The sequence below is a fragment of the Schistocerca gregaria genome, chromosome X (assembly GCF_023897955.1).
Source record: "Schistocerca gregaria isolate iqSchGreg1 chromosome X, iqSchGreg1.2, whole genome shotgun sequence".
NCBI lineage: Eukaryota > Metazoa > Arthropoda > Insecta > Orthoptera > Acrididae > Schistocerca > Schistocerca gregaria.
The window spans coordinates 59,675,269-59,747,357 of NC_064931.1; positions in this window are offsets into that span (position 1 = coordinate 59,675,269).

Here is a 72,089-nt window from a genome sequence, read left to right on the forward strand (position 1 = left end):
GTGTTTTCTTCGGGAACGTGTACCATACAAGCATTAAAATTCTTGTTTTTATAAGTTTTTTTGAAATTTTGTTTCGTCATACAAGAGTATCGTTGCAGATGATATCTGAAAAAGCTGTAAATATCCTTTTACAGAAATGCTTATGCTTTACGAATTTTTAAATGGGGATTCAACGTGTATAATCAGATATTTTCTATGTTTGGGAAATAATTCAACATGGTAAATATACTTATTACTGTTAGAACTGCAGTGCAATGAAGACGGAATGCCACAAACGTTAGATTGGCAGAAAATATACTAGACGCTTAGATATGCAAATGCGTTTCAGCGAACCATGTGAAGTAGATGAACCGCACAATAACCCTGGGTTCGGTGTGGGGCGGAGGAGGGGTGAAGTGGACTGTGGTAGTCGTCGTGGGGTTGTGGACCACTGCGGCTGCGGCGGGGACAGAACCTCTCCTTCGTTTCTAGGCCACCGGTTAACATACAATACGACACAATTGATTTATTATTAGATAATCTGCACATCAACAAGTTAGCAGCCTGCCTATCCCTCTTAGAGCAAGAACTGAAAGAACAATACTTAATTTGAAAATTTATAAGTTAATAATGGGCCTTTTTGGCTGATGAGAAACTTGTATTACAGTACTTTTAGGTCGGCTGTTGTGCTGTTAATTAACAACTGTGTACATGGTGCACTGTCATGCAGTATTTCATTCCTACTTTTTAAAAACACGTTGTTGTTTCTGATGTTAGCGAAGAGCGCCGATTACGTCAGTATTTCCTATCACTCGTCTCCACCCGCCGCAAAGGCATTTAGATTTTTGTTCATCAATTTCAGCAACTCTTCTTGAAGAATGCCGATGTGAAGAAATAGCACATTAATGGCGTGAAAAAACTGTTTTTTAACGCAACTAGTGTGCTATTTCTTCACATCGAAAACCTTGCTATTCTAATCACACCGCCACCCCCAGTGCAATCGGACTTCTTCTTTTGTGCCACCTACACAGGCTTCACTCAGTCATAGCGAAAGGCTGGTGGTGATGAAAGCTCAAAAGGCAGTAAGACTCCTTCACACAGTGAAACTAAAATTATCTTTTACTACAACTTCAAAAGAACAATTTCTAATATCTACTGAAAATTGCAAAAAGGTACAATATAAATAAAAATATCAGCGCTCGATATTGCGACTTGATACAGACATATCGACATATCGTGAAAGAAATTTCGCCGACACATGTCGATGTTTCCTGTGAGTAATGCCGTCATATCGATACATCGATATTTTATCAACAGTCCTAATCTGGAGCACGCGAGCTGTCAGAATGGTGAAGTTTGTTGCGGCTTCCATTCACGCAGCAGTAGAAAAGAGGCACTCCGACATTGGCTCGCATAAAGGCAACCCTGGTCACTGGAGTGGCGCCGTGTCGTTTTCAGACATGTTCTGGTTCTACGTGCATCATCACGACGGACGCATCTGTGTGTGGAGGCTCTGAGCAGAACGAATGTGCTACATTGCATTCCTTCTGCCATATCTGCCCAGAACATGGTGTGATGGTGTCGGGTGACTTCGGACACACAATTCAATAACTTATGGTTCATACATCCCGTAATTTTTACGGCAGCCGTTGTTGCTGCCGGAGCTGGCAACTGTGCACTAACTTTTGCACCCTGTATACCCTCAAATCACCTACAAATTTAGTCACATATTCTTCGTACTGTACTGCACACGCACTTCTAGTAAAAGTTCCTTATTTGCTATCCTTTCCGGTGCCACATCTTCAATGGCCAGCTTACGCGAAACACGTAAGCGTTTGATACCATGTGACGACGACGTTGTGGTTTTAATTATACTGGGTCTCTCTCCTGTGGGTCGCCAGGCACATTTTCTTTGGTGTTTCAGCAAATGATTACAATTTTGCAATTGAAACGTGTAGACGGAACCAGCCCAAAGAAATGCGGCTCACTAAGTCTCTCGTGCGATTCCAAGAATCGACGGAAAGTGTCGGTTTGTATCCCGTTATACACGAAATGTTTTTTAAATCGCAATTTTACGTGTCCATTCTCCCATTCGATCGAGATGTCCAGAATTTGTCTAGTGCGATATTCCATTCATCGATATGTTTTAATAGACACAGTAAAACAGGAAGAGGAATCTATAACTCCAATAGCGACATTGCAGTGCTGCTGCACTCAACGCGGGCTGAAGTAGTGCTGTCGCTGCTGGAGTACTGGTTATTCTTCGTGTTTTACTGTCTTTGTTAACATATATAAATGAAATGAATGTCGCACAAGTTAATATGGGTCCGCTTTGTCGAATGGGCATGTAAAATTCCAATTAAAAATTACTTGGTGTAACGGGGAACAAACCGACGCTTTCCGTCGACAGTTGGCGCCACATGAAAGACTTGACGAGCAGTGTTTGCTTCTGCTGACTCCTGCTACACTTCCCAAAAACGAAACTACAGATACCTGCAGAAACACCAGAGAAAATCCGCTTGATGACTCTTAGGTGAGACACCCTGTATAATATTAAGATATACATGGAACTGTGTTTAACCCTGACAACAATATTTACATTCTTAATGTTTCTAATTGGTGATTTTGGGTAATTTATATCCTTCACAGACAGCTTAAATTTCTAATTCAGGTACCCCAGGATGACGAGATCCGCTCTAAATTAGTTGCTAGATAGCAAATTAAATTGCAGATTTTCTTCTTCTTTCAGTAAATCTGGCCTCAGACAGGTATCCACTGTAATCGGGATATTTCTGGCTGTCAGCAAGCCTTCTCTCTCCCGAAAGCTCTCTTTCCGGTGGATATTCTGCGTCTCACTTCCTCTGCACAACTTTCGCTAGAAGTTATCAAGCTTCCCAATACTGGAATGTTTAAACCTGTTCTAATACCAGTCTATCTTGTGATATGTTAATCGTGCATCTTCTTTTCCGATTCACATCGCTTTAGTCTTGCCAACGTTCTGTTTCATTCTAGTCCCTTTATCCAAGCTTACAATATTCTCCATCATTACCTGGAGCTCTTCCTCTGTTTGTGCTAGCACACTCATATCATCAGCATACTTGATGGCTTTTATTCTGTCTCCTCCCACTACAGGTCCGTTCGATTTTTCCGGGATACTTTGTGATAGAAACAAATATTTTTCGAAATTAACAAAGGATGCAGAATTCCAACATACGTAACTTATCCATAACACGAATTTTATCTCCTGCCTGAATTGTTCGAGAATTCAACATTCACTGACTATTTTGGATCGTGCTGTGCGCCAGTGAAATATTCTACCTTTGACATTCAGTTAGCGTCAGCGATCATATATTCACTGTTCGCACTCTGTTGCTGTTTCACGAATGTTATATTAATTTTCCACGGATAAGACGTCACACATGTAATTTCACTTTTAAGAAGCCGTGGCTTCGCGAGTGCTCTGTTCCTGTGTGACGATGAGATAACAGCTGTGTTGCGGGAGAAACTTTTTTTTCACACGTCGTTAATGAAATTATAAGAACTGATGTACAGATAACGCAGCTCTTATCACAGTTTTCTTATCTTGTGACCAGATACTGTTTTTCTTAGTCATAGGCTGTAAAATTTGTTATGTTCTGGTCGTTTCCGGACCTTCGGTACACGAAGCACACTAGTAGTTTAATTGCACCTTCACCAATGAAAGACTGCTAAAAGTTCGTCGACCTTCTGAAGAAAGAGTTATTGCAGTTAGTTCTGGCTAAGTCGTCACTTGAGATAACTGTGTTTGTAATCGGCGTCTCGCAGTGGAGGATTTAGATAGTCTACAGCTTCCTTAGATATTAAATACACAATACTGTTTATGGTGTGTAACTGAGCTACCAAAGCATGCCTTTCAGGGATCCCTATGAAGAGACGTCTCTTCTGGTAAATTTACTGCTGAAGACACAGGTTCAGCAGGAATATCGCAGTAAGAACCTTGTCTCTCGGACGGATCTGAGTATAAACACTCAGTGTTCCTACAGGGGAAGCGAACGTTTCGCTCATCAGGACATATCTGTCAGAAATGAGGAACATCAAACTGGTACTGGAGTTGCAGAAGACGGTTAAGGTTTTGTGGTGGCACACGATAACATCATGGGAGGAAGACTATCTGAATTGAGTCAATATTACTCTTAGCGATATCTGGAGGATACGAGCCTCTGGCACAGCCTTCAGTCTGAAGCAGTTTTCAACAGGAATTCTGAATAGAGGGTATTAACAAAGCTTGTGTCAAGAGACATAGCTCGAAAAATGTTTGTAATAGACACCGACAACATTTCCAGAGACGCAAGTGAGAGATATGAGTAGAGATCAAATGCCGAGCTGTCAAGTTGACAGCGTTGGCCAAGATGCGAGAGTGAGTAATAGGGGTAAGATACTTAACTATACTTAAGTTTCATTCATACGACAGTGACTAAATTAAGGTAACATGCATAAATCGCACGGAGCTAACGACTCGGAACTTGGTGTGTCACACAATTGCCAGATGTCTTTTTAGAATAAATAGTGTTTGCAGCGTACTTATAATTGTATAAAAACAGAATGTGCCCATAACATCAGTAACTTTTGAAAGTTGGGTACCTAGCTTGAATCATACTAACCATGGTAATGCACACGTTAGTATAATAAATGCAGGGCAGTTTAGATGTCACAAATGTACGTGTAGATGATGATTCGCAAGTGTTAAAAAACTGGAAGAAACCGAAGTAGCCATACCAAAATGTATATCTAAAGAATTTTATATAGACAGAGGATGGTAGGGTTGTTATGACAATGTACCCTTTACATGTGAATGATTTATTAACTTATTTTTCCTAATATTTTCATTTCCATTTAATTTTAACCAGTTTGATTTTTGTTTCTTATGTTCTTAATATTGTTGTACACAAGACTAGCTAATGTAACATTATGCAGAGTACCTTCGCTGTTATGCCTTAATTACAGTACCTCCTTTAGCGAAGAAAATAATTGGTTAATTAAGGGCGCACTCTCAATAGTGCCATGTTTTACATCTTGACGACCCGTGATTTTAGGACCAGAGTGATAACCGAAACATTAATTGCTGGGCAGTGCGCACAATTTGAAACAACCTCCACATTTGCATATGAGGCATGTTAATGACGAAGAGATGAGAGTAAGGTAAGATACCAGTATTCGTGGATTACAGATCGTAGCTGGCATTCACCAGGGAGGCGTTAATGTTTGGTCAGAATCTCCACACCCGGGTCCAAGCACAGAACTAGGAATACCTCAATAGCTCATCACCAGTCTCAGTGAATTCACGTCAAGCAGTGTTACCTGTTCGCACTGCTCATAGTATATATTGGGAGGGGTGAGGGGTGGGGGAGGTAAGGAAGTAGGTATGGTTAAAAAATTACCCTTTTATGGCTTAAATCATATAATGATACTTGCCTAATATGTTATATTACGTCTGAAAATGTATCATTCTATGTGCATCACAGTAATGTTTTGGTTCTTGAGCGCCACCTGATGGGAATCTATTATTATTGTTTTCACTAGAATATGAAAACTGCAGCCACAGACCGCATGCTCCAAGTTCATGAGGTTAAGGAAAAGACATTTCATATCACCAGTCTTATAAACCAGTTCAGCCCATCCTCAGGTAATCATAATAGTCATCAGATTGTTTAATATTAAGTGTTTCTGAACCAAAAATGAATGAGGCATATCCCAGCATCAATGTAGTAAGTCAGTTAATCCTTTCCTCAAACACTCACAAAATTTATGACAATATTTTCTTTCGAAAAATGTTAAAACCAAATTAAAGAAGTTCTTTAACGCTGTATTGCCTTGAATGCTCGACGGCTGGTTAGTTAGAGATTTTATAACTTCACAGACAGTAATTAGACGGGCCGTATCAAAAAGATTCTAATTTACTGTGTTATCTGAGCGTGTAGCTGATTTGTTTCTCATTCAGTAGAATTCAAATAAGAGCTTCCGATAATATTAATTTAAAATTTATTATATTATCTGCAGTTAAGTCTTCGCTTTGCTTTGACAGGGACGCTAAGGCATCTGGTTTTTATAACGTCAACTAATCGACATTAAGAGAGACCTTAAGATTAACAGAAGTGCTTTTTGTGTTTCAAAATAAGTTTCCTCATTTTGTTTTATTTATTTTGCAGTGCCTATAGTAATATTATACCTCGAGTAGAACGAGAAATATGCAGGGAAGATATAGAAGTGTGATTCGCCGCACTACGGGTAGTTTAGTATTGGACGAAGTAGTTGCGGGGCTAATAATAGTAAGAGGAACGACTAGGTGCTGCGAGGAAGGAGCGATAATTAGTCCCACAGAATAACTGCCAACAAGAAGAATCATAGTCACTAGATCCTTCATCATCATTGGTACGTCCCAGAAGACGCGAAGTGAGACAGAATTAACAGACAAATCGCTTCCATTGTTGACCAGGTACACTGCGAATATAACATTAAGAAAACAGTAACTTAGTCTCGCAGAACGTCTCATAAGATTGCTCAGTGTTTTACGAAAATGTAATAAGCATCAGATTATGCCCTTCCAATAAAACAGGTCGAATGTTGATAAAGGATTACTACAAGTGATACGCTACGGTCGCAGGTTCGAATCCTCCCTCGGGCATGGATGTGTGTGATGTCCTTAGGTTAGTTAGGTTTAAGTAGTTCTAAGTTCTAGGGGACTGATGACCTCAGATGTTAAGTCCCACAGTGCTCAGAGCCATTTTTTTAAACTACAAGTGAGAAATAAATAAACAATCAAATATATTCTAGACGACGCTGCAATATTCGTCCACATTAAAGGCTAGAATGAAAGTTGAGTTACGCAACAGAGAGAATCTTCCACCACAGTGGGATTCCCTATTACAAGATGGGTATTTGCGTGCAGTCTGTAAGTAGTTAACATATCCTACTCACCCAGAACTTGTCATATAAAAATATTATCACCGTATACGTCCATGATTTGATGGCCATCCTTCATTCTCAGTGTTTATGTTTACTCGTTTGCTCAACTGTTTAAATATGATACCAATTATTGGGAATACAAAAGTCCTAATGTTAACTGTGTCCTTTTCCACATTTTTTCGTTTCTGTTGCTTGCACATTAAGGGAATAGGATTTCTATAGCGAACGTTTTTCATAATAGCTATTCACCATCACCTGTCCCCATTAAAATCAGATTTTTAAGTGGCATGTTCCTCAGAATATCCCCTTGAATATCCAGTATTAAAGGGTTTAGAAACAAGAATTAGCATTTAGAAAAAAAATAGTATAATTTTAACACGAGGCTTCTGAAAACTACCCCCTAAAATTTGTAAGGCCCACATAGCAACAATAAATTATGCATAATGTTAAGTAGTAAATTGCAAGTACAACTACGAATAGTTCTCTCGAAAAAGTCGATCAATGCAGAACGAAGACTTTGCTCACCTGATTAGTTTACGAAGGTATATCTCACATCGTTCGTTAATGGCGACATTTATAACGTGAGTCATTTTTGTACTTCATATTACATTTGCTGTTTCGTTCAGAGCTTACGAAGTTAAAATCTATTCTGTACGAAAACTAGCACCCGAACATTGCACGAAACGCACCTTCTGACAACCACACAGATCTGGAGTATGAAATTATCATCCCATAATACTTGCTCTATCGGCAAAAGAATAAATGTTATCGTCACCGTGCAAATGTTTTATTAATTCACACACACACACACACACACACACACACACACACACACACACACACACACACACTGCGCCCCTCCCACACTTTATTATGTCCAAATGAGGTACTTACTTCTAGCATTTACTGAACACACACATTTAAGAGTAAATTAATTATACTTCAGCACAGGGTGTTCGGAAATTCTCGTTACAAACTTCTAGGACTTGTAGAGTGGAGGAGTCTACGATTGTTTCAATACAGATGTGTAACGCGTCTACGTCTGCTCAGGTAAAGGGAAAAGTCTCAGAGTTGCTTGTCCTGGTATTTAATGGGCTAGACCGAATGACGTGTACTACGGCAGACGGTTACCTGCATTTCCGTCAATAAATGTGGTTTCAGGATGATGGTGCACCACCTCACTTCTCACGTACGGTTCGGAGACATCTCAACTAACGATATGGTGAAATATGGATAGGCCGAGGTAGTCCAACCGTGTGGCCACCGTGATCGCCGGATTTATCTCCAACGGACTACTTCTTGTAGGGTCGTAGGCGAAGTATAATTTACGAGACTCCTGTAGAGACGGAGGAAGATCTGCTGGCACGAGTTCTGGCCGCTGCACTATAAACTGAGGACACACCTGGTGCAATGGACAGTGAACATGCTTCGAAGGTAGAATGTGTGTAATAACGGTGGTGGTCGCCACATCGAGCTGCTATTGTAATGCATCAGTACTGTTCTGTACGTACAGTACGCTGGGTTCTTTTTTGTTTTAGAGTAATGTTAACATGTAAAGCTTAGGTGTTACTACAAACAAATGTGCTTACGTGATAAATGGATGTTTCTTTATGCTTCCTTTCGAATTGTTTCCTAACAATGGTACTGCGTCATGCTTAATTCAATTCCTCAAGAAGAAATGGATGATTTAATTATCTGAACTGAAACAGGCGTAGAACGGAAACGGTACGTTTCCAGACATGGCTTCCTACTCAAAATATTATGTACTCATTCCCTTATACAAGCCCTAGAAGTCTGTAACGGAAATTACCCAACACCCTGTATAATTCGGATTTAATTATCTAATCAACCAGCAATGTCTGATGAAATAACAACACTCGCTGTTTCTCTCGAGCATTGCATGTCATGCAGCTAAATGATAACGAAACTAGAACAGGTGACGCAGTCCAACGCTCCAACGCCTCTGGTATTGAAGTGACAAAATACATTTACTTGTCATTCTCATTTTACCGATCTGTCCATGTCAGTATTATACATCACCTGATCTAATAAAACCCGTCAGACTGCATGTACTGCGGGACAGGGAGCGTCGAACATTGAGGACGACTGCTTTAGAAATTTGCTTGAATTCAGCGGAAGGAATCACTTGTGAGTTCCAAAGTGCAACTAGCGTTTGTCTTCAGGAGAAACTACTTTCATTCAGCCCCAACTGTGTGTTCTTTCATTGCTCTGGAAGAACACTCATCAAACTAGAACACATGAAATACTAATTCACTACATAACGTAAATGAATAAAAGATTTACTCAACTTCTACCGACTTCTTTGGCGCAGGATTGCTGGGTAATTTTCAACTGTCATTGACTATGAAACCATCACTTGATGCTCCAAGCAGCGAACTGATCTCTTGAGGTACAATGTCCGACATTTAGAACATTACCAGTTTATCCGACACATTAATAATTCTTTGGTCCTATACGATGATGTGTCTGCTGTAGCTGAGGTCTCGAACTGGCCAGAACTCATGCATTCTGGACACTATCTGACCTCAGGGTGAGGGTGCTGCAAAGCTGGAACAGAGCTGTAGTCTTCACTAGCGCCTCCTATACGTCTTTGAGAATTACAACGAGCCCTCGTTAATGTCTGTGGTATCGATTTGCGTTGTCAGCTTTCATACTTTGGTGGGGCACAGAGATCTCTGAACGATACTACACTGGCAGTCCATCTTGCACAACGAGGGTGCGCAGGGAGTTAGAAAGTGTGGGGTACGATGTTTGAGCAGCTCCTCATAAGCCACACATTTCTGTAGTCAGTGATAAACGACGTTTGAGGTGGTGTAAAGAGCAACGCCACTAAATAGTGGGTGACTAGAAACGAGTAACGTGGAGCGATGAATCACGCTATACCTTCTGTCAATCCGACGTAACAGTTCGGGTTTGGAGAACACCTGTAGAACCTTACCTGCCATCATGTGTAGTGTCAACAGTGAGGTATGGAGGATGTGGTTTGTTTTAAAGGGGTGTCTTTCGTTTTTAGGGTGTACAGATATATTAATAGCATTTTCGCCCTCTCGTTTTGCTACTAAAGGAGTTATTTACTAAGTCTCACTAGATTAATTATTATATAAATTATATATACTGAAGCGCCAAAGAAACTGGTACACGTGCCTAATATCGTGTAAGGCCCCCGCCAGCACGCAGAAGTGCCGCAACAGGACGTGGCATGGACCCGACTAATATCTGAAGTAGTGCTGGAGGGAATTGACACCAAGAATACTTCAAGGTTGTTCATAAATCCGTAAGAATACAAGGGGGTGGAGATCTATTCAGAACACCACGTCGCAAGGCATCCCAGATATGATCAATAATGTTCGTACCTCCAGACTTTGCTGGCCAGCGGAAGTGTTTAAATTTAGAAGTGTATTCTTTGATACACTCTGTAGCAATTCTTGACATGTGGCGTGTCACATTGCCCTGCTGGAATTGCCCATATCCATTGGAATTTACAATGAACGTTAAAGGATGCAGATGACCAGACAGGATGCCAACGTACGTGTCACCTGTCAGAGTCGTATCTAGACGCATAAAGGGTTCCGTATCATTCCAACTGCAGACGCCGCACATCATTACAGAGCCTCCGCTAGCTGGAACAGTCCCCTGTTGACATGAAGGGTCCATGGATTCATGAGGTTATCTCCATACCTGTACTCGTCCTTCTGTTAGATATAATTTGAAACGAGACTTGTCCGACCAGGCAACATGTTTCCAGTCATAAACAGTCCAATGTCGGTGTTGACAGGTCCAGTCGAGGCGTAAAGCTTTGTCCCGTGCAGTCATCAAGGGTACACGAGTGGGCCTGCGGCTTCGAAAGCCCATATCAATGATGTTTCGCTGAATGGTTCACGCGTTGATACTTGATAATGGTCTAGTAGAGAGAGGGTGGCCATTCAGGACCTAAGAGAGTCCTCTGAGATCGTTATCTTATCTGCTGACAACGGCAATGCCACTGTTGTTCTTTCCCGTAAGGACTGCAATGAGAAGATGCACCGCCTGCTAGATGAGGACTCCTATAGGAAGATCAACGCTGACCCCACGAAGAAGGTGGAGAACAAGACCAGGGCTCTATTCAGGTCGCGGATCTACCAGAGGGGGACGCCAAGAAATTGCCACCTGAAGGACCTGTACCACCAAGACGTTATGGACTCCGTAAGGTCCACAAAGAGGGGATACCTATGCGCCCGATTGTCAGCAACATTAGGGCACCTACTTACTTTCTACATCTACATCCATACTCCGCAAGCCACCTGACGGTGTGTGGCGGAGGCAAAATATCTGACTGAATTACTTACCCCCTATGTACGTAAATGCCCTCACCTTATCCGTAATTCCGTGGATTTCGTAACACGTCTCGACAACTTCAGACTGAAAGACACTGATATCCTATTGAGCTTCGACGTGGTTTCACTATTCACCAGGGTGCATCTACGAGAGTCAGTCGAGCTTATTGGGCAGAAATTTGACGAGAAGACCACCGAACTCTTTAGGCATGTCTTGACCTCAACGTATTTTCTGTTTAATGGGGAATACTATGAGCAAACGGATGGAGTCGTAATGGGCAGCCCACGCTCGCCGGTGGTTGCGAATTTGTACATGGAGTACTTGTCTTAAGTTAAACAACTAGTGGCGTATCGCTTCGGGCATACTGGCCACAGTATCTAAAGAATGTGTGTTATGGGGAGCAACTGGCAAGACTCACTTTGACTCTCTTAAGGTAGCCAATGCCTCGTCACAATTAGAATTACATCAGCAACTTCAAGAAACCCCTAGCAAGGGTAACGACGTTTGTGTTAAGTTAAACAACAAGTGGCGTATCGCTTCGGGCAGACTGGCCACAGTGTCTTAAAAATGTGTATTATGGTGAGCATCTGGCAAGAATCACTATGACTCTTAAGGTAGCCAATGCCTCGTCACCATTAGAATCACATCAGCAACTTTAAGGAACCCCTGGAAAGAGCAACGATGTTTCTCTTAGGTTAAACAACTAGTGGCATATCGCTTCGGTCAGACTGGCCACAGTATCTAAGAAATGTGTATTTGAGTGAGTAACTAGCATGATGCCTTCGCGTCATCGAATTGGAAACCTACTTGTTTATTCCATTATGTTAATGACATGTTCGTCATCTGGCCCCATAGTAGGGACAAGCTGCTGAATTTCCTTACACACCTAAACTCCATACATCCAAACATAAAATTCACTATGGAGACCGAAGCAGAAGGAATATTACCATTCCTGGACGTCATGGTCAAGAAAAGAGCTGATGGTACCCTGAACCACGGTGTGTACAGGAAGTCAACGTACACTGACCTGGACCTGCATGAAGACAGCTGCCACCACCCTTCTCAGGGAAGTGGAGTACTAAAAAACACTAGTACACAGAGCGTGCAGCATCTCAGACGCAGAGAATCTGCCCCAGGAATTGGAACGCCTTAAAGCCGTGTTCCGAAAAAACGGGTGCTCGGAATGGCAGATTAGACGCGCTCTCCGTCCCACCACCACAGCACAACCTGTGGAGACGGATGAAGACACGGAAGAAAAGGTAGCCACTGCCTTTATTCCGTACAATGACGCACTATCGGGGAAAATCGGCCGTATATTAAAGAAACACCGAGTTAAAACCGTCTTTTGCCAGCCCAATAAAACACCGGCATTACTGGGAAGTGTGAAAGATGACCTCGGTTTGAGGAAGGCCGGCATATACCAAATTGCCTGTGAGTGTGGGAAGACTTATATCGGACAAACAGTGCGCACCATCGAAGATCGTTGCCGAGAACATCCAAGACACACTCTACTGAAATATCTAAATAAGTCGGCGGTAGCAGAGTACTGTTTGTCCGAGAAACACGAGATGGATTAGCAGCGTACCGATATCCTGCCTCAGACCTCTAAATATTGGGACAGCGTCGAAATCCGCACCAGGGAAGATCTTATCATTAGGTTGCGGCTACAATCTCAGCAAGGCTTGGGACCCGGCACTGAATTTAATTAAGAAGACTCTCAGCAAGAAGTATGAACTGGCGACCAGGGCGCATGTAGCAAGCATATCGACGCTCCGACAGATTCCGACGCCCACGTCTTCGCGTCCGCCGGCGCGCGGGCGCGGATGGCGAAGAGAGTGGCCGGCGGGGGGAGGGGATTTAAATCGGCCGCCCGCCCTCAGGAGCTCAGTTCGTCACCGCACCTGACGGTGACGACATGTCTGATCGCGGAAATATTGTGCCCGTTGGATACTATGAACCGGTCGTTCGAGCCACTCAATTCTTGTTAACCTGCCATTGTGGCAGCAGTAACCGCGGGAGGCACCCACATGCCTTGCTCATACTGTGGCATCAAGCAGCCAGGCCTGCAAGATGAGTGGTCTGCCATGCGAGTGGAATTATTCTTATTTCTTGAGTGACATCAATGACGGATTATGAGCTCTAGTACCCACAATTAAGCTACAAATTATTCTTCTGTTTCAATATTACGCAACGGAAACGGATAACGCACATCTGACTGTTAGGAATTTACACATCTCTGATTGTTCACTACGCTCTGGCAATACCACATTTTATTTCTTACCCAACTGCTTTGATCAACACATGGCCATCGCACTGAATATGAAGGGCGCACACATTATAAATTCTGGATGTCATGACTACACACTATTTGAAAAACAAGGCCAACAATTTTTTTCACTATCTTTTTTATTCCGATAAATTCTATTATGATTCAAAGATAACCTAAACACACCATTACATTTTATACAACCATTACACACGACACTGCCCCACTTCGTAACTTTTCTTTCCTACTAAGAAATCTGGAGGATATATGCACGTCTTCCTGTGCAATGCAAGCCAAATGGCGTTGCTGGATAGACGGCTGACTGACCTTGCTTCTCTCTCAGAGTATTAGAGTTTGAATCTAGCATTACACGGAAACATAACACGCAAAGTAATATTAAAATCATATTCGTCCCACACGCGAGTCCTCAACTGATACCTGGGACGAGTACTTCTCTTTATCCTTTGTCTCACACACAGATTGAGACTCACACATTACTTACCACGTGGAAGTGCTCGTCTCTAAGTCCTGCACACGCCATTTCTTAAATATTTCAAACTTATAGTACACACGCCAGTAATTCAGCTTAACTTTAGCACTCGGAAGTATTTCTACTTAGTACTAGCACTCGCAAGTATTTCAACTTATTGCTACACGTAGTTTAATTGTAAACGTTGGTCACTTCCGAAGATTACTACGATCCTCTTAATATTACATGCCTGTCATTTAATTCTCCCCCCAAAAGTTCCTGAAATAGAGAAATAATCATTCCAAACTACTCTTAAGTATTTCACATCCATACCAGTCTCTCCACTCTTTTGTCTTTACGGAGCACACATAAGACAGGTCTTACCAACACAAGATCCAGCGCCAGAGTGCTGAAACATGGCCGTTCTTCAGGTCATCTCGCACCTCCGCCGAGTTGGGGGAGCACTATGCTACCATATTGGTCAGCCACATTTCAGGCGCTCAAAACTCAGGTATTTTCATCTCTTCGTTTCACCAAAGGTGACCAAAGGACCGTCCCAGAGATGATCATATATTCTACATTCACTATCTGCGGTTAGAAGACGACCATACATTCATTCATTTCACAGATCTCACCAAATTGGATGTAGGGATTTATTTTGTGTGAGTGCACATGTGATCAATTAAATAAATAAATTGTCCCTCTTTCCTACACTGGTATCTGGCTTCGGTGTATTGAGTGAAATTGAGCTATTGTTACAAAAAATATGTTGTTCTGACAAGAATAACGAAGAATGTTGTACCTATTTTCAACGTCGGGCGGTACTGTACCCTTTCAACCGATCTAACAACTGCGCCAGACACTTGACTCATATAGGCGTTGCCAATCGTAGCGTCTTTGTTAAATCAAAGAAGATATCTACCATTCTCAATTTCTTATTTAGATCTACAAGCGACGCGCACATGTAAAAGAATGTATTTCATTTTCTGTTGGTGAACTTTTCGTGAGGCTAACCTATATGTTTGACATCAAATGAATTATTCTCAGATGTATTATTGCATTTCGGACACCTTCTCATAAACTTGTAACAAGGAAATCCCTTCGTTGCAGTCTGTTTTGTTTCTCTCTTTTTCATAAAACTATTACACAAACGAATATTTATATGTCTGGAAAATGATCGCCCTCGAATACACATCCGCAGATGTCTTCTTGCGCCACTAACGGATACACAATACATACGAGTGAATCTACTATACATAAGCCTGCTTAACGTTTCATCAAGGCCATGTAAGTCTTAATTCCTCATTGATTAGTTAAATATTCAAATTTCCATCTTGTTTGTTACATTAATCTGCTTAGACCCCCAAATCGAAGAAGCCTTGAATGCTGGAATGTACCAGGAACGTGTCCGTAAATATAATTATACACGCTGTGCCACGTCATTTGATACAATTCGAATGTTGCAGCTACCACAAAATTTTAAAATAACACCACAGCACAAAAATATCACATTGGAAAAAGGAGATGACTGTTTCAAGTCCATGTTTATAAACGAGTCTTGACCATTCTTTTAGCAATCACGTATTATTCAGATGGCAGCAAGCGATCAATAAGAACTGGGAACATTCCTTAGTGTGTAATATAATTAGAAGTTGGTAGATTATTTTCCGTGTCTTCATCTCACCCCAGTCGGAGTAAAGTCCTATTTCTTGTCGTTTCGGAACAGACCTTTTAACGCACGTGGCTTTATTCTTCTTTGACGCTCGTTGCTTCTTTCCTACCCCTGTTCCTATACGCGGTTTCAATTAACCCGCGCAACTCTTAATGAAGCTGAGTTAGTTATTATCTAATAATATGGTTCAGTAATTTTTACTTTAATTAGGCAGACTCCACGTTCATTAACGAATATCGTAATTCATATCGACTGACCAACCTCTCATTTAAATTTACGGGGAAATTCTTTAGGTAAGAGATATCTCACAAAAAGTTTCACCTTCGAAAATGCCATACCAAATAGAAAATGCCATGCCAAATTTAACAAAACAAACTAATTAAGTGAACCTGTTTTGATAAATTCTGTTAAAACAGTACGATTCGATTGAAAACGCAATAACTTATAACTGTCATCACTGTCCTGTATATTCCATTATGTGAAACAGTATCAATGAGAAAAGACAGCAGTAACGATCGGGAAAATTGCAACTGCAAAAATTAAGCTTACACCCCACATAAGATTCGTGGAAATAGACAAATATTTTGGGTTAGAGGGCTGTAATTGAACTCCGACTTGAAGAATTCAATATGGACAGCCTCTGTGCATAGCAGTCAGGAACTCTAAATGTTGGGGAATGAAACAGTCGGAACATGGTGTCAAGAAAAATTCTATACAGTTCTGTAAATGAACGTACAGGCTATATAACACAGGAGGAATATCTTTCGATATTTAAGCTACGGCACATTTGAGAACAAACCCAAGTTTTCAAAACTTAGTACTTACACGTCGTCAGGGGATGACTACCTCTGAAGACCCAAGTTTTTCTTTTATTAAAAAATCATAATAAATATCCTTCTATGTTTATGGTCGTTTTTGTATTTGACGAGGAAAATCGCCAAACACTTGTGCAATTTGAGAAGTTATTTTATTTTATTTTATTTTTACACCACGTTTCGGCATTTTAATATGCCATGTTCAAGCCTCATATGTACCTCATGTATAGAAACTCAAACGTATCGATATTGGCATACTGGGCGACAACTCAGTTGTTGTCAAGTCTTCGAAGGAAGCACTTGAAATACGAAGTCTCGATATACAAGTACTGATGTCTCCAGTGTGTTAACACCGATACGTTTGAGTGCCTATCATGAGGTGCATATGAGGTCTGAAGACAGCGTATTGAATTGTCAAAAATGGTCGTGAAAATAAAAGAACTTCTCCAATTGCACAGCTGTTTGGCGATTTTACTTGTTAAATATTCGACCAGACGTTGTTCCGCATCCACAGTGGATCAACAGAGCCGTTTTGTATTTGTTGTTCGCCTTGCAAAGTACTACATAATACATTTATCTGGTTAAAATGTTGAAAAATGGAAATGAAAAGTATAGCTTTTATGGTCTATGCCATATTTTGCACTGGGTTGGTACTAACTGTGATCAGAATTCTAACTGTGTCGAAATTCTGTTTCGCAACCTTGAGTGAGAGTTTTACGGTGCATTGTTGAGAGTCTAATTATTGACTTTTATTTTCATTGTTGATTTATAGACTAATCCTTATTAAGTATTATTAGTTTATTATTAATTTGTCATAGTAGAGCAAACGTTTTTCTTGTAAGGAACATTTTCAATAAGGAGATAAAAAGGCTTTAACGAGGCAGAAAGTCTGCTGAACTTTTAGTAGACGACAAATTATCAGAGTTCAGTGATTTCGAGTAAGATACGCACAAGTTGAAGAGGATTCAAATGAAGAAGAAACAGAGGAGAACGAAGAAACAAACCACGTAGGTAACGCTCCAAATGAACGTGTTACATGTTCTGGTAGAACGTATCTTGCAGAAGTTCCAAGACAGTGTAAAAATGATTTTGTAAACATAGTCCGTTGAACACCAGGGAATAACAGTGGCTGGGGTAGTAACCAATATAAGTGAATCATTTAAGAAGTTTTTCATTCTGGAATTGTTAGGGAAATTGTTGACCATATAAATGAAGAAGGTGAAGGCTGATTTATGTCAGATTTATTTGGAAGAGGCACATATAGAGGAATCACGAGTAAGATAAGAGCTTATCAACTATTGAAATTTCTTCGTTTTGATGATACGGACACTATGGCAGAGAGACGTGTGACAAATCTACGACGCTTCGTGGAAATATTTCAAAGGTACTGCAGAAGTGGACCTCATAATACAACTGATTAAATCCTGTCTTTTCAGAGATAGCTGTCAATTTAAAGCTTTTGTCAAACACAAGCCTGAGAAATATGATTAAAGTTCTCAGTAGTGCGTTTGAGCGATACGCAATAAAAACGAAAGTGTATGCTGTAAAAGACGGTAGACCTGCCTTTGTACGATGACCCTTTGAGATTGTGAAGAGACTGGTGGAGCCAATAAAGAATAAAGGCTACAGCATCGCAACTAACCGTTTCTACATTTCTGTGGTGTTGGCGGACACACTATTTGCAGACTACATACTTTAATTAGTTGGGACACTTATATCCAACATGTACTCTAAGAACTTAAGACGACAGCAGGTATGCATTCACAGATCCAACCACTAAGTAACCTCCAGTAACAGTTGTCTCATACATAATAAAGTAAAAATCTGTTGATCTTACCTACGAAACGTCGGGATGCAGGAGAAGAAGCTGATGGCCCCAAAAAACCACATAAACCTTTATTATACTCCACTGAGTAGGAAATGGATGGCATGGACCAAATGGCTAGAACGTACTCTACAAAAAATGGTACGAGGAGATTGGCACTATCTGTGTTCTGTAGCCTTCTTGATATAACTCCAATAAATTCACACACTGTTCAAGATGAATGTGCCTAAATCGAATGTCTAAAATTTAATCTCGGTGAAATAGGCCTTGAACTTTTGAAATCATACGTAGAAGAGCGATCCAAGGACTTGAAAGAACTCATATTGCCAGTCATTTACGCTGTGGGAGACATCGTTGTACAGAAACTAGAGATAATCACAATTACTTCGAATGAAGAACGAACGAAGAAAGCAAAATGCTATATATACTTAAAGAAAACAACTAACCAGAGAGCCGGAAATAATAATACGAAAACCCAGTTAACGTGTGGAAGCTGCGGTCGCCATCTGTGTAAGAGTCACCCAGAATGAACCATTTTGTGCGCAGGGGAAAATTGCACCCGTACATGACAGTAATCTTTCCGACTGAAGAGTATTGCTTGAAATTTTCAATATACCGTAAACTATTTTTGCGTAAGTGTTTTTATTTCTGTTTTCAAATTTTTCGACAAGAACAAAAAAGTTATTCACAGTCTTCATTTTCAAGTATGGACTTTATGTTTCTAGTTTATACAAATTCATGGAGGTGTCTTTCGTATTTGCAAATAAATGGAAGGCAGTTTGCTTTCTTCCCATACCAGTTTCGCTTCTTTTATTTGTGAAGCATCTTCAGTGGCCTTTAAATCAACCAGTATCAAACCACACATATATACCACAACACAAAGAAAAGACAAAAGATAAACGCACAACAGTTGGCAACACTTCACACACTGTAAACACACACATTCAGTACACAGTGAAAAGTGGAAGTGAAATGCTGAAGGAAATGTGGTGGAAAAAACGTCGAAAAGAGGCTACCTGGAGTATGCAGACCGAGTAAATACATGTCCAGGATGACACACATGGATTAACGACATCAGACATCGTAAGTAACACCATATGGTAATTTAACCTCACTGAGATCGTGCTGCAAATTTTGTTTCTAACCCGAAAAACAAAATAATAACAAGAGAAAACGTAAACAATGGCTAACATTTTATTATGTACGCAAAACAAATGTGTATTACAGGCCTCTGAATATGCTTCTCAAATAAAAAAGCAAAACACACACGACAAAAACAAAGCCTTTCATTTAGCTGCAAAAACGAATACACTTCCATGAATTTTGAAGCAACTGAGGAACGACGGAAAACGTATAAAAAGCAAATAGTCCATAGAAAATTTCATTGCCCAGCTTTTGATCACCCTTGCTCATTATACTTCACCAGAGAAAAATACATTACTGGACATCCCTTGTGCTCCAAACATAATTTTTCAGTCATAATGTCACTGAGCACTTTTAAACTGATCTCACATTGGAAACACAGTCCCCTAAAATAAATATGTACTACCATATTTATAACTTATTACAACACAGGCAAATTTTGCCCTTGGTTGTTGCTCCATGTATCCTAAGATAACTTGGTGCTCCTAGAGTTATGTAATAGCTATCAGGGTTCCTATAGAGGGAAAGGCGTAAAATGGGGTCGGAATCGCGTGCGGAAATGAAGACAATGCTCGTATGCTCCGCGTTATCCTCTAGGTCGGGATTAAACTGAGGACGGCGAATGAAGAAAAACCCCAGCATCACCTGTGACATTTAATTTTCTGTGAACGCCCCGTTTCCACTGCCTGTTCCAGGCTGCGCTTAGTTTATTCTTAGGGCCTCTGTTTAATGTTTTAATTTATATACGATGTTTATCGCCTCGTTAATCATAAAATCCACGTTGAGTGAAGCCTGGAATAAGATCTTGATATCTTCAGAAACTATCTTATCTGTTTTTTTATAGCACTGTCTTTCTCTGAAACTGACTCGTCGTTGTTTCTTAACTAGATGTGACGTCTGCATTCATTTCAGCACTCGGACACAGTGCAATTCGCCGTCGTACGTAATTTCTTGCTCACTAACATTATAAGTTGTATGCCTTAGGTACCCTCAAATCAAGGTCGCATTTCACTGATCGGTGCGTTCGTATAATTTTGAGAGGTGGTCGGGATATTGACCTAACGCCATATTTGTGTACAAAACATTCATGTTGTTTGCCGGCCGCCGGCCGCGTTGGCCGAGAGGTCCTAGGCGCTTCAGTCTGGAACCGCGCGACTGCTACGGTCGCAGGTTCGAATCCTGCCTAGGGCATTGATGTGTGTGATGTCCTTAGGCTAGTTAGGTTTAAGTAGTTCTAAGTTCTAGGGGACTGATGACCTCAGATGTTAAGTCCCATAGTGCTCAGAGCCATTTGAACAATTTCTGTTGTTTATACTAGTTCCGCGGAGTAGAAGGAGTTCTTTGGCGACTGCAAATCTCTTTTGGTACAGTTTGTATCCGTGCTTTAACTAAGATTCAGGCTTGTGATGTTAAGTTATGTGTGGCGAAAAGTTCCTGTGCCTATTTCACAGATTTTCATAATCCGCTCCGATTAAATATTAAAAATCATAGGCCACAGTCCGTTTTCCTGTGTTTCAAACAGATATGAAGTTTCTCAAATGAAATTCGATTCAATTACCGTCCTTCACTTTCTGAATTCCTTCTCAGTCGCAAAATCCTCCAAAATAGTAATTATTTGTTAGCCTGTCTATGGAATCATGAGCTTCTCATCTAATGCCCATCGTTGTTCTCTTTCCCGATGTTATTTCTTTTTTCTTGACGTTGAAGTCTACTCTCGTGTCCAGTTTTGCTTACAAATAAATTTGTTTTTGGACTGCTTCCACCTTGAGCAAACACATTTGTTTCCATCTTTACCATTCAGGCATGTTTCACTGAAGTTACAGCATCATCATGTTTGTTTTTTATATTCTATTTAATAAATAACAGTCAAAATGTTTTTTATGTGTAAGCATAGAATTTCAGTTTTTATTTATTCACAAGTTTAAAATCAGATCTTTTTTATACAGCTTGTTACCGCATGCTGTGCTTTATGTGGCTTTCTGTATTTTGCTTTTGTGAGATACGAAGATAAGATTGCAAACAGTTAATGTGTTACCGGCAGGAGGATTGAATCTTGTTTTGGTCTTAAGCTTTGAGAGGTTGCCTATCTCAGACTATGTGTGTGAGGAGGAACAATGAATGTGTGGAGAGAGATATTTTTTTGTCTTTTCTTCCAGTTGCTCGCCATCTTGTTTTCGTATCTCGGAAACAATGACACAGTGAAAGTTTTAAGGCACTGTTTCAGAGTTTTAAGGCGCTGTTTCAGAGTAAAGGTAATTGGGAAACCTATAGAATAAGTGTAAAAGATATACAGACGCACACACACACACACACACACACACACACACACACACACACGCACAATCTTTCACGTAGAATACAGTAATATTAATTACAACAGTCTATCATCCCCAGTAGAAAATTTTGGATGTAAATTAGTATTCCATACCAAGTTCTCTATGGTTGCAGATGACAGACTGTGAAGGAGAAACAGCTGTGACGCAAAATACAGAAAGCCATAGAAACCACAGCATGTGTTAACTAGTTATACAAAATAGTTTCTCTGTTTCTAGATTTGTGAATTGTAAGGTGGCTATAATTTCGCACCTTACAAGCACTCATCTACATACTTTTCCGTGATTTACAACCGGAATTAGGTATCATTTCATAGGTTGTACATCGTATATATGAATATTTAAAGAAGACTGACATTATCACGTACACCTTGTAAATAATTGTTAACGCTCATTTCATGAAAGGTGACGGAGTGTCTTTATTATTAAAACGGCGTATGGAATGATAACCTATACTAATAGAGGTTGGAACGCCAGTGGAAATGAAATGGCAGGCGTAACTCAAGCCCTGGGTGCAAAATCCCACACAGGTGTTTTGGTCCTGCCTCCCACAGGAAGTGCAAAGACCGGCAAAAGAGTAAACATGGTTGGTCGGCGTTCGGAAGAATCTGTACAAAGGGAGAATATTCTGTGGTTTCGAGAACATGATTCGCCTTGTGCAGTTACGAGGGAGGGGAGCCGAGTTTTTCTGGGAAGCCAGCGGTGGAGAGAAGAGGTCGTTCGTTTGAGCGCCCATGTTCGATGGTAGCTCAGTATCAGCATTTGTTGGTACAGACGGACTTGGTGTCTTTGCTCTAAGGAGATATTATAGTTAGAACGGTTAGGCACTGTACTGTTGCGAACTTATAGGAGTCTGAGTCTGGACTTAGCCTCCGCGTAGGAAGTCGTCGTTGAGTATGCAGCCTTCAGTGATTAAGAGCACTTCTTCTGCCTATACTCACATTGAGACGTTACCTGAACTCCGTCCTTGTGGCTGGGAATACGCGTTTATGGTCTGTAGAACACAGAGACGAGAAGACATTATTAGATTATAGCAGTCACATGACCGCCTTGTGCCGTCCTAGTGTCTGAATGAGTATATATATATATATATATATATATATATATATATATATATATATATATATATATATATATATATATATAGTGGCTGGAGTTCTTCCGTCGTCGCAGACGTGTACGAGAACCATCTCTCTGACGCACCGGACGCAGTGCATACGGTGATATTGCTATTTGCTTCGCCTTATTAGGCTTATAAAGCTAAACAGCTGTGATCACGTAAATTTTATTTCCACTGAGGTTGCACACCACTGTAGATCATCTTTGAAAGTAGTGTGTTCTAGTGTTTGGTACGTAGATGATATCAGTTGTCTCGCGTTGTTTATATTATATTGCTTGGCCATAAAAGGGGCAGATGTGGGCAATTGATCAATCGTGTTAGGTAGGAAATTCATTTGTATCCCTTTATATCTATCGGACATTGATATATAAGCATTTGTAATATAAAGGGGTTTTCATCTACAGTATATGTATAAGCGGAAACAGCATTTCTCATTTGGTATTTACTAGTTCCGTTAATCATTCATTTATGCTTATGTTGTAATTTATATGTTAAAGTGCAAGAAGGAGCAGATAATCAACATTAAGAGATCCTAAGATCTGATTCAGGGGGTAGTCAAACTGGGCCAAATCTTCATTTTCACGTTCAGTATTTCCGTTGCGCACATTGATTTTACACCCGCCTGGAGCAGCATCTTGGAGAATACTATATCGAAAAACTGATATTCTATACGTACAGGCAGTAAAAAACATATTTTTCCTGCTATTTCATAGAAAGAATATGAAAAGCAACTGATGATGCTCAAACTTCTGCGAAACATATTTGAGTAGAATAGAAGAAAAAAGCGGAACCTATACAAATACTAAGTTATTTATTTCTTTGTTGGGTTGGTACGTGATATGCAATGATTCCTCTTGAATCTGGCATTTACCTCTGTGAAAGTAGATCGTTTTGTATTTCTTGAACCGAGGTATGAGGAGGGGAGAACGTGTACACTACTTCTACACTGCTTCACATCTCCTAACGGACAGAGACAGTGTTGAACAGGAATAATCACTGGCGCTGAAGGATCACATGAAACACAGTATATACGAAGTAGAGGTGCTGTGGTACATTTATTTCTAAAAATGGTACTAGTTTCACCACATGGGAAAGGAGGATAACAGATGTAAATAACATTCACGTTTGCACAGGTCAGACTCACAACATAAGGGTCGATATCGAATTCTCTATAAGGAATATGCCCTCTTCTGGTGATAATGCACATTTTGAAGATGTTGTTCATGCTGACTAGCAAACTGTTCAAGATTCGTGGGGAAATATTGTCCCGCTCCTCCCTCAAGACGGTTTGAAGTTCTTGCACGCTTCGGGAATGTAGCGTTTTTCGAGAAACACGTTCGCCAATAGCATCTCCGGCATGATCTATAGGGTTAGGGAGCACGCAGGCCATTCCACACGTTCAATATCTTCCGTTTCCAATGTGTCCGGCACCTCAGCGGTCTTGTGAGGTTGGGCGTTGTCGTCCATAATCAGGAAGTTGGGACCTACCGCACCCCTAAACAGACTAACATGATACAGGATAATCTCCCTGCAGTACCACTGTGCTGTAACGGTGTGCATAATACCTCCGACACCATAGCGCCTAAGCCATACCGATGAAGTTCATAGTGACGCTCTATCCACACTAACTAATTGTTGGAAACACCACAGCGAAGCAGATTCGTCCAAGAGTAACCCACTGGATCACTGTTGCTAACCATAACCTGCATACTCCCTACACTAACTAACTATTTCTCGAAGATGACGTGGCTGAAGTGGGACGCATTCCACAGGCTTCCGAACGTACGAAACAGCCTGGTACATGTAGCGGTTGCAAGGACTGCAGTAGTAGTAGGACGTCTGTTCCTTTTCGCTACTAGGGCTACGTATCGATCCTCTAGCGGTGCTGTGGCACGTCTACGAACACCGGCATGTTTTCGCACAGCATTTCCGCATACAGCGTCGTTTTTTAATCGCGGCATGATGCTTTTAGTAAGAGGTATTACTGTGGCCAGAGTAGTGAAATTTTGATCGGCTTCGAGTCGTCGAATTGCTCGTCCACGATCGTAAGCACTCAAAAGACGTCTGTCAGACATGTTGCTGTGCTACACGAAATGTCACCCTAATCGGATTCACAAAAGCTTTCGTCAAACATGGTACTGCATGAATTGTGGAATGCATTCAGAGCGCCCATGTACACGTTTCGCTGCAATTGGTAAGTCACGCCCTCTACATTTCTGCTTAGTAACATTGGTCGGGTGTTCCGTAGCAATTGTCGGTTGTTGCGTAGCAATTGGCAGTTGTGACTTTGCAACTGTCACGCCGTGTATTTTAATCTTGTAATCTCCGTTTGTATGTTCTTATAAGTTAAATGTTCTTGCATTGCACACCTGAGGTAAGAATGGTGTGCGTTACTGTCATTCAGTTATAGGGAGGGAAGACAGTGAGAAAAAGACATACAAAATGACTGGTGTGCCAGAGAGACTGTCATTAAATCGTCAAATAGGTTTTATGAGGCTCTTTTCAGCTTCTGTGTCTCTTAAGGTATTTCTCTCCGCGCTGTTCTGTACATGCAAGTCTTTGCTGGCATTCTGCACATGTAAGTCTTTACTGGCAACTATCTGCCGAATCTCGCCAGTTCATTTTTCTGTATAATGTAATATTGTGGCATTTCTGCAGTTCCGTAATTTACATTAACCCAACAGTGTCATCTTCTTTGTGTCATTTCATTTTTCATTATGATTGTACCAGTTTCATGTTCAGTTATGTTGTCAAAGCGAGGCTTAGAGCACCGGCCGATGTGGCCGAAGGGTTCTAGGTGCTTCAGTCTGGAACCGCGCGACCGCTACGGTCGCAGGTTCGAATCCAGCTTCGGGCATGGATGTGTGTGATGTCCTTAGGTTAGTTAGGTTTAAGTAGTTCTAAACTCTAGGGGACTGATGACCTCAGATGTTAAGTCCCATAGTGCTCAGAGCCATTTGAAAAAAAAATTTTTAGGCTTAGAGCAAAAATAAGACCTTTTCAAGAGACGCAAATATCGTACGTCTTTTCATCAGTTTCTCTACATTACTCAAAAATTCGTGATGGCTCTTTCGAGAAGTTCATTGACGATTTTCTAACTCATCCTTCCCAACATGAGCTTTCACTCAGTCTCTACTGTCCTCAGTGTCGACGTCAAACTTTAACCTTCCTTGCTTTTTAGAAATAGTAAGCGTTGGACAATTGTTTTATCTCTTCTACGTATAATTTTGTATTTTAGGACAGTATGTTGCAGGTGTTGTATCGCTGGAACGACAGAACTGGTTGGCATGTATGCCTTTCCTCACTCAAGGTCTTCCCGTAGCCTTTCACGAAGCCATGTGGCTTGGCTATTAAGGCTATGGACTCGGGTTCGAAGGAAAAGGTTTCGTTTTACGTTCGTTAGGATACGTTTCGTGACGCGCACGGGTATTTAATTCTTGTTCTGGAGAATATTGGAACGTAGAGCGTGTTACTAACTTCGCGTTATAAACTCTTGGGATGTGGACCCGTGAAGGGGGGTCGGTCGCTAGTAATGTAGACAGGATGCTGTAGTTGGTAACGCATCGGTCCCGTCCTATGAGAAAGCTATTACAATTCGCCATGACTGTAGTATTTATTACAATTTTAAGCATTGCACTGGTGCTGAGGAAATATCTAATGGTAACCAGTGTTATAAAAGTGCTACAGAATTCGGATCATCAGTGAAGGTGAGGTACTGAATACCACATGAATAAGTTTAATTCTCGTATCGTGTGAACCTTACGACTGATCATTGCTGCCGTATAGGTAGTTAGTTACGGATGTAATAATTACCACCGTGGCAATGAAGTACTAACGCTTAGCAAATATGGGAGAGGGCAACATATTATTCTCTATGTTTGTTCGTGTATCAGGGGTTTTCGTTAAAAACATTATTACCCAGTTTTCTTTGTACTCCTTAGAAGCTTTCAAGGTGAAATTAGAAACACCTTCTATTTGTTAAATAATACACGTAAAGAGAGACTCATATTATTAACAAAAGCATTGTTTTTGTGTCATGTGGAGGTGATAATGAATGCTATCAAATAATTTTTCAGCTAAAAATAAAATTTTACTGTAATACAGTTTCGCCGGCCGGGGTGGCAGAGCGGTTCTAGGCGCTACAGTCTGGAACCGAGCGACCGCTACGGTCGCAGGTTCGAATCCTGCCTCGGGCATGGATGTGTGTGATGTCCTTAGGTTGGTTAGGTTTAATTAGTTCTAAGTTATAGGCGACTGATGACCTCAGAAGCTAAGTCGCATAGTGCTCAGAGCCATTTGAATCATTTAACCACTTTGACACGCCAATTGGTACCTGTGTGAAGACGAGCGATCATAGAAATTTTTGACTTCCTGAACTATGTATATACGATTTGTGTGTGTAAGAACTTATTCGGCAACGTTATCATGGAAAACTGCCAACAAACTCCTACTCAGACTGGTCTACATACCAAGCCAACGATCGGTAGTACACGGTGCCGATTACATTCGAGTTCTGAAATGTATTCGGAGTTGCGAATATCAACCATCTCCAGCTGTATAATGGAATGACGAGAACGAAAATCTGTGCCGGACCGGGATTTGAAACTGGATTTCCCGCTTTGTGCGAACGGCCGCCTCAACGGCTCCGGCTACCCAAGCCCAGTTCACGGTCTCACCCACACTTCCGTATGTCGTCACCCATGTGTCATGACTGTACTCATACGAGTATTAATGTTATCCCCATACGAGTAAAACATTTTATTTGTAAGCCGCAGGCCCGGTTGCAGACGAAAAATACGAAATTGCCGTAACTGTTTTGTGAAGAAGTACTATACAATAGCTAAAAAGTGAGAAATAGGATTGTACTCTCGCATTTCACTTTCCTATATGCGCTGAATTCCGTTTATTGCAAGATGTAAATGAAGTAGCCATACCATGTTTATTGTGATCCTGAGAATGTATCGTGTTTTCCTTTATTTATTTATTTATTTATTTAACCTGGCAAGATTAGGGCCATCAGGCCCTCTCTTACATCTAACCAGGCATTCTACTTACTTTACAGTCGTATGTTTTAGTAGGCATGTTAAACTACATTTAATACAAAAAGTGAGATAAACAATTAGAAAGGTACACCTCGAAAAATACATTATTGAAGAGAAAGATTTTAGATAGGAGTGCTGGCAGCAGGGAGTATGAGGGAGACTCATGGTGAAGGGAGGAGAAGAATAGAGAGACATGATGAAACATAATTAAGGAAAATATAAAGGAAAAGAAGACTGCGTGGCTAATAGAGATAGATGAAGAGGAAGGCATCTCAGGAGCAAGATAGGAGACGCTAGCTTTGCTATTTGACAGATGAGAGGATTGGCCTTGCACATTAATTTTGTGGAGAATTTTATGCGGATGATAGTAAGAAATGCTTCAACTTCTTCTTAAAAGCAACAGGAGATTGAATTTTCCTCAAGGTAAGGGGCAGTTTGTTCCAGAGGCGGACAGCGGCAACTGAGAAGGAGTTTGCAAAAGTTTTTGTTTTGTGAGTGGGCATAGTTAGGATACCAGATAAGAGTGACCTCGTGTTTCGATTATGATGGCATGACAGGTTTTTAATCTCTGAAGCTAGGTACTGGGGTGCTTGCGCGACGAGGAGTCGGTGAAGTAGACATAGAGTGTGGTAGTCACGCAGTTTGTCCGGCCGCAGGCACCCTAGCTCGGAGTATGAAGCACTAACATGATCATATCGGCGAATGTTGCAGGTGTAACGCACACAGGCATTCATGGTTAGCTCTAGCCGTCTTTTGTTTTCACTACTCATGCCTTGTTGAATCACATCACAATAGTGGAGGTTCGGTAGAACGAGTGCTTGCACGAGCTGGCGTTTCAAGTCCTGTGGGAATATGTTCCGAAACTATTTGAGAGCATAGAGACAAGCAGACGTCTTTCGACACTGCGACTGTATTCTCCGCCCAGTTGAGATGCTCGTCCAAAGTTACACCCAAGTTCTTCACTGTTTTCTGATATGGTATTGGAGTACCTTCGAGCAGAATAGGAGGTAGCCGTTCGCGGAAATCTGAACTTATTAATTTCTGATGGGCTATTAAGATTACTTGCGTCTTTTTTGCATTTAATTTGAGCCCCAGGTTTTTCGCCCATGTCACTACTGAAAACAGATCATCATTCATCAGAGCGATTGCAGTGTTTACGTCTTCAGGTCTGACGCTTAGGTAGAGCTGGAGGTCGTCGGCATAGAAATGATGTTTACAGGTGGACAAAACCGACGAAATATCGTTGACATATAAAGAAAACAAAAGTGGTCCTAAGACTGATCCTTGTGGCACTCCCGAAGAAACATGTTTCCAGGAATATTTTTCATTTGCGCAGACAACACATTGCTGTCTGTCTTTTAAGTAGCTTTCAAACCATCCCATTGCACTATCAGAGAAATTAAGCTGTTGCATTTTTCTGAGTAATATGTCAAAGTTAACAGTGTCAAAAGCTTTGATGAAGTCCAGTAGCGTCAATATTGTTGCCTTTCGATTGTCGATGGCATATTTCAGGTCATCAGTTACTTTAATTAGAGCAGTGTTTGTGCTGTGATGTTTACGGAAACCGGATTGAAATTTGTCATATAGACTGAATTCATGCAAGCGTTCAGTGATTTGGTCATAAACAATATATTCAAGTGCTTTGGAAACAGCAGGCAGTATGCTAATTGGTCGGTAATCACTAGGCAGTTGCGGGTTTTCGATCTTAGGGATGTGTCGAATTATGCTTCTTTTCCAATGCAGTGGGGTATATTCCGTTCACGAGGGAAAAATTAAATATGTCAGTTAAGACAGGTACTAAGATATCGGCAACATTCTTAATCATGGTTATACCGATACTGTCGTTGCCTATTGCATCAGAAGAGATTCTCATTATTGATTTTCTTGCCGTATTTGTTGTTACATGTTTTAGATGGAAGGTATCGTTGTTAGCTATCCTGTTCGGGGATTCTTGTGGACGGTAATTATCAGCCGTGCTGGTATTCAGAGGTGCAGAGAAGAATTCATTTAATTCGTTAGCTGACACATGAAAAGTAGTTTCCGATTTTGCCTTTCCGACCCCCAAGCTACGGAGATTCTTCCATAGAGTCGTGGGTGTCAGATCGCTGCATACAAGGGAGCGAGCGTGCCTGATTTTGGCATTGCGAATGCATTGTTTCACTCTGTTCCCCCTGATTTAAAAAATACATAAAATGTCATTTACTTTTTCTCTTTCAACACATTAGACTATAGTAGACAACGAGTTATTTTCAACTTAACTATTATGCTTGTAGTAATTGATTTAGTAATTCAACATATAACACTTCAGTCTATAGTGTACAGATTTTCTTTTACAAATCTCTACTCTTTGCTAAGTCTCTCTCTCTCTTTTTCTCTCTCTTTCTCTCTCTCTCTCTTACTTGGATACAACCTGAAACACATACTGCTTCCGTTTCTAGTTTCCGTAGCTAATTTATTGTACTCATCCATTAACTTGACGCCTGCTGCAGCCCGTTCATATACAACTTTCAGTTTATTGACCAGGTGTAGAGCATTGAGGAAATCTTCATTTCCATGTCACTGCGAGGGTTCTGTCATAAGAAACTCACCACTCGTGTCAGATCTTATGAAAACATTTCTGTTTTATTAAAAGTAAATTGTTCTACCACATTACTGAGTATTTCTGGGATTTGATTCATCCTTGCTTGAACCCTTTTTGAAATTTTCGTTTAATGTTTCCGCCTCGTGATTCAATGTGTTGGCCATTTTCATTTTAGAATCAGACAAATTAGGATCAAAGAATGTATAAGAAGCAATTTCATGGGGCAACAACTTCAAACGCAAGTGAAATCCATATACGGTGCTTTAGCTGTAGACGAGCTCGACATACACACTGATTAGCAGAATACAAATACGAGAAATTGTATTCTCTTATCGTTCTGTTAATTAAAATTCCTCACGAAACACATGCATTTTCAAACATTTAATTGTTTTCACCATCCACTTTGCTTGATGGATGCGTCCTGGAGCAGAGAAATATTTTCCACGATATAGTGCTTCAACAGGAAAGATTGCAGTTAACTCAAAAAATACCGAATAATCCTCTACAGGTTGATGTTATCTCAAAATATCTTGAACAAAATTTCGTACTCAAGACATGTCGACTAGATGCGAATTTTCGTTGACTTTTCGGTGCTTAAATCCACTTTTGATTTCATTAACAACGATTTTAGTTTTTTTAAAGAGTGTTGAAGATTCTCAACCAACATTTTCCTCAGGAACACTTTTAAGAGAGTTCGTATATGTCTGATGCCTGATAGATAAAACACAAGAAGCCTGGTAGGTAAATACAAGAGGTCTTTCTCTGAAAGGTTTCTAATAAAAATACATGCACCATTAAAGTTTACCATATACCGTTGCCAAAAACGATTTAACAAAGAAATGAATCCCCAATTTAATGAGAGTTTCAACTGTCAGGATGTGAACTAAATCCCTTTCTCTAATACTGCACTTCTCAGAGACAGCTGCAAGTGCGGAAGTCATTACTTCTTGACGACCTCTCATCTTTTTTCATTTGTAGCTATGGAACTTTTGAGACAATATTATAATGCGATGTCTCTGAAACTTCCTGGACCCTAAGTAACTTTGATTCAACACTGCTTGAACTACACCTCACTAATTCGGCAAGCTGCTCTGAGAAAAAATGGTAAGAAAGATCTGAAAGATAGCAAGTTAAAGGACCGAAACATGGGTGAAATCATCAGCATTGAATGAGTAGTAGATTTTTCTTTTAAAATGTACTTATGTTATCGATTTATGAATAAATGACTAACCGAATCCTTGAATTTCATCTTAATTTCGCTGTAGCTTCTTCTCTGGTACCTCTGCACGCTCAGATGTTTTTCCCTCTTTCCCAAACAGCTGCTGATCAATTCAGTGCCTGGACCTTGGCCGACCTTTCAACCGTTGACTGATGCAAAACTGTTAATTTTCTTCTAAAGCTCTAGTTATTTCGAGGGAGTAGTACCATAGTAAATAAATTTTGTTGTAGAAATGAACTGAAGATGAAGACATTGTCACTGCTACGACTATTTTCTTCTCTTAAAAAGTGCAACACTACTGGGGTGATGCCGGTTGAGCTGTAATAGGAAACAGCTTGCCTCGCCCTGCCATGTTTGTACCTGTCTTGGGGTCATTAACCAGTTACGTTATACAGACAGTGCGACCTGTGATGTGAGAATGCTTTCAGGTAAGGAGTCAGAGATAAACAAGACGCTGACATTGTGTAATAAAGAACTTTGTCACATGGAAGTGATGTATTGCGAAGTTGATGATTCTATCTTCATGAGTGTGTCTATTTTGAAGACCATGGGACACCGTTTCTCTTTATCCTACTGAGCCTAATTCCACACAGCTCATGTTTACATGGAATGGAACCAAACTAGGGAGTAGACATTATTAAGAAAAACTTTACAAGTGTCAAATAAGAGACATACGAACTTAGTACTTATCTTGATTCAGCTAGCATGACGCAGAAATGGATCACGACCTTGTCTGCGGAATCATCCCATCCAGAGAATGATTCTGTGAAGCCTAAATCAGATTTGTGTAATGGAAATTTGCACGCTACTCCTTGATATCCTTAATGTCTTAAACACAGTAACACGCCACGCGATAGCTACATGAAGAGCCTATACGTGTTTTGAATGTAAGAACTTCTTATGATTATGTTTTTCCAGCATGTCGCTAGACGGTATTTTGCGGCTGTCCTAACGTGATTAGAACTCAAATTTTATGCCCAATGTTTCAACAAGACGTAATCTCGAGATATTATGCAGGACTAAATCGTCATACATACTGCACACGCAGAAAATGTCTTCTAACTAGTTCATATTGCTTTCGGCATTTTTGTTGTTGCGTTTCTGGGACAGTATTTCAGCTTGTGCTCAGCTATCTGAAATGATGATGTGGATAGTAGTACTGGTAGAAGTCGTAAACTGGAAGTCTAGTGTGAAGATATTATTTATAATAGTCTCTTGAATAATACCGATTGGACTGGCATATTGGATAAACAATAAACTCTTATGATTAAAAAATGGTTCAAATGGCTCTGAGCACTATGGGACTTAACATCTGAGGTCATCAGTCCCCTAGAACTTAGAACTACTTAAACGTAACTAAACTAAGAACATCACACACATCCATGCCCGAGGCAGGATTCGAACCTGCGACTGTAGCAGTCACGTGGAACTCTCATTGTGGGTGCGTTGCCTGCGGTTTCCCCTAAATCATTTACTGCATATCCGACAATACAACTTGTGCAATGTCTCCAATGACATTCTTTGTCTCATCGAATAACATCTTTTAGCTTCAGTCTGTTACCATCTGCTGGACCACACTAAATAATTTGCCCCAATAACAGCATCAGCGTTAAATCTGCTATAAAGGGTGGCACAGAAAGAATCTCAATTGTATATAACTTGTAAATGAGTAGTTCCTTCAGAGTAACGTCATTTAGCGATGCTTTGCACTATGCTGGAGCCATTCCGGAAATCTCATTTATCATCGTTGGAAGCGAAAACAAGATATCGTACACACGCAGAGTCTCCACTTGAGGTCACATGCGCGAGCACAACGGGACAGTTTTCGCATATGATGTGGCGTAAGTTCCATAGTCCCGTGACAGCGTTCCTCTTTAAAGCGCGCCAAATGGTCGTAAAGTGCGGCAGTGCGTTATTGAACCGCCCCCAGCTATAATTAAGCATGGATCAACAGGTAAGGCAGGCCGGCGTTGGAATTTACACTATTCCATCTCTTCAGACGCTAAGCAATCTGGCTATTGTTGGATAAAACCATAATGGGGTAAAACCACAATGTACACAAAAATTTTGTTACATGGTGGAGTCACGTTGACAGAGATGCAGATTCAGATATCACTAATCAACTCGATCGGTGACACACAAGAAGAATTATTACCTACGCTCTAGGGCTTCAATTTACGAAGTCTGCCAGTATTACTGTAAACACCATCATTTCAACGAGCTAGGCAGTCGTTGAAAATTTTGTCGGCGACCAGTTAGCGTAGTGCCTTTGTCTCCTGTATTAAAAGTAAAAGCTCTTAACCACTTTATAGAGTTTTGTGTGTGTGTGTGTGTGTGTGTGTGTGTGTGTGCGTGCGTGCGTGCGTGCGTGCGTGCGTCTGTGTATGTGTGTGTTTCGAGTTTACGGCCGCTCAACGGTGAGATTATCAGCGCTCTGTTGAGTTCTGTTACTACGTTAATCATGTAACACGATGTAATACAGCACCAACAGTCAGGTTTCTATAGAATGTAATCTTTCATTAAGACAATCTAGCCTGTCTTCAGAACGCAGTGATTTGAATATAGACGTGAACCACCACCCTTAAAGTCATCTGAAAATGTTCAAAGCCGAAGGTAACCGTTTATAGCACAGAAATGGACGAAACTAAATGAATTAATGTCTGTTTGTTGTTTATTTTGTAATGATGCCTGCAAGTTATAAAATTATATTTTCATAGTTTTGTTGTTCACGGAATGAGTCCAAAAATAAAATCGTGCAACGATAAATAATATCCAACTAATGCTAACTGGTTGAAAGTTAAAACATGTTAAAAATGTATGCGGGAGTAGGGGATACCCCAGCTCAATAGCGAGACAAATACTGAGAGACAGGTATAAATAGATCGATTTAACGACAGATATACTTTTCGTCCCATATATATACAGGGTGGTCCATTGATGGCGACCGTGCCAAATGTCTCACGAAAAAAGCATCAAACGAAAAAACTACAAAGAACGAAACTTGTCTAGCTTGAAGGGGGAAACCAGATGGCGCGATGGTTGGCCCACTAAATGGCGCTGCCATAGGTCAAACGGATATCAACTGCGTTTTTTTTTAAAAATAGGGACCCCTATTTTTATTACGTATTCGTGTAGTACGTAAAGAAATATGAATGTTTTAATTACGCCACTTTTTTCGCTTTGTGATAGATGGCTCTGTAGTAGTCACAAACATATGGCTCACAATTTTAGACGAACAGTTGGTAACAGATAGGTTTTTTAAATTAAAATACAGAACTTAGGTACGTTTGAACATTTTATTTCGGTTGTTCCAATGTGATACATGTACCTTTGTGAACTTATCATTTCTGAGAACGCATGCTGTTACAGAATGGTTACCTGTAAATACCACATCAATGCAATGAATGCTCAAATTGATGTCCGTCAACCTTAATGCATTTGGCAATACGTGCAACGACATTCCTCTCAACAGCGAGTAGTTCGCCTTCCACATGTAGTCAGGCGTTATCGGTGGATCACGATAGCAAATATCCTTCAACTTTCCCCACAGAAAGAAATCCAGGATCGTCAGATCCGGTGAACTTGCAGGCCATGGTGTTTGGACGACCAATCCGCCTGTCATGAAACATGCTCTTCAATACCGCTTCAACCGCTCGCGAGCTATATGCCGGGCATCGCCATTCTGCCATGCAGTGAAACATCTTGTAACATCGGTAGAACAATACGTAGGAAATCAGCGTACATTGCACCACTTAGATTGCCGTCGATAAAATGGGGGTCCATTATCCTTCCTCCCATAATGCCGCATCACACATTAACCCGCCAAGGTCGCTGATATTCCACTTATCGCAGCCATCGAGGATTTTCCGTTGCCTAATAGTGCATGTTATGCCGGTTTACGTTATCGCTTTTGGTGAATGACGCTTCGTCGCTAAATAGAACGCGTGCAAAAAGTCTGTCATCGTAATTACTCTTGTGCCCAGTGGCAGAACTGTACACGACGTTCAAAGTCGTCGCCATGCAATTCCAGATGCATAGAAATGTGGTACGGGTGCAACTGATATTGACGTAGCATATCAACACCGAAGTTTTTGAGATTCCCGATTGTCGTGCAATTTGTCTGCTACTGATGTGCGGATTAGCCGCGACAGCAGCTAAAACACCTACTTGGGCATCATCATTTGTTGCAGGTCGTGGTTGACGTTTCACATGTGGCTGAACACTTCCTGTTTCCTTAAATAACGTACCTATCCGGCTAACGGTCCGGACATTTGGCTGATGTCGTCCAGGATACCGAGCAGCATACATAGCACACGCCCGTTGGGCATTTTGATAACAATAGTCATACATCAACACAATATCGACCTTTTCCGCAATTTGTAAACGGCCCATTTTAACACGGGTAATGTGTCACAAAGCAAATACCGTCCGCACTGGCGGAATGTTACGTGATACCACGTACTTATACGTTTGTGACTTTTACAGTGCCATCTATCACAAGCGAAAAAAGTGGTCCAACTAAAACATTCATATCTCTTTTCGTACTACACGAATAGTAACATAAATGGGGGTTGCTATTAAGAAAAGCGCAGTTGATATCCGTTTGACCTATGGCAGCGCCATCTAGAGGGCCAACCATAGCGCCATCTCGTTTCCCCCTTCAAGTTAGACGAGTTTCGTTCTTCGTAGTTTTTTCGTTTGATGCTTATTTCGTGAGATATTTGGACCGGTCACTATCAAAGTATAGTGAGAAGATCGTCAAAGGTACGCTAATGTTCCTATCACACATACTAAGTAAATCGTGCTCATGTATGTGGAATGCGTAAAATATGTGAATCACATTTTCATTTATAAATTAATACATAATCACGATATTGCTGTGCCCGTGTTTTTGTGCTTACACGCATGCTTGTCCAAATGAATAGGCACTGCGGGGACTACAGCCGTTATGAAATACATTACATGAATTCACAATTACGAATGAGGACCACCATCAGCTGTAGAATGGAATGACGACAATGAAAAGTTGTGTCGAACTCGGATTTCCCGCTTATCGCGAGCGGTCACGTGACCATGTGGCTATCCGTGAGCGACTCGCAGCCACACCCAAACTTCCATATCTACTCAACCATGAGCCCGGCCGGACTGCAACAAAACAACAAAAATCCAAGGTGAAAACACATTTGATCGTCTTCTTCGACAACAACGGCCTCATCCACAAGGAATTTGTTCCTTCCGGTCAAACCATTAATGCTGCATTTTACCAGTCCGTTTTGCACCGATTGCTACAGCGTATCCGGCGGGTTTGGCCAGAGTTGCAGAGGACTCGAGAATCGAAGCTGCTCCGTGAGAATGACTTTGCACACTGCGTGATCCATGTGCGCCAATTCCTGGCGCAGAATATGGCAACTGTTCTTAAACACGCGGCCATGACAGGTTAATATTGTGCGGGCGTGAATGCTGTCAAAGATTGGCTTTTGCTGATAGTTTCCAGAAGCTGTACGAACGTTGTCAAAAGTGTGTTGTAGCTGGTGGCAACTATTTTGAATGGCAATGAAGACATTTGTTTGTATCTTTTTTTTTGTTTGTTGTGTGACAGCATTCACCGAACGTTTTAGGTACACCACGTATATGTTTAATTATAAGCCTGTTTTAAATGTCTTCTGTTGCATTTGAACTATTTTGATTTAAAACCTTGTAAACAGTTTCTCCCTTTAGCTCTGTGTACAAAGTGAACAGTATTGTCACTTTTTCATCTACGGCAGCGAATGCATTTTATGTGGTGCGGAGAGGTTTGAAGGACAGGCCACGGGGAGAACGGTGATCGGTGAACCGTGACCCATGGCATATTCACAAGGAACAGCGACGGACAAGTGGGCAAGACAGTCGACGTTCGTGGACATCAGGTCGTAATTGTTAATCTGTTCCGTAAGTAGTTATGCAGCTCATCAAGTGTGATATTAACTTGAAACATTGATCGAGCAGTAACAGTGTTGGAATTTCTATTCTCAATTGTGGTGAAAGAAACTTCTGTTAACACAGTTCTATAACAGAAAAAAAATTTAAAGAGTATTTATGCGATCCGTGTACTGGGGCTTTTCAGCTATTACTAGTTTTTGGTTGGTAAGTTTGCATACTGGCAATGACCCATTGCATTATTTCTATACTAGCGGAGAAACCTGGCGTTTATCGGATATTTATTTATAGCCTTCCTTCACGTCCATACCATGCAGCATGTGGCCATGTACTTAACGTTTATGACATCATTACTTCTAAAGTAATAAATTTAAACGTCTGCATGATCGGCAGTTTTTTCACGCAGCTCACTGTTTATGACTTCATATCTCCTGAATAATGTGGCGTACAATGATACAATATTGTAGGTACATTCCGCAGCAGATGTGGATATTGTGTGCGAAATTTACTGCGAATATAGTTAGTAACAAAGCAGTAATAAACGTAAATGTCATACATGGTGCGGCAGTTTTTCGTGCATCTCGTTGTTTATGACGTCGTATCTCCTGAACTATATCACGTAGATGATATAATTTTGTACTTACATTGAGTGGTGTATATGCATACTCTCTGTAAAATGTGTCACAAATACAGTTAGTAGCAAAGAAATAATAAATTATAATGTCGTGCCTCATGCGGTACTTTCACTGCATAAACAGCGGAAAAGTAGTAAGCGATATACATTTTTCCTTTCATTATTCAGCAGGGATTATCGGCAAGAAAGAAATTCTTAAAGGTTTGAAATTATGTGTAAAGTCTGTTGGAAGCGTTAAGAGCTCTCATTTTCAAACACTGTATCAGTAGAGTTTGGGTATTCACTCGCCACTGGCTACGCTTCTTGTTCACCCCTGCCCACATCCTTTTGAGTCAGGTGGTTCTTACCCGCACAGCGATCGTTGCCTGACAGTGAGGTATATGTGTACCAAGTTTGGTTGAAATCGGTCCAGTGGTTTAAGAAGAGATGTGACGCACGCACGCACGCACGCACGCACGCACAAACACACACACACACACACACACACACACACACACATTTTTATAATATGTATGGATTTAAACGTTCCTGTGGGTTTATAACATATAATACATTTCGCTGACACAGTTCTATTTAGTTGAGTGTCCTCCACAAGCAGTAGTTAAGCGTCTCCATAGGGCACAGTTACAATTCGAATTGCTTGAAATTTCTGTAGGCGGGCACACAAAGTTTTGTGAGTAGACAATCAGAAATATTGTACTGGTTGTTGACGTGTACCGCCATAACAGCCGTTGACTCATAACGACTACATTATTTTTCTCACTTTAGTGCTCGATAGTGCTATGAAGAATTTTCACCAAGCTGTGATTGTCCATGGATTTACCTCACAACTATGTCACACTTCCAGCTCAGCAAAGGTAAATGAATCACACTGTGGTCTCTCTTCTGTCTTTTGTCGTTCATTTTGACATGTGTACGTTTCCTATATCGCAAGCGTTAGTGAAAATTTCCACTTATTTAGCAGCACTAAGTTCACTTAAACATACAGTTTAGACACATTTACATATAGAAACATGCTTTCACATTTTACCATCCATTCCTACATAGGACAGCATTTTTATCACTGTTAATCCCACGGATCGAAACTTTTGCTTTACAAGTGGTTTCGTCTGTTTTATCTATAACTATTTTCATTTTATTTCAATTTGTTCATCTCAGGACTGTGTTGGATGATATATGTGACACACTGACCTGACATTTATAGATAAACGTATTTTCTTCTTTTTCATTAGTGAAACGGACATATAGAAATTGAGGACATCTTTTTCCCACCTTCTGAAGAACGGATAAAAAAGTGCGCTAGGTACCAGAAAGTTAGACAGAAAGAAAATAAATACAATTCGCGTTAGCGAAAAAAAAAAATGCACCGAAAGGCGCGGAAGGAACTGTCTGAATTAATTACAGATAGGCACACACTATACAACCCATGGCCCATACCAACACAGTACCAAGATATTTACTCATTTTAATACACCGATGAGGCGAATCATTATGACTGCAAATATAACTTGTTTGTCTGCTTTTGGGATGAAATTCATCCGATTGCTTGTTGGTAGATTTGTGGAGGTACGTCGCATTCAATGTCTACGCACAGGACATACAATTCGCGTAAATAACGGGCTGCTGATTTTTGTGCGCGGTGATGGGGCCCGATAGCGCCCCAGAGGGGTCACGTAGGATTTACATTAGACGAATTTGGTCGTAAGGACAATTATGCTGCTTAAAGATGACATCGTATTCAGGGAAGACATCAAACATGAAGGTGGTTCGCAGGAGTCAGCGTGTCTTCGATTACTACCACAGGCCCCATCCAAGCGCAGAAGAATGTCTCCGATAGCATAATACTGCTCCCAGTAGTCTACGTCCGTGCCGCGCTGCACGTTTCGATCCGCCATTCACCTCGATGACAGCGTTTGTGGAGGCGACCATCGCCCCAGTGTAGCCAAAATGTTATTCACACGAAGAGCCAATAGGTTTCCATTGATCGACGGTCGAATCCCGATGATCCCGTGCCCATTGCAATCGTAACTAACGATGTCATTGGGTCACCTTATGAACACTTATGGCTGGTCTGCTGCAAAGCTACGTATTCAACTATGTACGATAAAAGGTATACTCAGAAACACTCGTTCGCGCACTAGCATTATAATCTTTCGGCAGAGATGCCACAGATCATCATCTACTCTACTTTACAGAGCAGACAAGCCTCCCAACCCCACGTTCTGTGAAGTGTCGTGGACGTTCAACAATTTAGCACCTAGAGGAACTTTCACTGTCCTACCTCTTTTAGTAGATGCTCACGACAGTAGCACGTGAACATTAGACCTGCTTTGCCGTTTTCGAGATACTCGTTCACAGGCTCTGCGCAATAATGATCTGCCCTTTGTCAGAGTCGATTTTCTCAATGGATTTCCCCATTTTCAGCCCATATTTTCGCTAGGGTGATACTCCGTCGGTATCTGCTGCGCTCATATAGTTTGCTACCGCGTCATCTGCGCGGAACGCCAAGAGGCGACATCCAAAGTCGCGATGGGCATTGGTCATGATGTTTTGGATTATCAGTGTTAGTAACATTTCAACTACTTGCCTATCATGTATGATGAAAATAGTAATCTTACTATGTACAGACTCCTTGCATATATGCGTTAACAAAATGAGGTATGACTTAGTTACATCTAAACCTAAAATGATATATTCTGCAGTCTTTAATAGATTAGTGCTTCCATGAACACAGAAATTCTGTTTACAACAGTTCCTTTTCACAGCTATTTAATATGCCACAATGTTGCATTATGCACTGCGTGGGTCCAAAAAACTGCGTGCGAAATCTTATGGGACTTAACTGCTAAGGTCATCAGTCCTTAAGCTTACACACTACTTTACCTAAAGTATCCTAAGGACAAACACACACACCCATGCCCGAGGGAGGACTCGAACCTCAACCGGGACCAGCCGCATAGTCCCTGACTCCAGCGCCTCAGGCCGCTCGGCTAATCCCGTGCGGCTGCGTATTACATATTTTATTATTATTTTCATCACACATTGCTCTACATCTACTGGTCCACATCTTTCTAATCGTTATTAAAGTCCAGTCCTATTTTGCCCAGTCTGAAAGGCAATTCAGTTCGGTAAAAATCGTTTCATTCGCCACTTAAACTACATTGGTGATTACATTACCAAATCACTACATAAAACAAAATAAATTTTTCTTTTGTGGAATTTTGGTGGAAAATTTTCCTTTTCAGTCTATGTATTCTAATCAGTTGAGAAATTCATTCCCGTCTGACCTATTAATTTATGACTTATAAGACTGGGGTGTTTCTCTTAACAACTGTCAGGCAAATTTTCTGTGGTGTTTCGGCAGATCTTTGCAGTTTCATTTCTTCGTAGCTGGAGTCAACCCAAACATATGCTGCTCAATGCGTCTTTCATGCAACGTCCAGTGTGAATGGCAGGTGTTAGTTGGCTTCCCGTTACAAACTAAATTATTTTTTAGACAGTATTTTACGTACCTGTTCTATAGAGCGCTCCCAGAATAGCCTAGTGCGATATTCGTGTTGTATTCACAGGGACAGTGGAACACGACGATTAACCAGCACTCGAGCAGCGCCGAACAACGCTGCTGCTGCGTAGTGATAGCAGTCAGTGTGGGCCAGGGGACTGCCGTCGTTGCTGGAGTGCTGGTAATCCGCCTTTTCTTACTGTCCCTGTGAATACAACACGAATATCGCACTAGCATAATCAGCGAGCGCTCTATGGAATGGGCACGTAAAATTGTGCTTTAACAATCATTTTGTTAGTAATGGGAAACAAACCGACGCTAACCATTGTAACGAAATTTTGGCAGAAGGGGAGACTGGAATTTTGGCAAAAATACAACAAAAATTATCATTTGCAGATCAACTGATTAAACAGAGGATTTAAAAAGTTTGTTGTTATACTTCTGTTCCAATGACATAGACCGTGTGATCGTGGTGGTGTCTTCGTTACTGATAACTCTCGTCTCCACCACTCAAACATGACTTTGAGACAAACACTTATGTTTACTGCTAGAACAGGTTCCAAACATTATACCTTAGTAATTAGTTCTGCAGTGACATATAAAGTTTAGTTCATTGCTTATACTTATCTTATTGTAACTAGGAGTAATCTGATACACGCCGCTGCTGCTTCCATCAAATAATCCAGGCACCAAGCCATTTTATAGTGGTTCATTAATGACAAGCTGCACAAGCTCTTGATGGGAGCCCTTTCCACATAACAGGCTACACAGTGACAAAATCGTAGTACAACAATTCTGTTATTACACTGACGTGCGAAACAGTGGTCGCGTTGTGAACTGTCTCCAACTCGGCTTCCTCTGAGCCTTCTCCTCCCCTATATATATGTTCTTAACAATGAAGTTAACAAAGCTATAGTGAAAATTTATAAGCTTAACAATTAAAAGTTCGAAGTTATTATGAATGACTTTACACAAAACCTTTCGTATTTTATGCCCAATCTGGAGTATACAGTTTAAAACATTTTTATACAAGATGTATATTACATTAAATAAAATAGTGAAAATCGACAGTGCAAACCTAATTTTTCTTAATTATGGCTTAAACAGTGAATGCAAAATAATGCTAGCATATATTGGAAGAACATATATAAACAAAGGAAATAATTAATTTTATGAAATTTAATGTATTATACGAAATCGCCCATTTTGTGCAGGTATGCTAGATGCAATTGGAATTACAAAACTTTCGTTAAATTGCCTCTTTGAAAAGTATTTTATTAGGGTGTCTCGATCTACATGACTACTCTGAAATTCACATTTAAGTGCTTGGCAGAGGGTTCATCGAACCACAATCATACTATCTCTCTACCATTCCACTCCCTAACAGCGCGCGGGAAAAACGAACACCTAAACCTTTCTGTTCGAGTTCTGATTTCTCGTATTTTATTTTGATGATCATTCCTACCTATGTAGGTTGGGCCCAACAAAATATTTTCGCATTCGGAAAAGAAAGTTGGTGACTGAAATTTCGTAAAAAGATCTCGCCCGACGAAAAACTTCTTTGCTGCAATGACTTCCATCCCAATTCGCGTATCATATCTGCCACACTCTCTCCCCTATTACGTGATAATACAAAACGAGCTGCCATTTTTTGCACCCTTTCGATGTCCTCCGTCAATCCCACCTGGTAAGGATCCCACACTGCGCAGCAATATTCTAACAGAGGACGAACGAGTGTAGTGTAAGTTGTCTCTTTAGTGGACTTGTTGCATCGTCTAAGTGTCCTGCCAATGAAACACAACCTTTGGCTCGCCTTCCCCACAATATTATCTATGTGGTCTTTCCAACTGAAGTTGTTCGTAATTTTAACACCCAGGTACTTAGTTGAATTGACAGCTTTAAGAATTGTACTATTTATCGAGTAATCGAATTCCAACGTATTTCTTTTGGAACTCATGTGGATCACCTCACACTTTTCGTTATTTAGCGTCGACTGCCACATGCCACACCATACAGCAATCTTTTCTAAATCGCTTTGCAACTGATACTGGTCTTCGGATGACCTTACTAGACGGTAAATTACAGCATCATCTGCAAACAACCTAAGAGAACTGCTCAGATTGTCACCCAGGTCATTTATATAGATCAGGAACAGTAGAGGTCCCAGGACGCTTCCTTGGGGAACACCTCATATCACTTCAGTTTTACTCGATGATTTGCGTCTATTACTACGAACTGCGACTTCCCGACAGGAAATCACGAATCCAGTCGCACAACTGAGACGATACCCCATAGGCCCGCAGCTTGATTAGAAGTCGCTTGTGAGGAACGGTATCAAAAGATTTCCTGAAATCTAGAAATACGGAATAAACTTGAGATCCCCTGTCGATAGCGGCCATTACTTCGTGCGAATAAAGAGCTAGCTGCGTTGCACAAGAGCGATGTTTTCTGAAACCATGCTGATTACGTATTAATAGATCGTTTCCTTCGAGGTAAAACAAGGGATTGTTTTATTTCAATAACGCCGCGAAGAGGTTTTGATATGTGTGAGAGCCAAAGTTCTTCTTCAGAAGATAAAAGGTATGCTTTTAAATGGAAAATGGAAATGAGCGTTTGGCGTCATTGGTGGGGAGGCCCCTTGCGGGGCAGGTCTGGCCGCCTTGGTGCAGGTCGTATTACATTGGACGTCGGATGGGGATGAAATGATGAAGAAGACAGCACAACACCAGTCCCTGAGCGGAGAAAATCCCCGACACAGCCGGAAATCGAACCCGGGCCCGTAGGACGGCAATCCGTTACGCTGACCACTCAGCTATGGGGGCGGACTTTTAAATGGATAATAATTATAAGTGCTACAAGAAGAATAAACTTTACAACTAATATATATATGAAATTCTTTAAAGAAAGCGAGTACAGTGACATGTTTTTCATTGTTGTGTGCAGCTTTCATAAAACTGGTTTCCAAGTTTTCTTTCACATCACCCATTTTATGGTTCTTTCATTTCACATTCCTTCTCTCTCTGTTTCATACAAGAGTCCTTCAATCCCTTTTCAGGCATCCCTTTGCAATTTACCTGAAAGTTCCAATCTGCATCAGCTCACAAAATATTGATACATAAATACATATACATAACAAAAGACATATACATAACAAAAGATCAATTCTCATAAAAAATATGAGACATTACATATATGGATTAACATTTCAAGAAAGTATTTCACAATATTCATAAGAATAGTTTCTTTACCATGTATTGCTCATCTCCTGAGTCTCAGTCATATTCATTGTGATATAGTGCAATATTTGTCTTGGACAAAACGGTGAGTAAAATATTCGTTTACAAATTCAAGTAAGTTTCATTAGTATTTCACCTTGTACAGTCTCACTTAATTTACAATCCACATTTTACCAATGCTACGACTTTCACTGTAAGTTGTGTGCCAGACCTTCTTTTACTCCAACACAGAATAATCAAGACCCTACCTCTTTGACAACACTAAGACAAAAACTGACAGCGCCACGGCAAATTTGTTAACCCAACGACAAACTGGACAGCTTTTGATAAAAACTGAGACAACATAGGCAAATTAAGTCCAATTTTATATAAATTTATCATTATTATTCTCGTAGCAAAATCATATTTCAGTTTCTATTCCATCCCATAGAAAACCTTTGACGCAAATGCTGGCAGTTTCATTTCAGTGAAACAAAATTGTCAGTATATTCAAATATTTCACAACTTATTTCCTTTCTCTGCCATAAGAAATTCTTTCTGAACTTTGCATTACTATTTTCATCACATTTGGCTACATTTAAGCAACGTCTCATCGACAAGTGTCATAATAATGTATCTCATGGGGAAAAAAATGTTCAAATGTGAGTGAAATCTTATGGGACTTAACTACTAAGGTCATTAGTCCCTAAATTATCAAAAGGACAAACACACACACCCATGCCCGAGGGAGGACTCAAACCTCCGCCGGGACAAGCCGCACAGTCCAGGACTACAGCGCCTAAGACCGCTCGGCTGATCCCGCGGCAAGGATATTTTAAATGGTAAGTGCTAGGATGAGGTATCTCTCGAATTTCAAATGATCCATTGTAAATATGGAAGAAATTCTTTATCTTTTTATTGATGGCTTCCGATTTTTCATAATTTTTGGTTAATAGCACATTCCGTATTTTACATCGAATGTCTTTGTTTCTTATCATCTTTTTGTTTCCTTTTCCTGTGGTATATTTCCATATTTTCCCTAACAATTTTGATTTGGTCATTTGCAGTGATTTCAGTATGAGAAGCATAATCAACTAATAATGTATTCAAAATGTTTTCTGGCTTTTTATCATACTGTATTTCAAATGTTGTGAAACCTGTATTAGTGTGTTGTGAATTATTAAGTACATCTTCAAAAGTAAGTCAGGTGCCAAGACCAAGTTGTGTGATCTTTTTCACAGTATGTCCTGCAAAGTCTACCTCTTTTGTGCATGTACCTCTCTAGTGGATTGCACGATGGTGAATAAATGGATATTAAGATATATTTTATTTTTTCATAGCTACTAAATTCTGCCCGTATGGATGAAGTGAACTGTCTGCAATTATCTGATATAATGGCTTCTTGCTTATAATCTTTAGTAAAACACTAGATAATTTTTCTACTGGTTCATTTCCTCAGTGGATACAGTTTTATACATTTTGACCACAGATCTTCTGCAACTAAAATATAACAATAAACATCTGTGGAGTGAGGCTTTTTTCCAGATAAATCAGTGCATATTAATTCAGACTTATCTTTTGGACATATACTGCATAAAACCCTGATGCTTTTGATTGGAGACTTTAACTCTCTGTCATTGGTCACAAATTAACAGACAGTTCCTAACTCTTCTAGAGATATTGTTCACGCACTTCTTTTCCTTCAGTGTTAGTATACATTTCATTATGCCATAGTGTCCATAACTTCGGTGTATGTGTTTAATTAATGTATCTATGTGTAGTTTGGGCCAACATACTTTCCAACTGTCTTAGGTAGGACTACTTCTTCAAAACAGAATCCCTTTAAAAACCTGATAATATAATTTCACTTTTTCATACCCCTTTTTACCCATATAACTCTTCACTAATTTCCGTTCTTTATCTTGATTTTGGTTATGCCTAAATTGGTTACATATATTACCAATTTCCATTTCCCCTTTTATTCCCTGAATGTACATCATCCTAAAACTTTTGTTGTGATGTAAGTTTTCATTTTCCTGTTTACCTCCCAAGGGGAAACTACAGCCGTAATTTTTCCCGAGGGCATGCAGCTTTACTGTATGGTTCAATGATGATGGCGTCCTGTTGGGTAAAATATTCCGGAGGTAAAATAGTCCCCCATTCATATTTCCGGGCGGGGACTACTCAGGAGGACGTCGTTATCAGGAGAAAGAAAACTGCCGTTCTATGGATCTGAGCGTGGAATGTAAGATCCCTTAATCGAGCAGGTAAGTTAGAAAATTTAAAAAGGGAAATGGGTAGGTTCAAGTTAAATACAGTAGGAATTACTGAAGTTCGCTTGCAGGAGGAACAAGGCTTTTGGTCAGGCGAATACAAAGTTATAAAAACAAAATCAAATAGGGGTAATGCAGGAGTCGGTTTAATAATGAATAAAAAATAGGATTGCGGATAAGCTACTACAAACAACATAGTGAACGCATTATTGTGGCCAAGATAGACACGAAGAACACACCTACTACAGTAGTACAAGTTTATATGCCAACTAGCTCTGCAGATAACGAAGCGATTGAAGAAATGTATGATGAGATAAAAGACATTATTCAGATAGTGAAGGAAGACGAAAATTTAATAGTCATGGGTGACTGGAATTCGCTAGTAGGAAAAGGGAGAGAAAGGAACCGTAGTAGGTGAATATGGATTGGGGCTATGAAATAAAAGAGGAAGCCGCCTGATAGAATTTTGCACAGAGCACAACTTAATCACAGCTAACACTTCGTTCAAGAAGCATGAAAGAAGGTTGTATACATGGAAGAAGCCTGTAGATACTGACAGGTTTCATATAGATTAAATAATAAGACAGAGATTTAGAAAATTGGTTTTAAATTGTAAGACATTTCCAGGGGCAGATGTGGACTCTGATCACAATCTATTGGTTATGAACTGTAGATTAAAAGAACTGAAGAAACTGCAAAAAGGTGGGAATTTAAGGAGATGGGACCTGGATAAACTGACTAAACCAGAGCTTGTACAGAGTTTCATGGAGAGCAAAAGGGAACAATTGACAACAGTGGGGGAAAGAAATAGAATGGGTAGCTTTGAGGAATGAAATAGTGAAGCCAGCAGAGGATCTTGTAGGTAAAAAGACGAGGGCTAGTAGAAATCCTTGGTAACAGAAGAAATTTTGAATTTAATTTATAAAAGGAGAATTTACAAAAAATACAGTAGAAGCAGCGGGCAAAAAGGAATACAAACGTCTCAAAAATGAGATCGACAGTAAGTGCAAAATGGCTAAGCAGGGATGGCTAAATGTAAGGATGTAGAAGCTTATCTCACTAGGGGTAAGATAGATACTGCCTACAGGAAAATTAAAGAGACCTTTAGAGAACAGAGAACCACTTGAATGAATATCAAGCGCTCATATGGAAACCCAGTTCTAAGCAAAGAAGGGAAAGCAGAAAGGTGGAAGGAGTATACAGAGGGTCTATACAAGGGCGATGTACTTGAGGAAAATATTATGGAAATGGTACAAGAGGTAGATGAAGATGAGATGGGAGATACGATACTGCGTGAAGAGTTTGACAGAGCATTGAAAGACCCGAGTCGAAACAAGGCCCCGGGAGTAGACAACATTCCATTGGAACTACTGACGGCCTTGGGAGAGCCAGACCTGACAAAACTCTGCCATCTGGTGAGCAAGATGTATGAGACAGGTCAAATACCCTCAGACTTCAAGAATAATGTAATAATTCCAATTTCGAAGAAATCAGGTGCTGACAGATGTGAAAATTACCGAACAATCAGTTTAAGAAATCACGGATGCAAAATACTAACGCGAATTCTTTACAGACGAATGGAAAAACTGGTAGAAGCCGACCTCGGGGGAGATCACTTTGGATTCCGTAGAAATATTGGAACACGTGAGGCAATACTGACCCTACGACTTATCTTAGAATCTAGATTAAGGAAGGGCAAACCTAGACTTAGAGAAAGCTTATGACAATATTGACTGGAATACTCTCTTTCAAATTCTGAAGGTGGCAGGGGTAAAATACAGGGAGCGAAAGGCTATTTACAATTTGTACAGAAAGCAGATGGCCGTTATAAGAGTCGAGGGTCACGAAAGGGAAGCAGTGGTTGGGAAGGGGGTGAGCCAGGTTTGTAGCCTCTCTCCGATGTTATTCAATCTGTATATTGAGCAAGCAGTGAAGGAAACAAAAAAAAATGCGGAGTGGGTATTAAAATCCATGGAAAAGAAATAAAAGCTTTGAGGTTTGCCGATGACATTGTAATTCTGTCAGAGACAGCAAAGGACTTACAAGAGCAGTTGAACGGAATGGATAGTGTCTTGAAAGGAGGATATAAGATGAACATCAACAAAAGCAAAACGAGGGTAATGGAAGGTAGTCGAATTAAGTCGGGTGATGCTGAGGGAATTGGATTAGGAAATGAGACACTTAAACTAGTAAAGAAGTTTTACTATTTGGGGAGCAAGATAACTGATGATGGTCGAAGTAGAGAGGATATAAAATGTAGACTGGCAATAGCAAGGAAAGCGTTTCTGAAGAAGAAATATTTGTTAACATCGGGTATCGATTAAATTATCAGGATGTCGTTTCTGAAAGTATTTGTAGAGAGTGTAGCCATGTATGGAAGTGAAACATGGACGATAAATAGTTTAGACAAGAAGAGGATAGAAGCTTTCGAAATGTGGTGCTACAGAAGAATGCTGAATGTTAGGTGGGTAGATCACATAACTAATGAGGAGGTATTGAATAGAATTGGGGAGAAGAGGAGTTTGTGGTACAACTTGACTAGAGGAAGGGATCATTTGGCAGGACATGTTCTGAGGCATCAAAGGATCACCAAGTTAGGATTGGGGGGCAGCGCGGAGGGTAAAAATCGTAGAGGGAGACCAAGAGATGAATACACTAAGCAGATTCAGAAGGATGTAGGCTGAAGTACGTACTGGGAGATGAAGCAGCTTGCACAGGATAGAGCAGCGTGGAGAGCTGCATCAAACCAGTCTCAGGACTGAAGACCACAACAACAACAACATTATTCCGGAAACCGATAGACGGCAAACTTTGGAAGAAATTCTTCTGATATTTCATGGCGTCACAGTTTTCTGCTCCCTTGATTTAAAATTTAGTTTCTGACAGACTGAATTGCACCCTAACTCCCGCAAATATACGGCCTTCCTCTGTTTTGGCATATGCTATCAGTTCCATGAACTTCCTTTTGGATTAAATATTTCGTTGGCAGCATTCATCAGAGGTTTAATTTCTATTTTACCACAGCATTTGAAAAGTAAGATCATCACTTATGTCGATGATATTCTCACCTGGGATGAGTACAATGATACCTTGAATTCTTCATTACAAGTCTTTTCTGACCACGATGTTACAGTCAACCTGAGCAAATCTGAATTCGACAAATGTAACATCAAACTTTTAGGTCACGTCATATCTGTTTCTGGTATTGAACCTGATCCGGATAGGATGCAAGCTATCCGTGACATAACCACACCCACTTCCAAACGTCAAGTCAGAAGTTTTTCAGTTTGGTAAATTTTGTTCGTCGTTTTGTGCACTACAAGGCTCTCGATACTCCAAGCTTGTGCCAACTTAGCGGAAGAAACTCCAATTGCTACTGGAACGAACAAGTTCAACAAGAATTTGTCAATTTAAAACAAGCTTTATTAAAGGCTCCTCTACTTTCTCATCCTGATCTTTCGCATGACTTCTGTTTGGCCACAGACAGTTCTAAAACGGCCATTGGTGTCTGTCTGTTTCAAGAGATCGAAGAAGTCGGCATTGTTGTTAAAAAAAAGTATTGCTTTCGCTAGCCGCGTTTTGTCTCCAGCTCAACACAGCTATTCTATCACAGAACTTGAATGTTTAGCAGTCGTGTGGGCCTGTTCCAAATTCCGTCACTTCTTATTCGGCAGACATACCAAGATTTTTACTGACGACAGAGCGTTGCAATTTCAACAATGTCAGCAAAACATTCTCATGAGCGTTTACTTCGTTGGGGTATGTATTTACAAGAATTTCGCTTTGCGGTCATCTGCAATTGAAAATATTGTCTTTGATGCATTATCTCACACACTTGGTGGTACTCCGCCTGGTCCTTCAAACATATTTCAGTGTGTTATGCATTCAACAACCAGCTTTCGCAAACTTTATTTCTTCGGCGATGTCCGACATTGCAAAAGAGCAAGACAAGGATCCGATCTGGAAAGACATCAAACGGCAATGGCGCGATAAAACCAAATCACCCATCAGACTCTACGATCTCGTTCGGAATAACATGTTGTTTAAACGATTAACACCTGACAGTTCTACCTGGCTTGTCTGCATACCCTAACATCTATTTAACAAACTTATAGGGTACATACATCTCAGTTACGCTCATTATGGAGCCTACAAATGCTTTTTTCATTCTTCGTCAAACGTCTTATTTCTTTAATATGGACAAACGCATTCGTCTTGTTATTATGAAGTGCAAATTATGCCAGAAGGCCAAGACAACAACATCTTCTTTTCATGATCAGTTGTATCCGATCGTTCCTGGGAAATTCATCTAACAGCCGTTGACTTATACGGTCCTACAGTTACCAGCAAAAAAGGCAATATTCTAGTACAACACTTATATTATTACACAGACGTGCGAAACAGGGTCGCGTTGTTAACTGTCTCCAACTAAGCTTCCTCTGAGTCTTCTGCTCCCCTATTTATATGTTGCTAACAATGAAGTTAACAAAACTATAGTGAAAATTTATAAAATTAACAATTAAAAGTTCAAAGTTATGATGAATGACTATAGCAAAACCTTTCGTATTTTATGCCCAATCTGGCGTATACAATAAAAAACGATTTTTACATAAGATATACATCACATTATACAAAATAGCGAAAAACGACAATGCCAAACTAATTTTTCTTAATTATGGCTTAATTAGTGAATGCAAAATAATGCTAGCAGATATTGGACGAACATAACATAGAAGTAAACAAATGAAGTAATAAATTTTATGAAATCTAATGTTTTATACGAAGTCACTTATTTTGTGCAGGTACACTAGATACAATTGGAGTTACAAAACTTCCAATAAATTCCCTCTCTGGAGAGTATTTTATTAGGGTATCCAAAAAGGCACTTAAAGCAGGATGTTGTTTTATTTCACCGTCGACACTAGAAGTCGCACGAAAGACGAGTGATGTGCACTGTTTGTTTGGGGCAACACCACCTACACATAGGGGATACAAAATTGCAAATATCTCATGCGACACCAGAGAAAAAGCGCATCAAGGCTCTTAGGGGAAACATTTTCTCTGGAAAACGCTCGGTATACAGGCAACAGCAGCCTCATATTTTTCCTACATTCTCCGTAAACCAGGATCGTTTCACGTTTTTCTTGTGTTGGAATTATATGTTAATACCTTCGGCTGCTGACGGGCGTTGATATACATCAACGGGGACAGGTCAAAATGTGGGCCCCGAAAAGGACTCGAACCCGGTATCTCCTGCTTGCATGGCAGACGCCCTATCCATCTTTTTTTTATGGAAGAGGGTCTTCACTCTTCTTCTCCTCAGTTTTTTTGTTTAAGTAAGAAAAAATGGGGTAAAGGTGATTTGAAGCTCAGACTGAGACTTCAACGCTACTCTTTCTTATTTTTTAATTTTTTAAATTTTTTACTGACGTTTTTTATTTTATTTTATTGTTTTATTTCAATGTCAGACTTACAACCTTTGCTGACACACATTTTGTTGTATTACCGCATAAATACTGTCTACAATGTCCAAATGTTGACAAATAGTGGCTAATTAGAAAATTAATTAATTAAGAAAATGAATAAAACTGAAAATGTCCAAATGAAAGACATGAAGACATTGCGGATAGTACAAATACAAAAGAATCATGCTCCTATAGCAATGAAATGAAATTCGTTTCGGGGGGCGACACCTACTCACGACCCGACGTTCGATAGAGCAAGAGAGCCATCTATCGACTCGTTCTCCAGACGTTGGTGTAAGACTGGGTCGTCTTCTCGAAATTAACTAGGAGGGTCCGTAAGTGTGATATCATCTCTCACCCGTCACACCCCATCTGGCCGGCGGGTCGGCAAATGTAAGTCGCAAGTAATTAGCGAAGTCTTGCCCATATTTCTTATGCTGTTGCAGCTTCGTGTGTCCATCCAGGAGAAAATGCCAAAAATCCATTTTGTCCTTTTCCGATTCGTTATAGACGTAGCCCACCACCATTCCCCGTTCCCATGTCACTGTCACCGGAAAATAAGATTCTTGGGGGAAAAAAAGTGTATCTGATGAAATTGTGTGAGGGGCGGAGCGTAACAGGAACGCCAATATCTGTTGTGCCAATTGCCACACTGGAGCCGTCCCACAACATGCTAAACGATGTTCATCAGTGTCCACTGTTGCGCAGCCTAAACATAGTGGAATGTCTGCCAAATGAATCGCGTGCCGCCGTTGATTCTTTGCGAACTTCCTATTTACCACCACATACCATGTTGAGCGTACCGACGTTGGGAGGATTCTCTGACACAGCTAAGATCCAAGAGGGGAAAAAAAACTTGAAATGTGACATCTTCGGTGAAATATGGCCCACATTGACTGGGGGCAGCATAGAAGTGGGCGCTAGTACATCGGCCAACGCACCCGAGATATTGCGAAAATCTACATCTACATCTACATTTATACTCCGCAAGCCACCCAGCGGTGTGTGGCGGAGGGCAGTTTAAATGCCACTGTCATTACCTCCCTTTCCTGTTCCAGTCGCGTATGGTTCGTGGGAAGAGCGACTGTCTGAAAGCCTCCGTGCGGGCTCGAATCTCTCTAATTTTACATTCGCGATCTCCTCTGGAAGTATAAGTAGGGGGAAGCAATATATTCGATACCTCATCCAGAAACGTACCCTCTCGAAACCTGGCGAGCAAGCTACACCGCGATGCAGAGCGCCTCTCTTGCAGCGTCTGCCACTTGAGTTTACTAAACATCTCCGTAACGCTATCACGGTTACCAAATGACCCTGTCACGAAACGCGCCGCTCCCATTTGGATCTTCTCTATCTCCTCCGTCAGCCCGATCTGGTACGGATCCCACACTGATGAGCAATACTCAAGTATAGTTCGAACGAGTGTTTTGTAAGCCACCTCCATTGTTGATGGACTACATTTTCTAAGTACTCTCCCAAATAAGTCTCAACCTGGTACCCGCCTTACCAACTATTAATTTTATATGATCAATCCACTTCAAATCGTACCGTACGCATACTCCCAGATATTATACAGAAGTAACTGCTACCAGTGTTTGTTTCGCTATCATATAATCATACAATAAAGGATCCTTCTTTCTAAGTATTCGCAATACATCACATTTGTCTATGTTAAGGGTCAGGTGCCACTCTCTGCACCAAGTGCCTATCCGCTGCAGATCTTCCTGCATTTCACTACAATTTTCTAATGCTGCAACTTCTCTGTATACTATAGCATCATCCGCGAAAAGCCGCATGGAACTTCCGACACTATCTACAGCCGACACGGTAGCTCAGCGTGTTCGGTCAGAGAGCCGGTTGGCCTCTCTAGTAAAAAAAGTGAGTGGAAGGATCAACCACCGAACTTGAATAGGATGTCTTGTGACATCCGCAACGGCCAAACACAACTATCAATAACGAACAAAATGAAAAAAAAACTATGTCATTTATATATATTGTGAAAAGCAATGGTCCCATAACACTCCCCTGTGGCACGCCAGAGGCTACTTTAACGTCTGTATACGTCTCTCCATTGATAACAATATGCTGTGTTCTGTTTGCTAAAAACTCTTCAATCCAGCAACACAGCTGGTCTGATATTCCGTAGGCTCTTACTTTGTTTATCAGGCGACAGTGCAGAGCTGTATCGAACGCCTTCCGGAAGTCAAGAAAAATAGCATCTACCTGGGAGCCTGTGTCTAATATTTTCTGGGTCTCATGAACAAATAAAGCGAGTTGGGTCTCACACGATCGCTGTTTCCGGAATCCATGTTGATTCCTACAGAGTAGATTGTGGGTTTCCAAAAACGACATGATACTCGAGCAAAAAACATGTTCTAAAATTCTACAACAGATCGACGTCAGAGATATAGGTCTATAGTTTTGCGCATCTGATCGACGACCCTTCTTGAAGACTGGGACTACCTGTGCTCTTTTCCAATCATTTGGAACCTTCCGTTCCTCTAGAGACTTGCGGTACACTGCTGTTAGTGGGGCGGGCAAGTTCTTTCGCGTACTCTGTGTAGAATCGAATTGGTATACCGTCAGGTCCAGTGGACTTTCCTCTGTTGAGTGATTCCAGTTGCTTTTCTGTTTGGGGGAAAAAACGTGTATCTGATAAAATTGTGTGAGTCGTCTTCGGAGACCATATAGACAGGGTTCCAAAGCCATTGCATACACAAATATCGAAAGGGGATAACCTTGACGAACTGACCTTGACCGCGCCACTGTCGTAAAATCGTACTGACGAATAACGCCCGTGCCTTTTCATATACGTTCACTAGACCAAGTCCGCCCTCTCCAGGTGGTAGCGTAAGCGTTGTGTATTGGATCTTAAGCAGGTGTCCCACACTCACGTAGGTTCCGAAAGTTGCTTGTATCCGTGATGCTATTGTGCGCGTTAAAGGCAGGACATTTGCTACGTGAGTCTCGGTGCTAGGTATACGTTAACATAGGTCACCCTCTGAATCATATCCAACGCTCTTAATTTCTGTAACAGCACCATTGTCCGCATCAGCTTCAATATGGGTCGGTAGTTATCCGCTGCTGTCCGCTGCACATCCGTGTGGAACGTAACACCTAGACATTTTATGGTCTTAACTAAGATGAGTTGGCCTTCCTCCCACGGTTGTAATCCTCGACCGACATTCATGCAGCGTGACTTCTGTAGATTAAGCACGCTTCCTGCCGCCATCCCGTATCGGTGTATCCATGCCAACGCCGTACGTACTTCGTCGCCTGTCCTTGCCACCAGCATCACATCGTCAGCATAAGCGCGGCAATGAAATGTCAGTTGAGGCAGCGGCACTCCCTCCAGCCGTCTTCGGAGATCATATAGACAGGGTTCCAAAGCCATTGCATACAAAAATATCGAAAGGGGGCAACCTTGACGAACTGACCTTGAAATAACAATGTAGTCAGCGACCCGCCCATTCACCGAGACTGCCGGCCATAGTGGCCGACCGGTTCTAGGCGCTACAGTCTAAAACCGCGCGACCGCTACGGTCACAGGTTCGAATCCTGCCTAGGGCATGGATGAGTGTGATGTCCTTAGGTTAGGTAGGTTTAAATAGTTCTAAGTTCTAGGGGACTGATGACCTCAGAAGTTAAGTCCCGTAGTGCTCAGAGCCATTTGCACCATTCACCGAGCCCTTTGATCGCACGTCGTGTAAAAGTCGCATGATCACTAGAATGAAGGCCTGTGGGACTCCCAATCTGCCCATCACTGCGTGCAAACAGATACACTCCTGGAAATGGAAAAAAGAACACATTGATACCGGTGTGTCAGACCCACCATACTTGCTCCGGACACTGCGAGAGGGCTGAACAAGCAATGATCACACGCACGGTACAGCGGACACACCAGGAACCGCGGTGTTGGCCGTCGAATGGCGCTAGCTGCGCAGCATTTGTGCACCGCCGCCGTCAGTGTCAGCCAGTTGCCGTGGCATACGGAGCTCCATCGCAGTCTTCAACACTGGTAGCATGCCGTGACAGCGTGGACGTGAACCGTATGTGCAGTTGACGGACTTTGAGCGAGGGCATATAGTGGGCATGCGGGAGGCCGGGTGGACGCACCGCCGAATTGCTCAACACGTGGGGCGTGAGGTCTCCACAGTACATCGATGTTGTCGCCAGTTGTCGGCGGAAGGTGCACGTGCCCGTCGACCTGGGACCGGACCGCAGCGACGCACGGATGCACGCCAAGACCGTAGGATCCTACGCAGAGCCGTAGGGGACCGCACCGCCACTTCCCAGCAAATTAGGGACACTGTTGCTCCTGGGGTATCGGCGAGGACCATTCGCAACCGTCTCCATGAAGCTGCGCTACGGTCCCGCACACCGTTAGGCCGACTTCCGCTCACGCCCCAACATCCTGCAGCCCGCCTCCAGTGGTGTCGCGACAGGCGTGAATGGAGGGACGAATGGAGACGTGTCGTCTTCAGCGATGAGAGTCGCTTCTGCCTTGGTGCCAATGATGGTCGTATGCGTGTTTGGCGCCGTGCAGGTGAGCGCCACAATCAGGACTGCATATGACCGAGGCACACAGGGCCAACACCCGGCATCATGGTGTGGGAGCGATCTCCTACACTGGCCGTACACCTCTGGTGATCGTCGAGGGGACACTGAATAGTGCACGGTACATCCACACCGTCATCGAACCCATCGTTCTACCATTCCTAGACCGGCAAGGGAACTTGCTGTTCCAACAGGACAATGCACGTCCGCATGTATCCCGTGCCACCCAACGTGCTCTAGAAGGCGTAAGTCAACTACCCTATCCAGCAAGATCTCCGGATCTGTCCCCCATTGAGCATGTTTGGGACTGGATGAAGCGTCGTCTCACGCGGTCTGCACGTCCAGCACGAACGCTGGTCCAAATGAGGCGCCAGGTGGAAATGGCATGGCAAGCCGTTCCACAGGACTACATCCAGCATCTCTACGATCGTCTCCATGGGAGAATAGCAGCCTGCATTGCTGCGAAAGGTGGATATACACTGTACTAGTGCCGACATTGTGCATGCTCTGTTGCCTGTGTCTATGTGCCTGTGGTTCTGTCAGTGTGATCATGTGATGTATCTGACCCCAGGAATGTGTCCATAAAGTTTCCCCTTCCTGGGACAATGAATTCACGGTGTTCTTATTTCAATTTCCAGGAGTGTATGATCCACTCTGTCTAACGCATGATCGAAGTCAATAGCGACTAGTGCCCCACGCACTCGGCATGCCGCAGCTAATGCGATGATATCTCGGTAGTCACCGAGCGTCGTTGTACGTTACTCTTACCGCCGAGGCCACTTTGATCTGTGAGGAGTCGATCAGAAATTGAAGACCGCAGGCAAGCCCCAAGGATGCGCGCAAAAATCTCCTGGCCTTCTGCCACCGCGTGGTTTGGGTATTGGGATGATGATACCCTCCGTGAATTCGGCAGGTATCTCAGTCTGCGGTAACAAGAGTTCGTCGTACATCTGAATCCAGGTCCGTCCCATGAGGTATGCAAAGGCGCGGAAAAATTCAATTGGGAAGTCGTCCTGTCCTGGGGACTTGTTCGGAGCTCCCCTGGCAATTGCGTCTGTCAGCTCGTCCTCCGTTATCGCTGTGAGGAAAGTCTCTGCATCCAGTGGTGGTCCTCTATCTGGCATTACCGATATGACATCATTTAGTGTCTCGTGGTTCACTTGTACACGTACATATAACTGGCGGAAATAGTAAACACATGCGCAATATCACGCTGGTTCACAACTTACTGGCCAGTTTCTGAGATTATTTCCCTGATCAATGTCCTTCGTCGTCGATGGCGTTCACGTACTACATGGTGCATGGAGTGGGTTTCGGCAGCAACTGTGTCCACTAATCTCGCCCGGACCATTATATCTTCCATTCTTAGTCTCGTCAGCTGTAATAACTTGGCATTTATCCTGCGCATGTCCGTGTGCCTTTCCGGCGATGGTTGTTGGGTCATCAGCTCCCTCAGGGCTGTAAAATTAAAATCAGCCGTCGTGCTGTTCCACTGCGATTTGTCCTGCCCGTATCGTATCAACGTTCTCCGTAACGTTGGTTTTGCGCATTTGATCCACCACTGGAGAACCGAGGTGTATGCTCGTTGGCGGCGAACGCAGGTCCCCCAGACCACCTCTATCGACTGGCGACATGCAGCGTCATGTAAAAGGGCACTATTCATTTTCCAGTGACCCTTACTCCGCCACATCTTCTGACGCGTTAGTGAAATCGTACAGACGTATTCCATATGATCCGTAAAAGCCACTGGCCAGATTTCGGCATCCAGTATCGCCGTCCGTAGAGCTCGTGTCACATACACTCTATAAAGTCTACTCGCCGAGTGTCCCGTTACAAACGTATAGCCCGGTCTGTCGCCATTGTGCAGTTCCCAGGTATCCAGAAGCGCCATTTCGGTAATCAAAGCACGCAGTTCCATGCATGGCACGTAATGAGGTACTTGGACCTTTTGGTCGACGACACAATTAAAGTCGCCGCCCACTATATAGTTATCATAGCGTCCAGCGAACAACGGTGCTATCTCTTCGGTGTAAAAGGTCGCCCTTTCTCTTCGTTTTGTGGACCCAGATGGCGTGTATAAATTGATGAAACGAACGCCGTCGACCGTGATCGTTATGCCACGTGCCGAAGGGAGAGACATGACTTCCACCAGTCCCATTCCTTCCCTGGTGAGGATCGCCACACCGCATCCACTTTCATCGTGCACTGAATAATGTGCTTCGTAGCCGTAGAACTCTGGCGGCGATGTGAAACGCACTTCTTGTAGGAGTACAATATCCACGTCCGCAGTGCGTAACATATCTTTCAGCATTTGAATTTTAAGATGTGTCCGAATGCCATTAATGTTTATCGTTGCAATGCGGTACGCCTGGCGTGTGTTCATCAGCGGTAGGGAGGTGTCATCAAGCGATGGTGTTGAAAACCAGACTGCTGTCGTCTATCTGCACCCCCGGCGCTCCTCACCACACTAAGTTGTTCAACATTCCCAGGCCCCTCCCGGCGTCTGGCCAGGACTAGCCTCAATCGTCGCGTTCGTATTTTCATTCTGTTCCTGTTGGTCCATTTCTTGTGCCCAGTCCCCCAGTATATTTCCGGAACTGGCCGTAGGCAACGTTGTCACCGCTCTGATGTTGGACAACTGTCATCTCCACTTCTGCCTTCCGGTCACCAGAAGGATAGTTTAAGTTATCGTCGCTGTGCAATTCCTGCAGCGTCATCTCGGTATCTGTTGAATCCACTGGTCTCGGGTCTATACTGTTGTTGTCGTCCACTGTCCCCTCGGGACTATGGCTATCGTCAGCAGAAGTCAGTCGACGCTTCTTTCTTCTCTTTGGCGTACGTTGTTTCCGTTGCCTTGCCTCCTCATCGTCTGTTTGGGTTGCGTATCCTCCGTCTTGGGCCTGACCTATCACGCTCTCGATGGAAGCACTTGCAGCCACCACGGATGAGCCTGGAGCGGGCGTCAGCTGCATCTCTTGTATAGCGTCCTGTGCCTGCTGTGGTGGAACCGGTGGTCAGAGTTCCTGTCCGTTGGTGTTCATGTTCTCTATAGGGCGCAGCTGCTGGTGCCCATCGGAAATCTCCCGCACGTCTCCTCTCAGGGCTTCCACAAAGGTCAACGGTAAGAAAGTCATCTGTTGTGGAGCCTGAACGTCATCCCGTGGGGTTTGCACTAAACGTCGCTGAAGGCATTCCGAGCGGACGTGACCCCGAGCAAGTGCGAGGCTGACCATCATAGATTATAATCGCTCGACAACCTCCTATGTACAAATAAGAGGGGACGTGCTTTTGCAGTTCTATCCATATTTGTCTCACCCCATTTAGACGGGGTATGTGGTAAAACTCGTCCATTTTTCGGCCACACGGGATAGAACTGTACCGTATGGTCGAAAGGCGTCGGTAACAAGTTCAGACGAACCCTGCCTCGGGCGTGGATGTGTGTGTTGCCCTTAGGTTAGTTAGGTTTAAGTAGTTCTAAGTTCTAGGGGACTGATGACCTTAGAAGTTAAGTCCCGTAGTGCTCAGAGACAGCCAAGTTCAGACCGGACCTCTAACGGAAGTTCGAAGAGCCGTATAGTGCGGATCCCCATTCCCGCGTGATCGACCGCAACCGAAGAAACGATACCCGTTCGGTGATCGTTGTAGAAGCCTTTCGCAATCAGCCTCGTCAACAAGCTTGACATAGGCGACGCTTGAAACGATCGATAAATGGATTCTTACGATTTCCTCTGGATCGATTTTTACCTCTTCTCTTAAAAAACGTTCAATCTCGTGTGCCTTTGGTCGTGTATAGTCGTTCGCAAAACTGAAATTTAAAGTCTTTTTCCTGTACGAGTGTGCCATCTCGTTCTAGACTCGCAACACCGCACACGCGAAGCTGCTCCGTCGTAAACAAACAGGCGCGCGCACCACAGCGCGGTCGGCAGACAACACGGTCCGCACTGTGTCACTGCCGACGGCAGACTACCGCGCACAGAGAATAGCGCGACTGAAGAACTATCTCGTGCACGCCTCCCACAAGACCCACATTCTCACCTTATATGTTCACACACTACATTCGTAGTGTCCCTCCCCAACACACTCATTACTCGTGGAAGACATTCTTACCAAGTCCCGTAAGAGTTCGAATAATACGTGTGCATCAGCACAGAAGAAGAAGGTCATGGCCGGTACTGCCAGAACTATATAATTATATGGATATCGTGTCTGTTCTTTCGGACGTAGCCGAAAGAACAGACACCATTGATGACCTGCAGCCGTTTAAAACGAAAGGTATTAATATATAATTCTAATTTCGTTCTAGACGGCTGCAGGTCATTAGTGGTGTCTACTCTTTCGGACATGTCCGAAAGGACCGACACGATATCCATATAAGTATACTTTTCTTGTGTGGTTGCAACATTCATCGGCCACTCGCACGTCTGTCCTCCAAATGATACAGAAAGTAATTATACTGCGCATGAATTGTGATGTTTAGAGCCACTATCTGTTGTATGTTTGCACATTACATGAGCTCCTGTCACAGTGTACTGCATCTTACCATACGTCTTAGTTTGCCACGGTGGCGCGTCGAGTAGTCCCGTGTTTGATATGTCAACGTTGCGCATAGGGTTTCCAATTAGGAGTTACGGAGCACTGGCCTATCCTACTCTCGCAGCATAGTGGCGCGGGGGGGGTGTCCCAAGTGCCATTTGATATTAAAGGGCCGTTGAGCCACATGTCGTAAATTACGATTGTGTACCCATATCTACTCCTCCGATTACTAAGAAAATGCTTCAGACGAAACGTACGTAGATTTTGCCGTACAAAAGTAATCTGCAATAAAAAAACGGAGTTGTTGAAGATTTGAAAATTGCTCCCGCGACCAACACACAAGGTGGTGTGGGGGTCGAGTGTGGTATGTCATTGGATGTCATACAAATAAGACATACAAATAGGAATTATAACTTTTTGGACCTGATATGTAGTTTTCGAGATATTTCAATGTATTCAGTTAAAAGGAACATGCTGTACATATCCAGGGTGAGTCACTAACTACTGACACCAAGAATAACTCCGAAAGTACTATACGAGCTGAAAAGTTTCTGGGACAAAAGTTAGATGCGACAACGGGAGCCATATACCCCCATAATATTTCTGCAAGCTATCCTGCTTCTTATTGTACTCTTCAGGTTTAAAAACTTCCTTACGAAGGCATTCCTGAATGTAAGGTGACCAATAGCTTGCCAAACTGCGCGAAAGAGATACATTTTTCAGCAGTTTTCGTTCCCCCTGAATATTGACCGTGGTAAATTGGATTGTTTCATAATCAGTTCAAGTCTTTAGTAAAACACCTTTTTATAAGTACAACTGTATGTGTGTTTTCCTGTCTGGATTGAAATTGCATGTGTTTCTGGAGGCTTTCCACCATCAGTATTGAAGACAAGGTAGGTGTCACCACCATACCACAAGTTCGGGAGATGGACTACAGTGATCTACCTGTGACCGTGCATTCCATCATAAGAACTCGTGGCAGTAAACATGTCACCTGCCGTATTAATTAAAGGCCATGTGCTATGTACACTACCATTAATTGTTGGCTGAGCTCTGAGCACTATGGGACTTATCTGCTGAGGTCATCAGTCCATTAATAGTTGTCAGCTTTTTAATACATCATTCATTTGCTTGGTTACTTGAATAAGCCTCTCAGGAAGGTCCTCAGTTAAAATGGTTTTTATTTTAGTTGTATCCTAGTCAGACAGTATATTCACACAAGCCATTTATACTACAGCCCTTAATTCAGTGTCATATCTTCCTGTAATCCCCTTGTCATTGTAGTTAATCCACTTCATAAAACTGTCATAAAATATATTTTACTAAGGGTTACATCTTTCCTGTAGCTCTTGATTTTAGTTAGCAGTTAGCTTATCTATTTTCTTACTTATTTCCTGTGTTTCTGTTCAGTTTCAGTCTGTGCCGTCTTAAGTGACTAGACGTCAGATGATACTTCCTTAATTACTTCTGGAATGTTTTTGTACACTTCTTTTAAGCTCAAAATTTCGGTTGAAATACTTTAAAAATTATTAAATAACTGAGCACATTGTTCTTGTTGTACACTTCAAAATCAGCATCGACTTTAGCTTTTTTTCTTATGCTAACAGAGTGAATAATTTCCCTAATAGCCATACGTTTTTCAAGGCAAGACATTCGCGTCTGAGGATCTGCTTCAGGGAATCGGTACCTACGTCTTTCATTGTCTGATTGGCCATATTGCCATCGTCGACATGAAATTCTTTTTCACTGTTATTTGCAGGTATCACTTTAGTAACCGTCCCAAAATTTAATCACAGCACATGGAAATAGTTACTATATTAGTTGTAACTGTCCCAAATTTAACCACAGCACATGGAAAGAGCTATTATTTTTAACTTAAAACTTCCATACTTTTACTATTTGTATTCCAAACATAAATCATGCAGCGTAAATTTAAAAATGTGTATCGGCTAGATGGAGTTGCACATTTATAAAACAAGACAAAGTTCTCACTTCACGCCAGCTAAAGTGGTCATCTTATGAAAAACTTTTAAGTACAGTGCAATCATAAACGGGCACCTTTTCAGATCTGTAAATCATCAGAAAATTTTAGCATAGGCCATTGATCATTTATTGTATATCTTAAGGTTCATGACAACGAAATACAAATGGCTCGACAAAGATGCCGTTACCTATAATTCTTACGATGTAAATTCCCTTGCTTTTCACAAAAAAATTATGTTAGCACTATATTTTTGAATACTTTTCTTCTTTAGGTTTTGAATTATTGTTGTTTTTCAATTATTATTATTAACCGATTTAAGTGTGCAATATGCTTGTCGTTGATTGATGTACATAGAACTAAAAGCATACAGTTGTAATGGTATACGATAAATACCAGGTTGTTGCATTAAAGTGCAACTACTCACTGAGGTCCAGTTTGGGCTGTAATTATCGTATGACAGCGAAACTTGGTAGATATGCTGATGCATTCATGTGGAACGGATTTACGCTGACAAAAAATAGTTACAGTTTTGCCCACGAGGGGAAAATCTGGCGTTGCACACTGTTTGTATGACGGTATGGCATCGACGCTGTCATCTGGTAAGGCTCTCTCGAGAAGAGAGACTGTACGCTGTTAGTGAAACTGTTTCATGTGAATAGCAACAATTACAGTGGTGCATTGAGAGAGTATCATCTTCTGAAAAGTTGTAGGGAAGGACCGGTGTCATAACATGGTTTAAAGAAGATCACAATGAAAGTCGAAAACACGGGTGAACTTTATGAGGCACCTGGAAGAGGAAGGCGTCCTAACCCGGTGGAAGTTACTGACGAGATTGCTGTTGCTATAACTGACCACGCAGCACATGTCCCTGGTATAGTGACAGTTCTCGTGCTGTGTCACAAGAAATGTCTATTTCATGGTCAACAATATCGAAAGTTTTGCTGCCTGTATTACACCGGTATCCTTAAAGATCCATAGCGTGCAGCAACTGAAAGCTCATGACCCGCAGTAACGTTACGAATTTTGCTCTTCGGTTTCCGACACGGATAAAAAGTTGATGAGATGTGACGGGGAATATTCTACTGAGTGTCGATGCAAATTTTACGCTACAGCGTGCAGTAAATACACAGAACAACCGAATTTGTGATACTGCAAAACCGCATGTTGTGCACGAAGAGCCATTGCATTGTGTCTGTGGTGAGGATTCACAAGCACCTTTATCCCCAATCCGCTCGTCTTTGAAGAACCAGGGAGGCTCTCAGATGTGCCACGACGTCTGCTCGATATCGAGACCTCCTAGCACAGCCTGTGATTCCTGTTTTGGAAGAGCGCGACAGTGTGGAGCCCACTCTTTTCATGGTGGGACAGTGCCTCTTGTGGTTGGCAGGAGAGCCAACGCCGTGTTACTAGAGGAGGCCGAAATGCACGCGTTTTAGCTAACGCAGGCTGGCGTGAGGTCTGGAACAGGACAAGGAAATTAGAATTTAGAGAAACCGACTTAGCTGGTGGAATACTTAACTTTAATCCATTGATGATGAACGTCGGTCTGGACGGTACATGATTCACAATATCAATAGTAACTGATAATGGCGCCTTGCTAGGTCGCAAAATGACGTAGCTGAAGGCTATGCTAAACTGTCGTCTCTGCAAATGAGAGCGTATGTAGACAGTGAACCATCGCTAGCAAAGTCGGCTGTACAACTGGGCGAGTGCTAGGAAGTCTCTCTAGACCTGCCGTGTGGCGGCGCTCGGTCTGCAATCACTGATAGTGGCGACACGCGGGTCCGACGTATACTACCGGACCACAGCCGATTTAAAAGCTACCACCTAGCAAGTGTGGTGTCTGGCGGTGACAGCACAGTGCTTCAAGTCATCCAGTAAGAGATCTGCTTAGTTCAACCTTCTACGAACGTATTATCTTCAGAAGTTTCTCAGATGCATGGCCTGCAAGGTCACCTGATATGTGAGTTTTGACTCCTGGGCTATGTAAGAGAACGCATTTACCGGGGACATGTTCTGTATCTACCTGATGTGAAGACCGATATACAGGAACATGTAGCTCAGATTGCACCGGAATTGCTGCTAGCAGTTGCTGATGCAGCATTTCGTAGACGTCTCTGGTGCTCATAATGAACAAATGTTTTAAGCAGCGGTTAATAATAAAATCAACACTATGCCCTTCTCACTTGTTTGACATGTACCATCCATGGCCCGTTCCTAATCCTTTACATATGGGAACATTTCTATATGCCTCTCTTGCATCGATAGCGTCTGATTTGAACCTGGTGCCCAAAATTCAAACAAATTCTTTTCAGTGTAATTCGGCTCCGTGTTAACGCATTAGCATATCTGTCAAATTTCGCTGCCATACTATAATTACAGCCTACACCGGACATCTGTAAGTAGCTGCATTTTTTTATAGCCACCCGACATTTTACAATAAAAGTGCTGGAAGAAACGGTCACCAGTTTAAATGTGCCTTCAAGGTAGAGTAAACTGCATCAAACGAAAGATTCTTCTTTCGTGTTCTCCCGTCACTGGATGTTCAGGCCAATGAGTTGTGGATGCCTTCTGTCACTGTTAATTAATTTTTTGTTAAATTATTGGACTTCGTCTCTGCAAAGATAGGTTCTTTCTATGATGTAAACTGTTCAACGAAAGAGCGAACATGGTGCTCACATCGTTTCGTCATTATCATTTCGTCATTGAACAATGCCGATGGGAATCCTGTTGAAAACGGTCTCCTTGTGAAACACTAACTTATTGTTTTGATTATTTTAAGATGTATAAAATTGTGTGCTACTAAATAAAACACTTCTGCCATATTAATGAAGCAATTATTCAAAAAATTATTTTTACATGAATGATACTTATATTACCAACCAAGATGAAGACAGGGAATCAAGTGACACAAATCATGCTGTAACAGAAGAAGTGTAATGGTGTTTCCTTGTTTTAATAGATAAATTATAAAGATATGCAAGCACCATCTTAGAATGCAGAATCTAAGCTCTGCACTACAATTTCTTGACACTACATAATTGAGTAGTGTATGGTGACCTCTGTATGTATTTTTCATCAGTTTTTAAATAAAGATAAAGATAGTGTTATAGTATCATTTACTCTTAAAGCTGTCTGTGTCATATGAAATTAAAAGTTAGAGGAAGTGATACTGACCATTTTAGTACCGCACTTTAAAACTGAAAACATATTAGAACATTTGGTTTTAGGGAATTTTCATGAAACTACAGAAGATCGTAACATATTTGACACCATCCCCATGCAAGTGACATCTCTTCTCGAGTTAAAACTGAATTTACTTCTGTAGCTGCAAATCGGCGATAAAACTAGTAAATCTGTACACATGGGCAACGAAAGGACTTACTGTTCTTTCACGTATCCTCCATTCAAGAGCTCAAGGAAAACAATGAAATAAATATCGAATCCTTCATAATTCTAAGTAACCTTAAACGTATTCCATCATATTTCACGGGTGCATCTGGGATAGCAATATTTCTTCTCCCGAAATTCGGCTGATAACGGTACACAGTGAGTCAGTGAATGAATTGAAAACACTTGACGCTGAACGGTTATCAGCCGAAATATCGGAAGGGAAAATGTTGCTGTCCTAGAAGCACGCCGGGAAAACGTGACGAAACAAACACCTTTATAGCAACATTTCATAACAAAATAGGATAAGGTACTACATAATTATGTACAAAGATTTTGTGTAATTAACTGTTGTTAGGTTGCTAATTACGAGTGAGTACATTGTATGATACAAATTTACTTGAAACGCATTAGCGTTAGAGATGTGCTATAATTATGATGCTGAGGAACTTTTTAATTAGCGATGCGGGTAAGTGTTTTTTTCTGAAAAATACTAAATGCATCATATAGAGGGTGTGGCAGTGAAGCCAGACCATCTCAAATATATCCGGAATAGATAAATATATCGTGGTACCGCTTTCACCAATTTATAGTGGACAAAATGGTGAATTTCCTGACGTCAGAAAGTAAATTTTATCGTTTATAGTCACCGAATTATGGCGCAGAAGTTTTTTTTAGCTACATGCTTTTTCTGTTGCATTTGAAATAAGCTTCTAAGACAACTTCAGCAATATAAGATGTATAGGACATGATCAACTTGTTTCAAGATAACAGCGTCGTTTCGCCGTCAGAGGAAAAAGCTCCTCAAGCGTCTGCCTCATTATGCCACATGTAAACAAACACGTAACGCAGTTATGGTTCTTGTGTGCACTTGAAGCCCATTAGTCTGTGTTCTGCTACTGTAGCAGGCAGACAACTTGTCCGTAAATCTACTAAGACATTCACTATTTATACAACAGTCTAAAAAGTGAATATCGTATACGGCGAATGTTGTCAAACTATTATAGCAGCAGTGTTGTTGTATGCCGAGGAGTATCCAGATAGTGCCTAGCACTCAGGATCTGCCTTGACAAATACTATAAAAAATTTTTAGGAACTGGAAATGTGGCGAGTAAAATACGCCAAGAAAAAAGAAGAGCAACTGATGAAAGAAATGAAACTAACATTTTAGCAGCAACAACACACACTGCGAATGTCACTAAGAGACATCTCGGAACACGAGTGGAATCAACCAAGCGAATGTTCTGCGAATACTACATTCCTTCGCACTTCATCCTCTTCACGTTTCGCGGCATCTACAGCTTCATGGCAGTAATTTCCAAAATTGGTTACGGTTCTCTGAATTTTATGTATGAAAAGTTCAAAGTGATGCAGCATATCTATGCAAAATTCTGTTTGAGGAAGGAGCATCGTTTTCAAACCATGGACAAGTCAATTTTCGCAATATGCAGATGAAAATTTATGCTTACTCAAAGAAGTGGATAAGAACAACGTTCATGTTCTATGAAAGTTTGGTGCGTGCTTTTCAGGACCCACATCATTGGTCCCTGTTTTATTGATGGGAATCTAAATACATTGAAGTATCTCGAGTTCCCAAGACATGCTGCTGCCGCAGTTATTGGAAGACATCCCCTAGAAATAAGGCAATGAGTGTGGTACCAACATGACGAATGTCCCTTCCATTAAACACATGTAATGACAGGCCCTCTTAAGAGACGATTTATGGAACATTGAATGGTCGGTCATTCTGGAAACGAAAAATGGTCTGCCCACACACCAAATGTAACACTTCTATACTTTTATCTGCGGAGAAAATTAAAACAAGAGGTCTATTAGGAAATACCGACAACTCTCGAGGGCATTAAATGCCTTATAACACGGTCCTGTGCTGCCGTTAACTACACATGAAATACAAACTGCATTATTTTCTCCAGAATCACTTTATAGCATGTAGCACAGCTCGAGGTCAACACTTGGTGTGACAGCCGTCACACCACGTGTTTACCTTGAGCTTTTAAACACACGACCGTATCTGAGTTAAGTGCGTGGTTAGATACAGTATAACAGAGTAGACGTTTGTAGAACCTCATTTCCTAATGGCGGGACAGCGCCGCTATCTCGACACTAACTTGTCAATTCCCGTACATGTTACGTCGTTGAAGTTCTCTTAGAAGCTTCTTCCAAATGCCACAGAAAAAAGTGTATAGGTCAATCAGAAAAAAAGTCATTGTCGTAATCCGGATATTATAACGATAAAAATTACTTGGTAACTCCAGGAAATACGCCTTATTGTCCGTTATAACGTGGCGAAAACCACACCTCGATATATTTAATCATTCTGGATATATTTATGGTGAACTGTTCTAGGTATGTAACCCTAGAATATTAATCTTATTGACATAGCCGATGAAAGAATCAATGAAAATATAAGATAAAAAACGGTCATGGCGTTCGTAGATACACTCCATACGAAGATAAAATCGTAAACCGGTATGTTTACTACTGTTAGCAGAAGGGATTCATTTTTGTGAATCTCCTGGTAGCTATAATACTGAAATAGTGTACAGGTTGACACACAAGGAACTACTTGTAGTTTAGCGTTTGACCATTACGCATTACTGCCGAAAACTACAAAATGACCTTACATAATTTTTCTGGAGCTATTTTTTTTACTCATGTATGTTTCCGGAGTGCCATGGAGACAACTGTATAAACGGTTATTCACAATATTGTAAAACCAAAGAGTCAGAAGCTGTTGGGGTGAGCAGCAGCACGCCAACAGAAAGGAATGCACTTGTAAAGGGTGATGTATGGTCTGTGAACGTGAAACTTGAACTGAGAATCCATGCAGCGAATCTCATCCTGTTTCGTCACTCTGTATTAATTTTCGCCAGGCGGAAGTCGTCCTGGTGCCTGCAGCGAGAGTTAATTAATTTTAGATCGATTTGTGGCATCACTGTATTTGTACCACGAGTACGAACTTCTGCAGTTCCAGTTTGCGTTTTGAGAGCACAGCCGTTGTTCACATTGACGTAAAAAACCAAAAGCAATAACAGTTTAAATTACACTTGCGAGGTAAGAACTTTATGAAGTTTGGCGTTATTAGGAGCTACCCCTTTTATTCGATAATTTTACAGATACCGTTGACCGTGCCGCTGCTTTTACTTTTAGACTTAACCACAATTTGCAATTCCTATATGTTCACTTCTTTTCAAATGACGGACACGATGCGTATTGCAGATCCCATTCTCAATGACTACTACATGCCGACTTTTTTTCAGTGTATCTGTTTCAGTTGTTTACATGCTAGCTTAACAAACCAGCTGTTACCTCTACGCTCATAGCTTGTTGAACAGAATTCAGAGAGAAACACAGTTTGCATATAAGGGCCTATCAAAAAATTTCAGTTTGAGTATGTTTCTCCAGCGTATAAGCAAAAGTGCGACTCCGATGTGTGTATACAAGCGCCAACATGTAAGCAAGTGATTAGCATGGTATTAGTGAATTTCCATCGTGTGTGTGGCTAATACGGAAACGTGAACTATGGCTACGTTATTACCAAACGCGTCCAAATAGGACCAGCGTGCTGTTATTGTTTTTTTGTCTGTTCAAAAATGGTTCAAATGGCTCTGAGCACTATGGGACTTAACACCTGTGGTCATCAATCCCCTAGAACTTAGAACTACTTAAACCTAACTAACCTAAGGACATCACACACATCCATGCCCGAGGCAGGATTCGAACCTGCGACCGTAGCAGTCGCGCGGTTCCGGACTGAGCGCCTGAACTGTTTTTTTTTTTTTTTTTGCAAGTGCTCTACCTACTTTTTTTGTTTTTTTATTGAACACACGGATAGTACATATGTATATATACACAAAGCAACAGTTCTTCAAGGTACCAGTTAAACATATACAAATGAGTGTCAGGTAAACAAATTATTAGAATAACATTAAATACAACAAAATATAACATCCTGTTTTTTGTTTCTTTTTTTGTAATAATTTGTATTGAAGAAAATAAAAGTACATATATATTCACTATGCAAGAGTTCTTCAAGGTACCATTCCATTTAAACATATACAAATGACTGTTAGTTAAGCAAATAAATAAATAAATACATTAAAAAGAAAACAACATTAAATACAACAAAGTATAACATATTCTGTCTTTTTGCTTTTTTTATTTTTTATTTTTTTTATTTTTATTTATTTATTTATTTATTTATTTTTTGTCGATGCATGGGAACGTGGATAAGGGTGTTGCATCATGTGACAGGTATGCATGGTACACCCCAGCTTTGAGGGGGGGTCAAGGAAGACGCTGCGGAGATAACCGGCAAAAGTTTGTCGGTAAGATGGTTTTCGGGTGAGGGTGCTATGCGAGGTCACATCTTTGTACCAGAAGCCAAGGACTGTATGCGGACCATTTTGAAAGAGGTATTCTAAAGCCAGTCCTCGAAACCAGATGAGAGTATGGTGCTTAGCAAGAGGGTAGTGAAATGTCTGGGGCAACAACAGGAAATCCGGGGTTACCGTCGTTGGCGGGGCACGGAGGTAAAAGCCCACGATTCGTTGGATGAGGAGCCATACGTTTTGTTTCAGGGGCACGTAAGACGGTGCTCGTCGGTGTCTTCGAGCTGACAGTCAGGGCAGAGTGGGGAGGTGGCCAGTCCTATGCGATAAAGTCGACTGTTAGTCGGGAACTTTCCATAACTAAAACATACCAGAGTGCAGACACAGACGACGGTAAAAAGGGTGCATGCACACACCCCCAAACCGTGCGCCAATTAATGTCAGGATGCCGTAGCACCATGGGGTCGCAAGGGTTGGACAGCATAAACAAACGATAATAATCTTTTGTACGGGGAGGACGGGCGACTGGA